Source organism: Mauremys mutica, chromosome 13, assembly GCF_020497125.1.
Source record: "Mauremys mutica isolate MM-2020 ecotype Southern chromosome 13, ASM2049712v1, whole genome shotgun sequence".
In the NCBI taxonomy this organism is placed as follows: domain Eukaryota; kingdom Metazoa; phylum Chordata; order Testudines; family Geoemydidae; genus Mauremys; species Mauremys mutica.
The window spans coordinates 59900642-59961010 of record NC_059084.1 but is presented as its reverse complement, the minus strand read 5'-3'; the positions used below and the strand labels follow the sequence as shown (position 1 = coordinate 59961010).

General features: G+C 53.6%; 1 protein-coding gene and 2 long non-coding RNA genes across 3 annotated transcripts; all 3 read left to right on the top strand.

Annotated features, from left to right (window-relative positions):
• Positions 1 to 16768: 16768 nt before the first annotated feature.
• Positions 16769 to 19284, top strand: LOC123348658. Its single transcript, XR_006573229.1, has 3 exons — positions 16769 to 16826; positions 18874 to 18914; positions 19196 to 19284. It is a non-coding gene; the product is annotated as an uncharacterized LOC123348658 (long non-coding RNA).
• A 2924-nt stretch (positions 19285 to 22208) lies between these two features.
• LOC123347902 (maestro heat-like repeat-containing protein family member 2A) lies at positions 22209 to 24111 on the top strand. The gene is made up of 4 exons (XM_044985086.1): positions 22209 to 22241; positions 22683 to 22800; positions 23304 to 23455; positions 24037 to 24111. The coding sequence occupies exons 1-4, from the start codon at positions 22209 to 22211 to the stop codon at positions 24109 to 24111; spliced, it is 378 nt and encodes a 125-aa protein (XP_044841021.1).
• A 2042-nt stretch (positions 24112 to 26153) lies between these two features.
• Positions 26154 to 31813, top strand: LOC123347926. Its single transcript, XR_006573114.1, has 3 exons — positions 26154 to 26212; positions 30756 to 30841; positions 31678 to 31813. It is a non-coding gene; the product is annotated as an uncharacterized LOC123347926 (long non-coding RNA).
• The last annotated feature ends 28556 nt before the right edge of the window (positions 31814 to 60369 follow it).

The window sequence follows — 60369 nt, the reverse complement described above, 5'->3', positions numbered from 1 at the left end:
CACCAGGCCTGGCTCGGGCCTGAGAGACTGAAACCTCTGTGAGATGCAGAACATGGGCCTCAGAGAAAAGTCACTGGCTCCTCTCTAGGGAGACCCTGAGATACAGGAGGAGCGTCCGGGAATCAGCTCTCGTGTCCTAGGGACACTACTGTTCCCGGAGGGATTGTCCTCATGGCCGTTCCATCCATCCTGCATGTGCCTTGATCCTGACGTGCTGTTCATGGATCAGGGGTTCAGAGCAAATAGACCAGCCCCAAGACTGACCATTGTCCCAGCCTGGAGAGACAAGGAGCTTGTGCCCAGCAAGGCGTGGGCAGTGTCATGAAGCCCCTTTTCAAGCTCTGCGACCAGGGCTCGGCTACTCCACCCTGAGCACAAAGTCTGAGCCCCTTGGGGAGGGGGAGAGGCTGGTTTGTAGAGCGTGTACGCCTGCCCGCTGACCCTCCCCTGCCTCCTTCTCCCACAGCACGTCCATCTCTCTCTCCTGGCAAACAACACCCAGGAGAGAGCCAGGGCCGGACAGACCAGCGCAGCCCTGCTCCAGTTTGCCACCTCCCTGCCTGGATTTGATGTGAGTAACTGCGCGCTGGGGCCTGGTCTGGTGCATTGTGGGTAACAACGGGCACCTGGTCTGTCAAAGGCTCCATCTTGTCTTGTCTGTGTTACTGTCAGTGAGCGGGGGAAACACCGGTTAGTTAAGTCATTTCCCCGCAGGGCTAACCTGCCAGTCTAGGGTTCTGATCCGAGGACAGGCCAGGCCTAGCATCACTCTTGCTTTGCGTTTCAGGCAGCAAGGCGGGAACTTCTCTCTGTTTCCTCTGACTCTGTTGAAGGCTTTTGAATACTGGTCAGTGTGGTCACAAGTTGCTATCAGTGGCCATGGTCGGAGAGTGGTAGATTTGTCATTCAATATCCAGGGTACAATCTTAATATCCGTTAAGTCCTGCTTTCCAAAGTACTGGGTTTCCTGCCCCTGAGTTGAGGTGGGTGTCTCCACTCAGGTCTGAAGTTTCTCGGGTTGGCAGCCTGAGTCCATATTGCTGGGACTCTTGATTAGGGGCATAAAGGTGAGATCTAAAAGATCTTATTGAAAAGTTGGAGTCTTTGATCTGTCCAGTTTACTTTATGAATTGAATGAGATTCCCCATCTGAGCAGCTCTGAGGTGGGTGGACCTAACAAGGTCTTACTTGATGTTAATTTAGAGCAGTATTTCTCAATGGGTGGGTCCAGTCCCCAGGAAGAGTCACAAAAGGCAATCAGGAGGGTCATGAGGAGGCCATTGAAAACTGTGTTACAACCTAAAGCAAAGAAAATTTCCCTCTCCCTGCACATACTCACCCTTCAAGATCAAGTATTCCTGGTCCACCACTCCAGACGCACAAAAATCAATTCTATTGTCTTATAACTGCTATCACAGATATCATTTTACAGTAAATGTTGCCGGGGGAGAGAGAGTTGTAAAACACTTTGTAGAAGGGGTCGGCCACCTGAAGAGGGTGAGAAACACTGAGTTGGGTTGGGCTTTCCTGCTTTTCCTCTGTAAAATGAAGCCTTCAGCCTCTTTACTGAGGTTTGGTCTACATTCAAAACTTGAACTAGCATAGCAGTGTCAGTCGGGATGTGGGAAAACCCACACAACAGGACATAGCCCTGCCGACAAAACCCCCAGTGAGATGCAGCTATACCAAGAGAAGAGTGCTTTGGTTGACGTAGCTTTTGTCCTTTTAGGGGAGGGGGTGGTCCTGCACCTGCGTCCTGAGCTCCTGTCATTGAATCCCACATCTAGTGCTAGATGGAATGCCGACATAAACTGTGATGGCACAGGCGCGGTAGATGGGGGGAAGAAACCCCCAGGGGAGGGGAGGGCCCTTCATCCCTCTGCTCTTATCAAGACTGCACCCCTGGGTGGAAAAAATGGGGGCCAGGCTGGGCAGCAGCAATCCCTCCAGGTGTTGTGGTGACCCCACCAGCTGTTGCCATTGTGACCGCATCACAAAGCGTCTCTGGGTGAAAACACACTGGGGGCAGGATTGGTTGTGTGGCCATGGGCGGAGCCCCAGTATAAATAAGGGGCGTGTCCCCAGCTCTGTGCCTGTTGGCTCGGTGGTGAGGAGGGAGCAGCAGGATCTCTGGGTTTTCTTGAGACCCAAGGGCTACAGACGGGAGCAGGGTTATTGAGTACCGCTCAGAGAGACCTCCTTTGGTTAAGAGCCTGAGTCAGGGGGAATTCGGGAAGGGGCCTATGTGGGGTGGGGGAAAAAAAAAAAAAAAAAAAAAAAAACCTTAGTGGCAGTTTGCTGACAAAGGCAGGGGTTTTAGGACTGGGGGGTGCAGGTTTGGGAGACAATCCATGACCAGAGCACACAGGCAGGCCGTTTGGATGGACTATGGCCCATTGGGTTTGAGCAGTGTCTGTAGAGCAGAAAAGAGATCTGACCCTAATCCAGAACCAACTCCTCACAAATCTTTGGGTTTTTGAAATCTGAACCTGGATCCAAGATATTCACAATTACCCCTTCTTTATATAATTGGACTGAACTTGATCCTCAGAACCACACAGCCCCTAAACTTGGGCAGGTGGGTATGGAAATCTGGATCCATATTTTGAATTCTGTGGCGGGAGTCCATCTCTATTAGACAAGGGGCTTGGGTCCGGGAGAGGAGGTGGGGCTGCTGTATCCTTTTTTTCCTTATATTTTTCTCCATAAGGATATCTTGTTCTGAACAAAAACACTTTAGCCCATTGAGCCTATGGATTTTCTCTTTTTTAAAATGTTTTGACCCATAAATAATACGTATAATAATTAAATGATTTAAAAAAACCAGAAACAATATGTAAATAAGCCCCAGGACCAGGACCCCTAGAATTACAAACTCACTTGGGATGGCAGTGAGATGATGATTCACTAAGGGCCCAACTGTGAAAACTGTTACTCACCTTGGGCGTGCACTCCCAGAGCTGGGTATGTCCTGCTGAAGTCGCTGGGCTTAACTCGAGTGAGTAAATGGTCATCATTACGTGGATGGTCGTGCATTGCATGTTTTGAATCTAAGAATTTGATTTGCGATTGTCAAATAACAGGCAAATTTGAATGACTTAAATGAGAAGATTAGTGCGCAGCACTATACAGACTGCAGAAAAAGGAAGATTACTACTCTGCCACCCCGGGTAAGTGTGGCAAAGGAGAAGGTAGTTTGGGCCTTCCCACTGTACCTAGTGGAATACTGACAGTGGTTCATTCACAAATTAGCTATTCCAATCCTACTTTCCTTTTCTAGAGTGTGTAGATAAAAATACTTCTTGTTGGAGGGAAAAGTAACCTCCTCTATGATTAATTGTACCATGTGTTCTGTTTTTCTGATTACTCATGGAAATTTATTATTATGTTCCTCAGTTTACCTGATTGATGAGCAAAAAGGAATCTCATAACCCAAGTCAACTAATAACAGCTGTGAAACAACCGAGAGTTCTTAATGAGTTAAAAACCCCCCCCATCTTTCAGTGGGTCATTAGCTCATCCATTACAGAATCCACCTGCAATAAGAATGACCTCTTGTCCAATCACAGAACATTAACTGGATTCAATTAGCACCTTTTTAATTCCAGCTTCCCACTCTTGTTTATTTTAATCAACATCCCTTCTGTTAGACACCTTTCATTCATTTTGAGGGGTCCCATCCCTGGGTGTCTGCGGCTATATTTGTAAGGTCAGGGTAAAAGATTGCACACATCCATCTGTGACCAGGGGTACCAGTGGGGGCCAGCTGAGGTTTACCAGTTAGGGTCGAACTGCAAAGAATGGTGGCAGATCAATCCCCAATGCTAGATGGATATTTTTCAATACTTGGATTTACCAAGACAGCATAAACCAGCTTCTTTATTACCTCACTGATTGTCCAGAAACCAGCAACACAGTCCCCTTAAAGTAACCCAGCCTCAGGCCTCCATCCAGGTACCCAAGTCAGATATGATGAAAATCTTATTTCATTATATAAAAAAAGGATCAGACACATTTCCTCCTAGGTTAATGAATATTCAGATCTTATCCAAATACACGCTACAGCCAGTTCTTGTTAACTAAACTAAAATTTATTGAAAAGAGAGTGTGGTTCAAAGATCAATACATACAGACATGAGTTCAGTTCTTGAGGTTCAGGTACATAGCAGCGATGGTGAGTTTTGTAGTTGCGAAGAGTTCTTTTAGAAAATAGTTCATAGGTTATTGTCCAATATCATTGCAGGGCGTTCCACTTTAGGACTGGGATCTCAGTCCTCCTGGCTTAAGCTTCCCCTCAAGGCAGATCTGAGATAAACAGGATCAGTATTCAAGGATCTTTTATACAGTTTTCAGGTCGTCTTTGACAAGTTGGAGTCCCTCGGGGAATAACAGGCCCCCATTTCCTGGGCATCGCTGTTAATTATTCACACAGATTAACACAAGGCCATTTATCCATCAGGCAGTCATATGTAAATGCACAAAAACACAAACGTTCTCTCCCCACGTCTTTAAAGCTTGGCTTTGTGGTCGTTAGCCTGCAAGTTGTTTAAACCTTTCTGGCCATAAGTTATATTTTGTATAAGATTTGTTGCAATCATATAACAGTGGTAGCAATAATGTTTTGCATGATTATATTTTAATTAGACAAGGTCACACTATCATTTTTCCTTCACCCATTAGATTAAATTGAAGGACAAAGAAGATTTTAGTTTCAGTGCGTATAGGGCAATAAATATAGAGGTGCACAAAAAAAAGGCTTTTGATTAGTATATAAAAGAATTATGAGAGTTTAACATACAAAACTCACACAAATTACATACATAAATACATATATTAACATATATAAATGAGGATATTTGCTAAGGTATGGCTGGAAGGGTGAATTGGATGGGATGGATGGGTTGACTGGATGGATGGGGTGATTGGATAGGTTAGATCAGAAAGATGGCTGGGTAGGGATGGAAGTGATTCCTAGGCTTTGGTGTACAGCCAGTATCACTCCCATGTTCACAGCAGGGTCAGGGCAGGTCTCCAAGGAGAGACAGGAGCTGTTGCTTGCCTGTTTCTTCTCAGTGCTGAGAAGAACAAGGAGTAATGGTCTCAAGTTGCAGAGGGGGAGGTTTAGGTTGGACATTAGGAAAAACTTTTTCACTCGTAGGGTGGTGAAGCACTGGAATGGGTTCCCTAGGGAGGTGGTGGAATCTCCTTCCTTAGAGGTCTTTAAGGTCAGGCTTGACAAAGCCCTGGCTGGGATGATTTAGTTGGGGTTGGTCCTGCTTTGAGCAGGGGGTTGGACTAGATACCTCCTGAGGTCCCTTCCAACCCTGAGATTCTATGATTCTATGATCCATGTGGGTGACTCAGTGGGAAGCAGCAGGGGAAGTCTAGTCTTGCCCTGATGCCCTGTCAGTGTGCCTCAGCCCCACCCTGGATGGACCCTCTAGGGGCAAGAGGGGTGTTCTGCCTCTGTGCTGACTTGAGGGGAGTCAATCTGTGTCCGTTGTGATCATGGTTCTTGTGTGATGAGCTCTTGCCCACTCCAGACTGGACTGAGCCCATAATGCATTTGGGGGTGTCTGGATCTGGGGTTTTGGTTTGATCCATTACAGAGAAAAGGGAGAACCATGAAACTTGGAGCCAGATCCCAGTTTGGATCCCAAACGTCTCCAGCATTCAGGTGCTCGGGTCAGGGGCACTGGCTCAAGCCCATCTGTAATTATTCCCCCTTGTGATACGCAGAGAAACTCTCTGAACTCACCACTTGCCAGTGCTACTGACCAAGTATCTATTTGTACCGAGTGTGGAGTGGAGGAGGAGGAATGGCTGATGCAGTGGGACGGCCTGTGGAGGTAAGAGGAACCACTCCAAGAAGTGACATCAGGAGGGATTGGGGCAGGAGGCAGGGTCTCTCCTGCTTTGCTCACCAGCTGGTTTAGGGATACCCTCTGGATCCCATCTCAGAGGCAGGGCCCTGCGTGTGCCAGGAATTGGGGCCCCTACTTTGCAATCGTTGCCCCGAGTCCTGACTTTTGCTTGGCTAGAAACTTGGTTTCTAGCACTTATGGGTGCAAAGGAATCTTGGAACCTTCTGTCCTCTCTTGCCCTGGACGAGGGCATCGAGTGCACTGCTGGCCCTGGTCCCCAACCCCACGGAGTGGCCTCTGCCCAGCCCAGGGACACCCAGCGACCAGGGCAGGGGAATTTCCAACTGCCCAAAGCAGTGGTATCTGGCCCTGGGTGTCCGTGGGGATGAGGAGTGAGGGAGGAATCGGGTCAGACTCACCCCTGGGCTTTAGCCTGTTTGGGGGGAACCAAACCCATTCCGAGTGCAGGGTCAGTTGGATTGAGGTTCCATTTCACCCAGAGCTGGGGGTGTCTGAGGGCAGGTCACTGTCCAGGCCTATCTCTAGCTGAGAGCCTGAGTGATGCTGAGCTGAGATCTCGCTCAGGTCCTGCCCGTTAGTTACCAGGGGAATGCTGGCCCCTTCCCAGCCCCAGGCAGCTCCGGGGGGTAATAACCAGCTGCTTGCTCTGCAGGTGTGCCGCATCAGATCTCCAACCTCCTGCGGCTGGCAGATGTGGGAGGCCACAAGGACATCGTGGCAGGCATCATGCAGGCAGCCAGGGTCCAGCCAGCTGCTGTGGCCTTCCGCCTAGTCCAGATCCTCCAGCAGGATGAGGTAAGGCAGCTCCTTTAGTCACACACCGGCCTGTCTGTCCTCCAGGTGGCCGGCCAGCTGACCTACAGCAAAGGATAATGCCCCCAAGCACTGTGTGTCTCGCCAGGACACTTCCTGTTCTGCCTTGTGTTGTTGTGAGCAGTTAAACAGTGCTTGTCCTCCCCAGAGGTGGCCACACTTCTGTGGCGGGTGAAGTGACCCCTACAGAGGAGGACCAAACGCTGCTCCCTGCCCTGCTGCCAGCCGTGCCGTTGGAGCCAGTGGGCTGCTGGTGTCAGAAGAGTCGGGATTGTCCCTGTGTTTGTAAATCACTTCGAGTCTCCCCCATGGAAGGAGCTTTAGAAACAAAAGGCCACATGCCTGACTAACCTAATTGCCTTCTATGATGAGATAACCGGCTCTGTGGATGAGGGGAAAGCAGTGGATGTGCTATTTCTGGATTTTAGCAAAGCTTTTGATACAGTCTCCCACAGTATTCTTGCCAGCAAGTTAAAGAAGTCTGGGCTGGATGAATGGACGGTAAGGTGGATAGAAAACTGGCTAGATGGTCGGGCTCAACAGGTAGTGATCAATGGTTCCATGTCTAGATGGCAGCCGGTATCAAGTGGAGTGCCCCAAGGGTCGGTGCTGGGGCCGGTTTTGTTCAATATCTTCATTAACGATCTGGAGGATGGTGTGGACTGCACCCTTAGCAAGTTTGCAGATGACACTAAACTGGGAGGAGTGGTTGATACGCTGGAGGGTAGGGATAGGATACAGAGGGACCTAGACAAATTAGAGGATTGGGCCAAAAGAAATATGATGAGGTTCAACAAGGACAAGTGCAGAGTCCTGCACTTAGGACGGAAGAATCCCATGCACTGCTACAGACTAGGGGACCGAATGGCTGGGTAGCAGTTCTGCAGAAAAGGACCTAGGGGTTACGGTGGACGAAAAGCTGAATATGAGTCAACAGTGTGCCCTTGTTGCCAAGAAGGCTAATGGCATTTTGGGTTGTATAAGTAGGGGCATTTCCAGCAGATCAAGGGATGTGATCATCCCCCTCTACTCAGCACTGGTGAGGCCTCATTTGGAGTACTGTGTCCAGTTTTGGGCCCCACACTACAAGAAGGATGTGGATAAATTGGAGAGAGTCCAGCGGAGGGCAACAAAAATGATTAGGGGGCTGGAGCACATGACTTATGAGGAGAGGCTGAGGGAACTGGGATTGTTTAGTCTGCAGAAGAGAAGAATGAGGGGGGATTTGATAGCTGCTTTCAACTACCTGAAAGGGGGTTCCAAAGAGGATGGATCTAGACTGTTCTCAGTGGTAGAAGATGACAGAACAAAGAGTAATGGTCTCAAGTTGCAGAGGGGAGGTTTAGGTTGGATATTAGGAAAAACTTTTTCACTAGGAGGGTGGTGAAGCACTGGAATGGGTTCCCTAGGGAGATGGTGGAATCTCCTTCCTTAGAGGTTTTAAGGTCAGGCTTGACAAAGCCCTGGCTGGGATGATTTAGTTGGGTTTGGTCCTGCTTTGAGCAGGGGGTTGGACTAGATGACCTCCTGAGGTCCCTTCCAACCCTGAGATTCTATGATTCTATGATTCTATGATCCTGCTCCGGGTTCCAGCCACTCAATCTGGAGTGACTCCATGCACTCCAGTGGGGCTACTCCGGATTCACACCAGCGGCACAGGCAGCAGGCAGTGGCCAAAGGGGTTGATTTGAATGTGGGTGCATTATCCCCCGAGCTCCTCATGGCCCAGAGCCAGGTGTTGGGCAGTCAGGGCCCGACCCTGATCCCCGTAATTCAGGGGGAGTCCGCAGGGAGTCCCCAGAGGTCCCTGGAGTAAGTGGGAGCTGAATCCAGCCCAGCTTCACACATGCCACCATTTCCTGGCCTGACTGGAGCCCTGCGGGCGTCCCTGGGAGCTGGCTCCGTGTCCCAAGCCACAGGCCACTTTTCCTATTTACTATATGTCTGTATAGTTTATTATGCGATTGCTTGCAAGTGTTGGCTTTGCTGTGAGATCTAAGGTGCAACTGACCTGGGGTAAGTGGCTGGTTCTTTGGGACTCAGAGTAACTGAACATTGCTGTGATCCTTGGTGTGAGGGGCCCTCTATCACACAGCGGGAGGCAAAGCAGACTGGAGTACCTGGGGGACCGTTCTGGGACTCTGTTCCTGAGGAGTTGGCACTCGCAATCACTTAGGGGTTTGTGCCCTGGTTGGTTACAACCTGCCCTGGTGTTGGGACTTGTGCTCTTATGCCACCATTGGAAGTGTCCCAGGGACCCCTATTCACACCTAATGAATCATCAGCATAGTAACAATATACTGAGGCGCAGTGACCCCAGGCTCTTCTGGGGCACATTCCCTCGGGTCGGTGTGAATTCCCCTCTTGCCACGGCAAACCTCACACTGCAGATTCAGCCAGACAAAATGACTCTGAGAACCGTCCTGGAGTTTCCAAGGTCATCGGATGTGCTACCAAAATAGAGGTGGAAATATAACACTGCCCGTCAGCTCCCCAGCCACAGACTCAGCGTGCTTTCCAACGGGTGTGTCATAAACAGATAGTTAAGGGTTAATGTCTCTTTTCCCTGTAAAGGGTTAAGAAGCTCAGTAAACCTGGCTGACACCTGTTCCCCAGCTTGAGGGTTCTGTGCCCTGGGGTGGGATGTGTCGGGAGGAGAAATTGCCTCAGCAGAGGGGAGGTGGGCAGGGGAGCAGGCAGGCTCGTTAATGAGAGGCTGCTTCGAAGCCAGACTCATGGCTGCTCCCCACTCAGTTCCAGGATGGAGCGAATCAGGCAGATGCTGAGGAGTAAGGCCGGGCAAGTGGCTCCAGAGCCAGCAGCAAACATCAGCCAGCCTGCCCAGGAGGAGAGCGGCCCCTCTGTCCCCGCAGGCGGGGAAGAGGCTCGTGGCCAGGGGAAAGAGAGGAGCTGCGTCGCCTGCTGGAGGGGGAGGAAGACAGCAGCTCCCCTAGCTGACCCTGAGGCACCTTCTGGGCTGAAATGGAGGTGGCCCCGGGTTCAGCTGTGGAGGAGAGAGCCAGGGGAGGGCAGGAGTCGGGGACGGCAGCTCTGGGGCTTCCATCGCAGGAAGCCAAGATGCCAGGAGCTGCGCCCCAGGGCCCAGCAGGAGCCGTCTATCACCATGGCAACTGAGGGGCCCTGCGCCAGCCCTACCCTGGCCCCCGAGGAGCCTCCAGCCAGCCCCCACCCTGGCCCCGGAGGAGTCTCCCGCCATTACCAGCCTGGCCACGGAGGAGCCTCCCGCTAGCCCCACCCTGGCCACGGAGGAGCCTCCCTCCAGCCCCACCTGGCCCGGGAGGAGCCTCCCGCCATTACCACCCTGGCCACGGAGGAGCCTCCCGCCAGAACCACCCTGGCTACGGAGAAGCCTCCCGCCAGCCCCACCCTGGCCCCGGAGGAGCCTCCCGCCAGCCCAGAACAGGAGTTGAGCGACGGCGCGACAAACCCCAGCAGCTCCGCATACTCCTGCGGGGCCAGCAGCTCCTCCGTGGGGTCTGGCAGCCCAGAGTTTCTAGGCTCCCTCTTTGGAGGTGAGGGGAGACCCAGGGAAAAGGGAGGAGGACTGGGGCGGTGGGGGACTAGTAACACCCTGTGCCCATCGGCTCGCCAAGGAGCCGGGACTGACCCACGTGAGCCCCACTGACACCAGTGGGGGTGGCACAGCCACGCCCCATGGCAGGGGATGCTGGGCGGAGTCGGGGAGCTCCAGCCTCCCTGATCATGTTGGGGGGGGGGCTGACTGCCACGGGGCCCTGAGGCTGATGGTGCTGAGGGCGTCTCTAGGAGGAACAGGGTGGGGCCCTCGCTGCCATGGGGCTCCTTACAGAGAAAGGGGAAACATGGAGCCTTCTCTGTCCACTGCATCCCCCAGCAGCAGAAGGGATTGAATTTTCTCCTTCCCTCCCTGGTGCAGACACCCCCAGTGCCCAGGTGTCGTGGCCTGAGGAGGAGGAGGAGAAGGAGGAGGAAGAAGAGGAGGAGGAGGATTCGTCCCCCATCACGGTGATCCAGCAGCACCTCCAGGGCAGAGCTGAGGTACAAAAATCCCCCAGCTGCGCTGCCCCCCAGTCCTGTCCTCCTCCTTGTTCCATCCCCACCCAGGCAGGGGGGCTTGTCCCAGAGAATCCCTCACCCGCAATGGGGGGACACAGCTCCTCTGTTATCTGGCACCCCAAAGTGGGGACATTTGTCCCACACAGGCCAAGGTTTTCCGCTACTCGCAGACACTATCCCAGTTCCAACCCCATGTCTGTGCAGGGCGACACTGGTTTCGGGAAGGGGGCGGCTTTCCCTGTCCAGCCCCATGGAGGTCCTGAGCCCTGGAGCTGGTTTGGGTTGGGCGGGGAGGGCCCTATGTAACAGGCTCTCTCTCCCCCCACCCCACTCCTAGCTGGTGGCGGACAGGGCCAAACAGCTGCGCTTCCTCCAGGCTGTGCCGCGTCTCTGCTTCTCGGCACAGAAGCAGGGACGGGACACCCTGGATCCCCCGGTCTCCAAAGCGGCCCTCGTGGAGAGCACTGCGGTGAGTGGGTCCCCATGCCCGGCCCTGGGGCGAGGGAGCCAGACATGGGAGGAAGCGTCAGTGGGGCCGGAGCGGGATGCAGAAGACAGGGGGTCCTGGGGCGGAGGGCTGGGGAGCAGGGAAGAGGAGAATTGTGACACTGATGGGGAGCTGGCCGTGGGGGAGGGGAGGGCGGAGTTGGGGGGGAAGAGGGGGAAGGAAGTTTGATGGACGGGAGGAATGGGGGGGCCCAGCTGGTTGGGGGTGGGGGTGACACTGGCTGTTTCTGCAGAGCACTTTGGGCTCCTCCCGGGGAAGTGCCAGTGCGTCTGCAGGGCCTGAGTCTCACATGCAGTTTTGTTTCCTTGGGGTCTCCCAGGAGCTGATTGAAAATCTCCCTGGTGCGTCAGAGCCGAGCTCCATCATGCCCAGCTCCATGGCCGCAGTTTGCAGCCTCAGGTACCAGGACCCTCCGGTCCAGCTGCCCTAACCCTGGTGCTGACCCAGAGCTGGGCCCAGAGCCGGGAGTCACAGCTCCTCCCCCGCCTAGGTTCCCCCCGGCTGCGACTGTTCCCATCCCCCAGCAGAGGAGGCGGGAGCGTCCCCTCTTTCCTGGCCGGGGGGTTGATTTCACTCCAGGAAAGTAGGGAGGGGATCACTGCGGGGGGCGGTGGGGGCGGTGTCATGGCCATGGCAGTGCCAGCGCCACGCTGGTGCTGCAAAGTGTAAACACGGGCTCCTCTCCAGCAAACTGAAGCCACCGCTTGCCCTGGAGCTAGAATCTCGCCTTCTGCGGGCTCTTCTGAACAGGATGTGCACGCTGGGCACTGGGCAGGACACCACAGGGAGAGGCTGGTTTGTTAGAGCGTGTATGCCTGCCGCTGACCCTCCCCTGCCTTCTTCTCCCACAGCACGTCCATCTCTCTCTCCTGGCAAACAACACCCAGGAGAGAGCCATGGCCGGTCAGACCAGCGCAGCCCTGCTCCAGTTTGCCACCTCCCTGCCTGGATTTGATGTGAGTAACCACGTGCTGGGGCCTGGTCTGGTGCATTGTGGGTAACAACGGGCACCTGGTCCGTCAAAGGCTCCATCTTGTCTTGTCTGTGTTACTGTCAGTGAGCGGGGGAAACACCGGTTAGTTAAGTCATTTCCCCGCAGGGCTAACCTGCCAGTCTAGGGTTCTGATCCGAGGACAGGCCAGACCTAGCATCACTCTTGCATTGCGTTTCAGGCAGCAAGGCGGGAACTTCTCTCTTTTTCCTCTGACTCTGTTGAAGGCTTTTGAATACTGGTCAGTGTGGTCACAAGTTGCTGTCAGTGGCCATGGTCGGAGAGTGGCAGTTTTGTCATTCAATATCCAGGGTACAATCTTAATATCCGTTAAGTCCTGCTCTCCAAACTACTGGGTTTCCTGCCCCTGAGTTGAGGTGGGTGTCTCCACTCAGGTCTGAAGTTTCTCGGGTTGGCAGCCTGAGTCCATATTGCTGGGACTCTTGATTAGGAGCATAAAGGTGAGATCTAAAAGATCTTATTGAAAAGTTGGAGTCTTTGATCTGTCCAGTTTACTTTATGAACTGAATGAGATTCCCCATCTGAGCAGCTCTGAGGTGGGTGGACCTAACAAGGTCTTACTTGATGTTAATTTAGAGCAGTATTTCTCAATGGGTGGGTCCAGTCCCCAGGAAGAGTCACAAAAGGCAATCAGGAGGGTCATGAGGAGGCCATTGAAAACTGTGTTTACAACCTAAAGCAAAGAAAATTTCCCTCTCCCTGCACATACTCACCCTTCAAGATCAAGTATTCCTGGTCCACCACTCCAGACGCACAAAAATCAATTCTATTGCCTTATAACTGCTATCACAGATATCATTTTACAGTAAATGTTGCCGGGGGAGAGAGAGTTGTAAAACACTTTGTAGAAGGGGTCGGCCACCTGAAGAGGGTGAGAAACACTGAGTTGGGTTGGGCTTTCCTGCTTTTCCTCTGTAAAATGAAGCCTTCAGCCTCTTTACTGAGGTTTGGTCTACATTCAAAACTTGAACCAGCATAGCAATGTCAGTCGGGATGTGGGAAAACCCACACACTGGGACATAGCCCTGCCGACAAAACCCCCAGTGAGATGCAGCTATACCAAGAGAAGAGTGCTTTGGTTGACGTAGCTAATGTCCTTTGGGGAGGGGGTTTTCCTGCACCAGCTCCTGAGCTCCTGTCAGTTTATGCCACATCTAGGCTAGAGGGCTATGCCGACATAACTGTGATGGCACAGGCGTGGTAGCTGGTGGTAAGAAACCCCCAGGGGAGGGGAGGGCCCTTCATCCCTCTACTCTTATCAAGACTGCACTGGGGTGGGGCCAGGCTGGGCAGCAGCATCCGTCCAGGTGTTGTGGTGACCCCACCAGCTGTTGCCATGGGGACTGCATCACAAAGCGTCTCTGGGTGAAATCACACTGGTGGGAGCTGGGAGCCCTCTCCAGAGGCCTGTATCCCACACGGGGCCTGGGGCTCAGCTCCCCCAGACCCACGGAGGAAGGTTTCACCGCGGGCGTCCCCTGTAGCTGCCCTGGGAGAGTCACTCACCTCTGGACCCGCCCTCATCTGCTGGGAGGCCACAGCAATGAGGCTGCCGATAAGTCCTGCCTCCATCCCCTGCTCCAGCGGCACGGTCCTGAGGCCCTCGTATGCCGCCACCTTCTGCCTGACAGACACCTGGGGCGGAGAGCCGAGGGGCGGGAGGAGATCAGTGGAAAGTGGCCTGTGGCTTGGAACACAGAGCCAGCTCCCAGGGATGCCCGCAGGGCTTCAGTCAGGCCAGGAAATGGTGGCATGTGTGAAGCTGGGCTGGATTCAGCTCCCACTTACTCCAGGGACCTCTGGGGACTCCCTGCGGACTCCCCCTGAATTACGGGGTGACCCTCACTTAGGGTTGCCAGTTTGGTTGAATGTATTCCTGGAGGTTTCATCACATGATATAATCTTTAATGAAAGATTAAGCTTTGATTCCTGGAGATTTGGGCAATCCTGGAGGGTTGGCAATCCTACGTCACTGTCTGCCCGCTGGAGGCTGCGGCATGAACCCTGGGAAGGAGGGGCCGGAGAGTGCAGCATGAACCCCAGGGGGCAGAGTCTGCAGCATGAACCCCAGAGGGCAGGGGGCAGAGTCTGCAGCATAAACCCTGGCGCACAGGGGGCTAGGTGGGAGTAGACCCCTGCAGAGACTGAAGTTCCTGAGAGTGGTAGAGTTTGAGCTGCTCTGTAATGAACCATGTCTCAGCCCTGGACTGAGCTGCCCTTTGCCCCCCCCCCCCCGCCAACAGGCCTGGAGTGCACGTGTGGGGCAATCAGCACTTACCTGAGGAGCTGGGAGAGGAGCACCTATCCACAAATCACGCACCAGCGCTTCTCTGCACACCTGCTCCCCACGTACCGGTACCTCCTCAGCGCCTGGCTGCCCAGCGAGGACACAGAGGTGAGGGGCTCGCACAGGCACTGTGGCCACGGGGCGCTCGCTCTGCATCTCCCCACAAGCCCTTTCGCCCCTGGCCCCTTTGTAAGGAGCAGACCCGGGTGGAAATCTCTCCTGTCTTGGGGTGGATAATGTCACCGGATGCTGGGGGCTGTGGAGGTGGAGGGCTAAGAGCCAGGATTCCTTGGCCAATGTCCTCCTGCAGCATAGAGGCCAAACTGGTCTCGCTGCATCTCAAGCTGGTCCCTACTGCTCTCGGTGCCTGAGCCAGTGCTGGAAGGAGAAGTACTGGATCCAGTGACTGAGCCGCAGGGGACCAAGCCAGCAGTCACCCCGTACCCATCTCTCGACAGGTCAAACTGGCTGTCCTCAAGGCCCTGGGGCCAGTGCTGAACATCCTGCTGCCCAGGAAGGATCTGCAAAACCAGATCTATGGGGACATCCCCCTGCTCCTGGCTCAGTATGGGAAGAACATTGAGGCCTTTTACATCACCAAGGTGAGGAGGTGGGGGGCGTTCCCTGCAGGCTCTAGCCCCCTGGGGCAGGGACTCTCTCTGGACTCCCAGTGGCTCAGTGAGGCAGGGTCTGGCCCCGGAGGCTCAGGGGTCTCCCCAATTGACTGCTGTTCTATAAGCTGTCACAAGGAATGGGCTGGTCCCGGTTCCTTTGGTGCTGTTCTGCAGTGGGAGCCAGCTGATCCCCAGAGTCCCACTGAACCTTTCCACCGTTCTGTCAGCCTGGGGCTGGGCTGGGGGGAGTCTGTGCAACCCTAGAATCTCACCAAGCTGGATTCCAAGTTTCTCCCTCGATCTCCGTGTAGCTCACCCAGGCTCAAACCCAGTAAAGAATCCAGTCACTAGGACCCCTACTACTGTCCCAGCTTCTTGGGTTCTTATTGGGTAAGCCTCAGGCCATGTGGTGAAAACAATCCTTCGCTCCCAGCAGAGACTGCCTGCCTGCCACTGTCTCCGGCCAGGGCCCAGCACAAGCAGTGGCAATTCGTGCCACCACGAGATACTGCAGCAAAGGGGCTTTCCCAGTTTTAGAGGGACCCTTCTTTGCTATGCACATTGGTCCTGTCACAGCTCAGGGGCTGGATTTGATGCCTTCTTGAGGTCCCTTCCAACCTGAGATTTCCATGGTGATTTCTATGATTTCCTGTACCAATTATCTCCCATCTGCCTGCATTTTACCCAATAGAAAGTCTCTCTTCCCTTGACTAAGGTTTTTGCAACCCCAGAATGTCCAACCATTCTGAGACCGTAACATAACCTCAGCACCTCCTTTTTCAATTTATCTGGTACAAGCAGCTGATACCTGTACCCATCACCCACTGGTTTTCCCCATGTCCCATACAATATTTCATCTTTAAACGCCCATGCTTTCCCACGTAGACCAGAACGTTTTTACTGTGGTGTTGTGAGGGACGCAACGTTCCAGGCTGGCTGGGTTTGCCTGTTGATTTGCCAGTCACCCGCTATCATGAGATCAGGATCCCACACGGGTCCAGCGGGGCCTAGTGCTGGTGTGTGGAGGGACACGCTGGTGCCTGTGCTGCTGCTGCCGGCCGGCTCACCCTGTATCTCACCACCACCTGTGACAGTGTCCCTCCTGGCCCTGCAGGGGAGGGTGGCTGTCCTACAGCCATTGGCACGCTGGTCCTCAGCAGGGTACCTGGATAAGGTGGAGGGATGGCCTCTCAATTACACTGCCCTGCAGCTTGGTGTGTCGGCCAACTCGCTGGTAAGGGGCAAGGTCAGCTCCCTACCCAGCAGACCTGTGATTCCCCCCCTTCTCCCCTCCCACTAGTTGCTCTTCCTGCCACTCACCTCAGTGCCCATGGCATGTGAGTCACCCCTCCACCCAGTGGCAAATTGGTTCAAATTGCACTTTGCCACTTACAGCTCCCTGGATAATGGGTTCACCCCAGAGATGCCTGCAGGACCCTCCCCGCACTCCATGCTGAGTGTCACTCTCCCCCGCCCCACCTCCCAGGCATGGGGAGCTGCTCCTCCACACAGAGTGACCCTGTGCTCATCTTTTCCAGGAGCGTCCAATGCGGGAGCCTTCCCCTGGGGGGGCGGCTGGAAAAAACGGTCCCAGAAAACCAGCCTGGCCACCTCAGAAATAATCATTGCCTCGGGCAGGGGGCTCAGCCAGGTGAGGGCTCCATTGGCTTAAGTGCAGTGACCCCTGATTTACAGCAGGCTGAGTGAGACCAGGACCAGGCCTGGAAAACCAGGGCGATTGATTTCAGTGGTCACTGCTGATTTACACCAGTGCAAGGGCAGAATCAGAGCCCGGGGGACATTCTGTTGATCTTACTGGAAGCAGAATTGGGCCTTGGCCCATAATTGAACAGTGATAGCATATGGGTGTTGCGGGGGAGGGAGCAGAGCTCTGAGGGGGTGATGGGGGAGGGGCAGAGCAGGGCTCTGACGGGAGGAGGGCAGAGCAGGGGTCAGAGGGGAGGGGAGAGCGGGGCTCTGACGAGTGGAGGGCAGAGAGGGGCTCAGAGGGGGAGGGGCAGAGCAGGGCTCTGAGGGGGTGTGGGGGGGGGGGCCAGAGCCGGGCTTGGTGGGGGAGGGGCAGAGAAGGGCTCTGACGGGGGGAGGGCAGAGCAGGGCTCTGAGGGGGTGTGCGGGGGAGGGGCAGAGCGGGGTTCTGAGCGGGGGGAGGCAGCAGAGTGGGGCTCGGAGGGGGCGGGGCAGAGCAGGGCTCTGACGGGGGGAGGGCAGAGGGGGGCTCGGAGGGGGTGAAGGGGGAGGGCAGAGCGGGGCTCGGAGGGGGAGAGGGGGGGGGAGGGCAGAGCTGAGCTCGGAGGGGGGAGGGGGAGGGGCAGAGCAGGGGTCAGAGGGGGGAGGGCAGAGCGGGGCTCTGAGGGGGTGTGAGGGGAAGGGGCATGAGCAGGTCTTGGAGGGGGAGGGGCAGAGCAGGGCTCTGACGGGGGGAGGGCAGAGCAGGGGTCAGAGGGGAGGGCAGAGCGGGGCTCTGAGCGGGGAGGGCAGAGCTGGGGCTCTGATGGGGGGAGGGCAGAGCAGGGGTCAGTGGGGAGGGCAGAGCGGGGCTCTGAGCGGGAGGGCAGAGCTGGGCTCTGATGGGGGGAGGGCAGAGCGGGGCTCCTAGGGGGAGCGGCAGAGCAGGGCTCTGAGGGGATGTGAGGGGGCGGGGCTCGGAGGGGGACGGGCAGAGCGGGGCTCGTAGGGGGTGTGAGGGGGAGGGCAGAGCGGGGCTCTGAGCGGGGAGGGCAGAGCGGGGCTCTGACGGGGGGAGGGCAGAGAGGGGCTCGGAGTGGGAGGGGCAGAGCAGGGCTGATGGGGGGAGGGCAGAGAGGGGCTCGGAGTGGGAGGGGGCAGAGCAGGGCTGACGGGGTGAGGGCAGAGCGGGGCTCGGAGGGGGTGAAGGGGGAGGGCAGAGCGGGGCTCGGAGGGGGAGGGGCAGAGCGGGGCTCGGAGGGGGAGAGGGGAGAGGGTAGAGCTGGGCTCTGCAGAGGGGACGGTGCGGGGCTCTGAATGGGGTGACGAGTCAGTCCACCAGCAGGGACACAGGCTGAGACTGTTGGGGACAGGATTCACCAGCCCTGGGCGCTCTCACCCTGGTCTCTGCAGGAGCTCTGGGAACGGCTCCTGGGCTGTGTTACCCGCACCCCTTACACTGATTCCATGACCCCCCTGTGCCGCTGCCTGAGGACCTGGCCACGAAGCGGCAGCAGCACAGACAAGCAGCCCCCCAAGTGCAGGGAGCCTGGTCAGTGCAGCAATGCTCAGCCCCGGGGATCACAGCATGGGGGCCCTGGGGTACCAGCGGGGATCTGCTAGGGGAGGGCAGGCCCCAGGGAGCCCCTAGAGGAGCCTCTCCCACAGCACAGCGGGAGCTGTTCTCCATGGGATGTACCCGGGGAGCAGAGGCAGGGGCGGCATGGGGGTCATGAGGGGATCCCTGGGGCAGAAGGCCACATGTCTGCACCTCTGCATGTGCTCTGCAGCGCTGATGCTGGTCAGACGTGCCCACCGCTGCCTCCGGCACAGCTCTGCTAGTGGCTTGCCCCGCTGCTCTGCCCCTGCCCAGGTTCCGGGCAATCCCCCTGTGTGGCGTGGGGGTCATGGAGCAGCCTGGGCAGTGGGGGAGATGCAAAGCCCTGTCCCACTGATTGCAGCAGAGCCCCAAACCTGGACTGCTCACAGCCTTTTTTCTGCTCTTTTCCCAGCGGCATCTGCGACTCCCCAGCAGCTGCTGGCCCGGCTCCTGGTGAGTGACTCACACCGAGGGAGGGCCCCACCGCTGGGGAGTAGCCCCTGTGAAGCTCAGGTCCTCATCGCCCTGGAGCAAGGGGCGGCCATGATGGGGTCCCTTATCCAGAAACTGCCCATAGGGGGACTCCCTGACTCCACCTACGGGCCCTGTGTTCAGGAGGAAGATGCTTAGCTCATGTTTCTTGCACAGTCCCCATGCTGAACAGGGCCCGTTCTCTCCCCTCCCCAGTATGGAAGAGGCTCAGCTGGTGCAAATCACCTCCTTTTCCTTCTCAGGTGCTGTCAGCATCCCCCTTCGAGGGAGAAGGGTGCGGAGTGGCTGCGCTGCTCCTGCTGAACGCCCTGCGCCCTGAGATGTATGGGGACGAGGCCTGGAGCAGTGGTGGATGGAGATTCCAGCCATGGTCCAGTATCTTGATGGTAAGGGGTTTGGGTGGGAGCAGCTGGGATGGGGCAAAAGGCCTACCAGTGCCATCCTGTCCTATCTGCAGCAATGGAGCCAGGGAGAGCACAAGGCCTCTTGGATTGTCACACCTGCAGCCTGATGCTGCGTGGTTAGGTCCCCGGATGTCCCATGGGAGGGGTTGGGATGGATCTGTGGAGCGGAGTCAAGGATGCAGAGTGAGGAACGGAGCAGGGAGAATGAGGTGCGATTAGAGCTGAGCTGTGAGAGAGAGAGCTGCTGAGGGGCACAGCCAGCACCCTGCAGCCAGACTGGCTAGAGTTGGCTCCTGGGAAACCCAGATGAGACACGTATTCCCTACGAGGCCGTGCCACATTGGAATAGGGTACCCCTGGCATGGGAGGAAGGGCAGGAACTCCAGTGCGGATGGGATCCCTATGTAGGGACCTGCACAGTGGGAAGGGCAGGAGCTTCAGTGTGGATGGGACCCTGGTTGTAGGGTCCCCTGGGAAGGGCAGGATGCCAATGCAGATGGGACCCCAGTGTAGTCAAGGGGATCCAGAAGGGCCTCCCTGGGGCACTTGGTTAATGGCCAGCTCTGTACCACTCTCTCTAGGACATAGCACGTTCTCTCTGGACCAGACCACGTGGGAGCACAAGCTGTTGGATTGGATGTAACATGAGGGCTTCTGTTCATTCTCCCAGTCCCAGAGTGGAGCAGCCCTGGGCTAGTTCCTCATGGAGGGACCTGGGTTAGAGAGTCAGAGTTTGGCTTGGTGTCCTGGGCCAGAATTTCCTGTTGCCCCCATGTTGGGCTGTTAAGCAGCTGCCACGCTCCACCCCAGAGAGGGTTGCATTTCACTGAAAAGGGGGTTCCTGTGTGTGGCTGGAAAGAGCGTTGGGACGAGCAGTGCTATGGAAATGAAAGCGTTAGATCCTGGGCCAGGGCCGTCCCTGCTGGCAGTCAGGAGAGTTGCCCCAGCAGGTGATTTAGCACACTTCCTCTGCCAGTTCTAAAATGCTCAGCTCCTCGGTACTCAGCAGTGAGAGCCCCCTCCTCACTCAGCCCCCTTGCATTTCTCTGTGGGGGGAGCCCCTGCACTGGGAGTGGCAGCTGGAAGCCCCTGGGCTGGGCTCACTCAATGCTGGCCCCAGTGTCCTCCGTCTAGGACCGCAGGCCAGGAGGGCTCTGGGGAGCCTGGAAGTCAGGATCCCTCATGGGATGAGAGCAGGGGAGGGGATTCTGCCCCTAAATGACCCCCTGTGATGGGTTTGGTCACAGAGATCCCCTTGGGACTGTCACCTGACGTGCTGAAATTACCTCTGAGCCCATTTTCCCTGCCAGCCTGGGACTCCAGAACCCTGCCTTGCTGAGCCAGACACGCTAACCTGCTGCAACACAGACCAGAGTCTGGTCCACGCCCCCAAAGCTGCAGACTTAACTGAAGACAGCTCAGCAGGTTGCCTATCTGCAGCACCCAGACACCCAGTTCCCAATGGGATCCAAACCCCAAATAAATCCGTTTTACTCTGTATAAAGCTTATGCAGGGTAAAACTCATAAATTGTTTGCCCTCTATAACACTGATAGAGAGAAATGCACAGCTGTTTGCTCCCCCAGGTGTTAATCACTTCCTCTGGGTTTATTAATAAATAAAAGTGATTTTATTAAGTATGAAGAGTAGGATTTAAGTGGTTTCAAGTAATAACAGCCAGAACAAAATAAGTCACTAAGCAAAATAAAGCAAAAGTGCACAAGTCTAAGCTCAATACATTAAGAAACTGATTACAGGTAATATCGCACCTCAGAAATGGTCCAATAAGCTTATTTTACAGACTAGACTCCTTCCTAGTCTGGGCCCAATCCTTTCCCCGGTACAGCCCTTGTTAGTTCCCTCAGACATCTCAGGCGGTACGCAGGGGTTTTTTTCATGACTGGCAGCCCCCTTTGTCCTGCTCCACCCCCTTTTATAGCTTTGGCACAAGGCGGGAATCTTTGTCTCTCTGGGTCCCCACCCCTCCTTCTAAATGGAAAAGTACCAAATTTAAGATGGATTTCGTTATCCGGTGACATGGTTACGTGTCACTGTAAGGCCCCTAATCTCCATTCTTCCCGGGTTGGCCCACAGGTACACAGGAAGGTTTGCAGGTAAATAAACCATTTACAACCAGTTGTCCTAGTCAATAGGAGCCATCAAGATTCTAAACCACCATTAATGGCCCACACTTTGGCATAATTACAAGAAGACCTCAGAGTTATACTTCATATTTCTAGCTTCAGATACAAGAATCATACATACATAGAAATTGGAGGAACATATTCCTTAGGTTATAACCTTTGTTATGATACCTTACAAGAGACCTTTTGCATAAAGCATATTTCAATTAATCATCATATTCACGTTCATAAGCATATTTCCATAAAACATATGTTGTGCAACGTCACACCCGCCTCCGGCTCCTTTCCACACAGTTCCTCCGAAAGACCTTGGGGAGGAGCAAAGAGGGCAGCTGGAGCCAGGATCTGAGCCAGGAGCTGGGCCGGTAGATGGGCAGCTATGCCAACGCCTCTGTGGAGAAGGTCAGTTCCCAGAGAAGGCCTCTCTGGTACTGGGGGCTCTGGGGAGGGGCAGGGGGCGCTGGGGCAGTCCCACAACCAGTGAAACCAAGCCTGCGGTTCCCCCTGTGCAGGTGGGGCCAGGCCCTGCCTGAAGCTAGGGACCCTGATCCTGGCCCAGGCTGGCCCAGGACCGCCCTCCCCGAGGCTGGAGCTAACCCCTCCCTTGCACTCGCTTTCAGGCTTTCCTCTACAAGGCTCTGGGCACAGCCCTGGCCATGAGCAAAGATGTGGCTTCAGTGACAGAACAGCTCCGGAAGCTGCTGCGCTATGGCCGACTATCTGAATGGTGCAGAGACGGAGGTGAGGGGCTCAGCCCGCCTGCACCCCAGGGCACCCAGGAGCTCTGGAGGGCCCTTCCCCCAGGCAGAGGCCTGTGGCCTTTGTGTGTGACTGGAGCTCTCGGGGGTGACTAAGGAGGGACTGGAGCACTGGGCCCAGGGACTGGGGAGACTGGTTGTGACTGGGAGTGTTGGGCCTGGAGACTGGTTGTGACTGGGAGCGTTGGGCCTGCAGCCTGGGGAGACTGGCTGTGGCTGGAAGTGCTGGGACCGGGGACTGGGGAGACTGGCTGTGGCTGGAAGTGCTGGGACCGGGGACTGGGGAGACTGGCTGTGACTGGAAGTGCTGGGACCGGGGGACTGGGGAGACTGGCTGTGGCTGGAAGTGCTGGGACCGGGGAGGCTCCAGGCTGTTCTGGAGTTGCTGATGGCCCTCGACTGACCCCGAGCTCTCTGCTCCCAGTGCCTTAGCTCCTGCCTGCAGCTCTGTGCCAGGGACCAGCTGGATGCCACCCTGAGAGCTCTGGGCGACTTTGAGGAGGAAATTGGCGGAGGGGGAGGATTCCTGGCATCTCAGGAAGGTACAGCACCCTGCTTGTCCCAGCCCCGGCCCTGTCTGCATGGGGCTGTTGGCTTCATGGGTCCGGGCCAGCAAGGTACAGGTTGGCAGTGCAGAGGGGCTGGGCTGGGTTATCAGAGCCCAAAGCTGGCCCAGGCAGAACCATGGTTCTGATCCAAGTGGGCCCTGTCTGGATTAGGAGATGGAGCCGCTCTGTAGCCACATGGGGTGATCACCTGAGGGAACTGGTTAACTAGGCAGGGGTGAGGCTGAGGGATCACCCCCAGGGCATGTGGGAATCACAGGTCTGGGGGCTGGTTCTACCCGGGGGAGGGCATGGAGAACCAGAAGTTTGTTCTTGGAGGTGGGGGTTGGAGCTGGACAGGGTCAATGTTTATAGCATTCTAGGGAAACAATCTTCTCAGCCCGTGAGCCCCAAGGAAGTGCTTGCCGTGGGCGGTCAGGAGTTGGGGAGGGAAAGGCCTTTCCCCAGTGACATCCCTGCTCTTCTCCTTCATTGCCCAGGCCCTGACCCCACGGGACAGGGACAGAGTGAAGAGCGCCCTCCTGCTGTTCTACAGCAGTGCAGCAGCCCAGGCGCTCCCCAGCAGCTGCTCCCTCAGCTGGCGGACAAGATCGTACCCAAAATCCTGCACCATTACAGCACCGGCTCCCAGGTATCTGCCTGCAGAAGTTAGTCCCAATCTTCCCTGCCATCCCTTCTGCCCTGTGAGATTGGGCTCCCAGGGACTCACAGGATTGGGCCTCAGGCCATGGGGAGAGGGCACCATGGATTGAAGGGGTCACTGATGAGTCCAGGACAGCCGGGGCGGGGAGGAGAGAGATTTGACTCTAGTCAGCTAGGATGTAGGATGCTGGTTTTTAAGGCCCAGCTTGACAAAGCCCTGGCTGGGATGATTTAGTTGGGATTGGTCCTCTTTTGAGCACGGGGTTGGACTGGATGACCTCCTGATGTCTCTTCCAACCCTAATTTTCTATGATTCTAGGTTTTCTGTGCTCTCCAGACAGACATTGCGTCTAGGACACTATGGGGCTGCACGGCCCTGCACAGTGTCTCAGGCCCTGTTCTGCACAAGATGTCTATGGCGCTGGCCTGGTGGCCTCACTGCTCCCACGAGCCAAGTCAGTTATCACAGGGGGAACTGGAGCAGCGTGCGGATTATGACTCTGTTGCGTTATGCTCTGATCCTGCCTGGCTTTAACCGGGCTTCCCCACTCCCTGTGTGTCATTGCCCAGGAGAGGGGCAGTGTGCGCTCCGCTGCCATTTTACTGCTTGGCAACGTGGTGAGCAGCGTGAAGGACCCGGATTAACCCATCGTGCAGCAGGAAATGATCCACTGCTTGCTCCCGCTGCTGCTGGATCTTGAAGACCAGGATGAGTGTGTGACATTGGTAAGTGCCATGGTCATTATTTCCTTAAGAGCAAAGAACCAGAATCCCCTGGGGCCCCCACTCCATTAATGGCCAGAGCCCCTTGCCTAAGTAGAGTCTTCTCCTCCCTGCTTCACTCCATGCTGGAACCTAGTGCCTCATCCATTCTCACAGCACAATTTGGAAGAAAAGCCTTCTGGGAAAGAGTCCTGACTCTTTATTGTAAAGACAGGCCTCAGGCCTTTGGGCTGCTGCATCCAAAGAGTCACAACAAGAGGCAGCAAAAGATCTGTACTTGCCCTTCGGTTCAGGGAGCTGATATCTTCCCACAGCCTTCTGGAAAGTGGGTGCAGCTGCCCTGACTTCTTTCCTGGAGCTCCTGAGAGAATTTCTCCAGGTCCCAGCTTCCCAGCTTTCACCGGCCATGGCCCTCGTTCGTGGGGCCAACTGGGATGTGGAGGGAAGTCTGATCTGGGGGCCCCTTTGGTCTGACTCTTTGGGATCCCAAAGCTGACTCACGCTCTCGTGCAGTCTCTTTGTGCAGAAGGACTAAACTGTGGAGATACTTTATGGCTCTTTCCAGGGCCATCCATAGAGGGGCGCAGGGCCTGGGACAACCCCTCCCTTCCGCATGAGGCCCCACCCCTTCACCCAAGCCCCCGCCCCATGTCTTTCCCACCCATGCTTCACCCATTTCCTACCCCCGTTCCACCCCAAACCCCATCCCCCTCCTCTGCTGAGCGATGCTGGGAGTCAGCGAGCATAGCAGGGCCTGGTCAGTATAACTGCTGCTGGGCCCCATGCCACCCAGGTCCAGTGTCCCCCTCAAGCATGGCGCACCTCAAGGTTCAGGGAAACAGGCAACCGCCCCGAACCGTCCAAAGGACAGGACGGCTCTGGCTCTCTCCAGACAATTCTCAGTTCCTTCTCCTGAGCACAGTCCTGTGTACAACAAATGACAGGAATCTCCACTAGCAGGAAAAGCAGGAGAACAAGGGACGGGGAAGGTTCCATGTCCCCCAGACTGTCCCTCTCTCAGTGAGAACCTTCTTGGTCTCACCTTCTCTTGCAGAGATGCAAACTGACGCTCTTCCGTTGCGCAGTGTTTCTCAGGTGGGCTCAATTGAAGACGCTGTTCTGCAGCATGGCCTGGGATGGCGCCACATAGCTCTTGAAGTGTGCTTGGAAGTGCTTGGTAGGTGAATTCCCTTTGCCCTGAGAGTGATGAATGGGGACTTTACGGAGGACCTTTCTAACCCCACACCCTGAGTACCAAGGGGAATTTCTGCTCCCCTCTCATTAGCCTGTGAAGTCAGAGGCAGTCCCTTCCACAGGGTCTCAGGTTTTTTGGTTTTTTTTAGTTGTTTTCCAATCTGCCCCTTCTCCCCTCCCCAAACCTGCCTCAGTCCTGCCTCTGTGTCCTGCCTGTGCGGACTCTGCTCCGTTTGCCTGTGCGGTCGGCACATTGGCTGTGTACCCCGCTGCTGCTGTCTGCAGCCCCCGCTGCACTGCAGGCGCTGTGGAGTTAGAAACGCTGTGACTCCTTCGCTCCCTCTGCAGCTGGCCCTGACCCAAGCCTGAGAGGGTCCGGTTGTTTTCCCACCTGGAGCTGACCCCTGTAGCCAGGTCCCATCTGCTTCGGTCGGGTGGCAGGACTCTATTCCAGGCTCTCTGCTGGTTCATTTCTGCAGGAGTTACAATCTCTTCACATTTTTTAAATTTTTCTCCACAACTGTCAGACCTGCAAACTTTTGTTTTTGAAAATGAAAGCTGAGGTTCTGGAGAACACAATAGTAACTCCAGAGAGGTGCTGCTATGGTGCATGGGCTCATACTGGCTGTTGCCATGCCCTGGCTCTATGCTTTGGCTTCCCTGACTAGTCACTGTGGGGAGAAACATGTCATTTGTATATTGTGCGTTTTTTTCCTTCTTTCGTCCTAGATGCAGAACAAGAGCCACATCCCCAAATTCCTATTTTAGGCCTTAGAGTACCTGGAAAGCTCACAGACAACAATCAGACATTCTGCAGCCCTGTTCATTGGTAAGCGGAGCAACTTCACTTGATCTTTTTTGAACTGCTTCCTTCAAAGCCCTTTTCTAGACTGCTGCTCTGTTCCCTCCAACAGCCCCAGAATCTTAACACTGTGTGTGTGTGTGAAGGGAACAACTTAGTTGTATGACTGCACCAACGACCCCTGCCCACAACTATGTTTTGGCTGCACCTAGGGAAGCCAGGATGATGTGAATTCAATCTTCTTTGGAAATCAGCCTCTCAGTATCTTCTGGGCCCCTGATTTTTTATCTAATGTGCTTTGTGAACAGATGTAAGGAATGTATTTAATTTCCCAAGGGCTTTCTTGGGGCAATGGCTGCATCTTTAGCAGTTTTCAGCAAAGGATTTGAAAAGTAATGAGATCCATGGTATGTCTAGGGGCGTGTCTGCACTACGAAATTCAGTGGATTTTATAGAAGTTGAGCTTTAGCAACCAATTTTATACAGTCGATCATGCTTGTCCCCCACTAAGTGCATTAGGTTGGTGGAGTGCGTCCTCAGTACCCTGGCTAGTATTGACTCATGGAGTGGTGCACAAGAGGGTTGCTATCCCACAGTCCCCGCTGCCCATTGGAATTCTGCGTTAAGCTCCCAATGCCTGATGAGGCAAAAACATTGTTGTGTGTGGTTTTGGGTACATGTTGTCAGTCTCCCCTCCCTCCCTCTTTGAAAGCAACGGCAAACAATCATTTCGCACCTTTTTTCCTGGGTTATCTGTGCAGATGCCATGGCAGATACCATGGAGCCCGCTCCACTGCACACTGCTTTTGTGAGCATTGTAACCACCATCGCGCATTATCCTGCAGTATGTGCAGAGCCTAGCTAGGAACCACCAGCATAAGGAAGATTGTGAGGAGGACATGGACACAGATGTTCCTGAAAGCACGGGATGTGGCGATTGGGATATCATGGCGGCATTGGGGCATGTTGATACAGTGGAACACCAATTCTGGGTCTGGCAAACAAGCACAGACTGGTTGGACTGCATAGTGTTGCAGGTATGGGACGATTTCCATTGGCTGCGAAACTTTCGCACGTGTAAGGCCACTTTCATGGAACTTTGTGAGTTGCTTTCTCCACCCTGAAGTGCAGGAATACCAAGATGAGACCTGCCCTGACAGTTGAGAAGCGAGTGGCGATATCCCTGTGGAAGCTTGCAACACCTGTCTGCTACCGGTCAGTCGGGAATCAATTTGCTCTGTTCCCTCCGACAGCACCAGAATCCTAAAAGAGTGTGTGTGTGTGTGTGTGTGTGTGTGTGTGTAAAACTACCGTGGGGGCTGCTGTGATCCAAGTAGCCAAGGCAATCAATAACCTTCTCCTAACAAGGGTAGTGACTCTTGGAAATGTGCAGGTCATAGTAGATGGCTTTGCTTCAATGGGGTTCCCTAACTATGATGGGGCAACAGAGGGAACATGGATACCTATCTTGGCACCGGACTACCTTGCCAAAGAGTACATAAACCGCAAGGGGTACTTCTCTATAGTGTTGCAAGCACTAGTGGATCACAAGGGCCATTTCACCAATATCAACGTGGGACGGTCGGGAAGGTGCATGATGCTCACATCTTTTGGAACTCCGTGCTGTTAGAAAACTGCAAGAAGGGAATTTCTTCCCAGATCAGAAAATTACCATTGGGGATGTTGAAATGCCAATAGTTATCCTTGGGGACCCAGCCTACCGCTTGCTCCCATGGCTCATGAAGCCGTACATAGGCAGCCTGGACAGTAGTAAGGAGCAGTTCAACTGTAGCCTGAGCAAGTGCAGAATGGTGGTAGAATGTGCCTTTGGACGTTTAAAGGGGCGCTGACGTTGTTTGCTGGGTAGGTTAGACCTCAGCGAAAGCAATATTCCTGTTATTGCTGCTTGCTGTGTGCTCCATAATATCTGTGAGAGTAAGGGGGAGATGTTTATGGCGGGGTGGGAGGTTAAGGCAAATCTCCTGGTGGCCAATTTTGAACAGCCAGACACCAGGGCAATTAGAAAAGCACACCAAGGCATGCTATGCATCAGAGAGGCTTTGAAAACCAGTTTCATGACTGACCAGGCTACGGTGTGACAGTTGTGTGTGTTTGTCCTTGATGTGAAGCTGCCTCCTTTGGTGAATGTGCTTCCCTGTAAGCCAATCCCCCTCCCCCTCTTCGACCACAGCTGGCACAGGAAATAAAGTCTCTATTGTTCTGAATCCATTCATTCTTTATTCATTTAAAAAAAAAAGTTCTCTGACAACGCTGACTAGTAAAAGGGGGTGGGATAGGAGGGTAGGACAAGATCACAGTGCTTATTGTAGCCACAGTATAAATCAAGGCTGTTTGAATGACAGCCTTCTGTTGCTTGGGCCATCCCCTGGAGTTGAGCAGCTTGGTGCCCGGAGCCTCCCCACCCCTGCGTTCTTGGGCATCTGAGTGAGGAGGATCTGGAACTTGGTGAGGAGGGCAATGGATGCAGCAGGGTTCTGAAGTCTTGTTGCCTTTCCTGCAGCTCCACCAGACACCTCATCATGTCCGTTTGCTCCCGCATTAGCCTCAGCATCTCCTCCTGCGTGTTCCGATCACGCTCACTGTATGCTTTCCTGGCCTCTGCCACTGAATGCCTCCATGCATTCAGCTGTGCCCTATCAGTGCGGGAGAACTGTGTGAGCTCTGAAAATGTCATCACTAGTGTGTTTTTTTTCGCCTTCTAATCTGCGATAACCTCAGGGATGAAGTTGATATAGGGAGCATAGAAACATTTGGAGCTGCAGGGTGGGGAAAGGGAGAGTAGAATTTAAGAAGATACATTTCTGAGAACAAAAGGGAGACTCTTTCACAGTGAATCAAGCAATTCACAGCAGACAGCATATGTGTTTTAGGTACAAGGTCGCACTTTGTCTTTTATATTGAGTGCCTGCCGGTATGGTGACACATCACACACAGCTGGGCAACAGAATTCGGTTTCCAGGCAGCCATGGTAAGCCAAAGGGTACGCAGGGTTGGCTTCTTCCACGTTCATGACACATGGAAATGGTTTCAAACTGCAGTACCCTCCTTTCCCATAGCAACCAATGCTGGTTGGGTTTGCTGTTTAAAAGGAGGGGCTGTGGTTTTGGGGTAGATGTGTAGCACACCCCTCCCCCCATCCCCTACATGAATATTCTCCAGGATGATCCCTTTAAGCCAAGTGCAAACAGCCCAGCATGACTGGGGTCTAATGTGCTGGGGATCACCAAACAGAGGGGATTACTCTTCCCTTACAAAAATTCCCCTATTTCAACCAGATGACCATGAATGATATCACTCTCCTGAGGCTGACACAGAAAGATAAAGACTGAATGTTGCATGAATGTGACCAAAACCCAGGACCATTCGCTGCCATGCTTTGTGCTGCAATTATTCCAGACTACTTGCTACTGGCTTGATGTGGTAAAGTGACCTACCGTGGAGGACGAAATAAGGCAGTCCTCCCCAGAAACCTTCTGCAAAGGCTTTCAGAGTACCTCCAGGAGAGCTTCATGGAGATATTCCTGGAGGATTTTCGCTCCATCCCCAGCTATGTTAAAAGACTTTTCCAATAGCTTTACTGGCTGTGAATGCATCCCAATTGTTCAGGGCAAATCAAACATTAAACACAATTGCTTTTAATCACTGTAGTGTAGTTAGATGGCGTCTTCTCCGCCTTCAGGGTCCGGGAACAATTCACCCTGGGAGGGTATTGGCTCCAGGGTGAGGAAAAGGTTCTGGCTGCTGCGGAGAATGGATTCTCCGCTTGCCTGCTGCGCATTCTCCTCCTCCTCCTCTTCCTCATCCACAAAATCCTCTTCCGTGTTGCACGAGGCTGCCACCTTGCAGGTGTCCACAAACAGTGGTGGGGTAGAGGTAAGGTCCCCCCAGAATGGCAGGCAGCTGATCATAGAAGCGGCATGTCTGTGGCTCTGACCCGGAGTGACCATTTGCCTCTTTTGTCTTGTTGGAGGCTTGCCTGAGCTCCTAAATTTTCACATGGAACTGCTGTGTGTCCCTGGTGTGGACTCTTTCCACCATGCCCTGTGTGATTTTGGCATATATATCAACATTTCTTCTGCTTGATCGGAGTTCTGCCTGCACAGATTCTTCTCCCCATACAACAATCAGATCCAGTGTCTCCCGTTTGCTCCACACTGGAGCTCGTTTGTGATTCTGGGACTGCATGGTCACCTGTTCTGCTGAGCTCGCCATGCTGACCAAACAGGAAATGAAATTCAAAAGTTTTTGGTGTTTTTCCTGTGTACCTGTCTAGTGCATCGGAGTTGAAAGTGCTCTCCAGAACAGTCACACTGGAGCACTCTGGGATAGCTCCTGGAGGCCAATACCATCAAATTGCACAGTACTGAATCTACAGTACTGCAGATTCAACCCAGGAAGCTTGATTTTTGCACTACTTCCCTCATCAGGAAGGAGTACAATGGTTGATTTTAAGAGTCCTTTAGGTCGTCGGAATGGGGTTGGTTGTGTAGACACATTACTTATAAAATCGACCTAACGTGGCTAAATTTGACCTAACCTTGTATTTTAGAGCAGGCCTAGGAAAGACTATCCACCATTACTGCGATTTGTTGTCTGAAACAGTGAATGAAGATGGCATCTCCCGCCTGTATGAAGGTAAGGAAATACCTCTGTGTGTTAGTGCCTCTGTGGGAAGTACAGAGGTGCAGCACAGGGCCTGAACACAGTTTGAATGTGTCCCTCTCTGTCTAAGGACAGAGCTTAAGAAAGAAGGATGGTCACGCGAGCTTTCATCGAGGTGCCACTATATGTGTACGGGAGCAGGGGAATTCCATCTCTAGCTCCTAGAATAGAGCTGTGTGGGGAGACTGTTGTCATAAAGGTCAGAATGTCTCTAAAGGAAGGCCTGACAGAATTGAAAAGGGCTGTTGTTATTAGTAAGGGTGGTGGTGGTGATGATGATGATGATGACGATTACCCTCTGTAGGGAAAGATTCATCACCTGCCCTCCCTGTAAGGGCGTCTTTGCAGGCCAAGGAACTTCACTCCGAGATTGGTTATCAGCTCATAGGAAAACCCATGAGTGCACATGGGAAACACTTTTCCCTGTGAACTCTTAAGGAATGAAGGCACAGGGCCACAAAGGATTTCAATAGACATTAGGAGCCTAAATCCCTTTGTGGATCTCAGCCTAAATGTCTGATGGTTTAACACCTCTGCAGCTGTCAATTTCCTATTCCACCAAAAGAACAAGTGCCCCCAACTGTCTGTGTGTATGGGTGTGCATGTGTATGCCGGAGGGGGAACTTATGCAAAAATGGGGGCTCCTCTCTCTCCAGGGCTATTTTGGGAGTAGCTGAGTTGTTGTTTCTGTGCCCCCAGACTCTTGGGTAGCTAATAGCATGTGGCAATGGCCATCTGAAGGGGAGGTTTCCTAGGCACCAGTTACTTCAGCACCATGGGGCTTCCAACCCGTTTCCTCTTTGTTTCAGCTTTTCAAGAAGTGCCTTTGAAATCTGACAGGACCAGAAGGTACATCCTCAATAGACATTACAAATGGTTGCAGAAACTTGGAAATCTCATGTCAGGTTCTGCATTCGACTAGGGAACCAGGACCAATACAGAAGACCTCTTCATCCTGCTATGGTATGTACAGCAGATGCTTCTCAACTCTTTGGAACCTGGACTGAACAGTGAGATGTATATTGGCAGAGGACACACAATTATGTAGGTTACTCGGCCCTAGAGAAGACTTTGAAGAAGTTCAAAGGGATCTGTGATGGGTTGGGTCACAGAGATCCCCTTGGGACTGTCATCTGATGTGCTGAAATTACCTCCAAGCCCGTTTTCCCTGCCAGCCTGGGCCCCCCAGAACCCCGTCTTGTGACCAGACATGCTAGCCTGCCCAACACAGACCCAGGGTCTGGTCCACGCCCCCAAAGCTGTAGGCTTCACTGAAAACAGCTCAGCAAGTTAGAGGGGAATGATCACATCCCTTGATCTGCTGGCAATGCTCCTATTTATACAGCCCAAAATGCCATTAGCCTTCTTGGCAACACTGTAGACTCATATCCAGCTTCTTGTCCACTGTAACCCTAGGTCCTTTTCTGCAGAACTGTTGCCTAGCCACTCGACAGGTGCACTTCTGAACTGTGGGTCTGCACTGACCAGGGACAACAACTATGAGTGGGGTGTTAAGGGTGGGGCACACTACAGGAACTTTGGAGTTGGACTCAAGAACCTGAAGCAAAAGACACTGCCCAGCGTACACTGGGAAGGGCGTCTTGCTCATGCTTTTATGTCTATGGATACCGCTTGACTGTTTTCTCAGATTACTGCTAGGTTACTTTTATTAAAGAAACGCTACCTCGGACTCTGTGCTTGCGAGAGGGGAAGAATTGCCTTTTAGAGGCACCCAGGCAGTACAGTGACATTTCCCCAGGTTCCCGGGTGGGGGCTCGAGCCGGTTCTGGTTGCATTGTTGAAAAGGAACCCCCTAGTTATTGAACCTGCCCTTCTCGCTGCCCACTTCAACTGGCAGAAGGGTTACAGACTGAACAGAACAGAACATGGGGGAGCAGCAATACCCGGCTGCTAACGGGGCAGTTGGCCAGACCTTGACTGACCAGGTTAAACTCCCAACTGCTCATTAAATACTGATATAAAATCCTCTGCAGACTGTGCCCCCTTTCCCCAAATTATCAAATAATGAACCCAACACAGGTCTCTCAAGCACCAACTGTGAATCACCTGCCCCTCCCCTACTGCTCCCCCCCAGCTGAACAAGGGACCTTCTAACTCTATCCCCGTTCCTGCCTCCTCTTAACATGCCGTTGCCCAGCGCTCCCCACTGCCCATGTCAATGGCAAAATCTGAGGAGGTTTTATGTTAATATTTAATAATTAGATGGAGAAATGTAAAATCTAAGGCCCGGGCAGTTGTGTCCCTCCAAAACAGGGAGGAGTGGCTGTTGTTCTAATGACTGGGGGGGACCCAAAGGGATTTCACTGCAATCTGTCATCATTAGGAAGAAAACGGAGCAAAGTCTGAATATTTGATAACAAGAGAGAAGTGTGGCAAGATCTCTTCGGGAAGGAGCATCGATATTCAACAATCAGACAGTAAAAGGGAAAATCTGAGGGGAAATCGAATCAAAATTAATTAAATAACTGGAAAGTGCTGGTTCCCCTGGCCCTGCCTTTGACACGGGCAGCAGGGAGCCATGGGGGACAGGGACACTGCGTGAACAGGGGCAGGGAGGGGGATGGAGCCAGAAGGTCCCATGGCAGTTGGGGGGCAGCAGTGGGGGAGGGTCAGCAGCTGGGACTGGGCAAACGGGCCGGACAGTCTCAGTGGGGACATGGCTCGTCCCTTCCCCTCCAGTGACCCAGCCGTGCCCCGTCGCTGGCACAGAACAGCCCCCACGTTCCCACCCATGCCGGGGTTTTGTCTGAGCACTGAGGGAAACAACCCCCCACCCCCTGGGGCCATTTGTCCTGAGCTTGTGGTGACAGAGGGGAGGGAATGTGAGGGGCCGGGGCAGGAGTCTGTGGCCACTCTGGGTCCTGCCCAGGCGAACAGGGGCAGTGAAGCAGAGAGCAGCCCCCTGGGGTGGGGGTGGGCCCCTTAAACCCCCCCCCCCTTCTCCACCCCATCTGAGGCAGTAAAACAGCTTGTCAGGGACTGGCCAGCTCTGCCTTAGCAGCCAGGGGGAGGCTCCTGGCTCTGATGTTCATTAACTACGGGGCGAGTCACATTCTTCAGCAACATGTTGGTTTTATTGGGTGTAAAGGGAGAAACAATTGGAATCAGAGATGTGAGGGGAAAGTTGGTCACTGGGGGGTTTGACCCCCTCCCCCTGCAACACCCTGACATGGAGAATGACGCAGGGCAACAGCTTCCCTCCAAAAAAGGAGAAGTTGCTGCACTTAAAACATGTGAGGGAAATATCCCAACCGGAGAGGAGTTTCTGTCAGTAACTGGTAATGACGTGGGAAAGAGCAAACCCGGAGATTTGACCTGTGTTCAGTCATGAGTGAGATGTACAGGGGGAAACAATCTGGTGCTCAGACTTGAGGCAAAAGTTGGTCCTTTGGGAGTTTAGTTTCCCCTCCTCCGCACTGGGGTAATGACTTGGGGCAACAGTTTCCCTCCGAACAAGACGTGGCAGCAGACAGGGACTGGGGAGCCCAGAGCCGCAGAGGATTTTCCATCAGTATTTGAGAATTAGACAGAATGTGACACAATCTGAGGAGATTTTATATCAGTCGCCAGTAACGAGAGAGACGAGGCCGAGCTGAAGGGTGTTTTACATCTAATTTGGGTATTCAATGGGAAATGGGGGAAATCAAGGGGGGTTGGTCAATGATGGGTTATCAGAGAGAAAAGGGCGAAATCCAAGGGAACTTTCCATCCACACTCAGTCACTACCTGGGACGTGCTGAGTCCCCAGGCCCTGCCATTGACGTGGGCAGCAGGGAGCCCGGGGCGATGCTGCGTTACCAGGGTGGGGGGGCTGTAACCCCTGACCATACTGGGGGCTGTGACTGCCCCCCTGCCAGGCGACCCCCCCTGAAGCAGGGAGGCTGGAGGGAGGGTGCTGAAGCAGAAGCTGTCCCACGAGCAGGGAGCTCTGGGGGGTTCCTGAGCCCAGAGCCCAGGAGCCAGAGAGGAGCCATCCCCTTCCGCAGGTGACAGCTACCAGGGAGGAGAAGGGGGTGGCCCAAGCCAGAGACCAGGGACCCTCCAGCGTTCCACACCAAGTGGCTGTTTTCTCCCTGTTCCCAGGCCTCAGCTGGGAAGATCCCTGGAGCTGGTTCCCTCAGGGCCTGGCCCAGCATGGGGAAGGGAGGGACGGCCCCACGGGCGCTCAGCTGGCCCTAGCCGTTCAGCCTCCAGCCTGTCACTGACAGTCCCTCAGCCGCCTGCAGTCCGTACTGGCCAGGGGCCCGGGATACATGGAGCTGGGCTTTGCATGGCAGTTGTGGGGGCAGCAGCAGGGGAGGGGCAGGTGACTGGCAGTTGGTCGGGGGAGGGGGGGAGCTGGGCTTTGCATGGCAGTTGGGGGGGCAGCAGCAGGGGAGGGGCAGGTGACTGGCAGTTGGTCGGGGGAGGGGGGAGCTGGGCTGGGCGGAGAGGGGGCGGCAACTGGGACAGGGAGGCCTGGGGCTGGACAGTTTTCATTTGGGGATATCTTATGTTGGGGGGAATTGGGGCAGAACCTGCGGGGGGTGGGGGGTGACAGAGAAATGTTCAATAATGTGAGAGAAAAGGGAAATGTGAAAGGATTTTATCTCCATATTTGATAATCACAGACAAAAAAGGGCAAAACTGGAGATAATTTTCTTTTCAATGTTTGAGACAAGTGACAAAACCTGAGGTGATTTTATTTCCAACTGCGAGAATGAGAGAAAATGGCAAACAGATGCTGACTCATGTCCAGTAATTTTTAAACTGGCCATTCCTGAAGCTGATCCAAAGAGGGGAGAATAACTGGGGGGCTGAGCACCTTTGTGGGGTCTCTCGGGGCGCAGGGGAGACCTGACAAGATGCTGAAGATTTTCCATCCTGAAAAAAAGAACCGTTCTGACGTTTGTGTGTTTCCCTCCAGCAGCATCCGGGCAGGGGAGCCTGGTCTTCCCTGCTGATTCTGCGGCTACATGAGAAGGTTTCTCGTTGGAGATGGAGGGGCTAAATCTGGGAGGAAAAGATCTGTTTTTTCCAGTGTGTTCCAGTTGAATAAGTATCACAAAAACAAATACAATATGTTTTTGAACTGGCAGAATGAATCGAACGATCAAGTCATTTAAGGCAACCTATTTAAAAATACGTAGGCACCTAAAGATGCAGATAGACAACTAGTGAGACTTTCAAATGTGCCTCCATGCCTAATTCTCATTAATTTCATCTGTATCAACAGACACCTATAACTGCAATTGTCTCTGCCTCAGTTTCCCTTAGCTGGTTCAGGGATGGAACTTATATCTATCAGTCTTTAGTTATGTCTACACTTAAAAGTTCAAAGCACAGTCATGGTTTTGCAGCACTGTAACTTGCTGAACTTGGGGGTGACAGTGGTGTGTTTTTTAAACCCCCTGAGTGAGAAAGTTGCAGCGCAGTAACTTGCCAGTGTAGACAAGCCCTTTGTCTGTAGCTCCAGTCCTCCAGCTGACTGACTTGTGTCTCTTCGCTTTCGGGTCTGAAAGGAGTCTGGCCCCAAGCAAAGTGCTGCTGGCTCAAGTGTCCCAGGGGTTTGGGCCTTTGACTCAGGGCTCTTCTAACCTGTAGCAGGGTGGTCACCCACTCCTGCCCCGAGGAGCTTAGAAGAGCCCAGCAGAGGGCTGGGGATGGGGCAAGCAGCTCCCAGGCTGATTGGGGAAGTAGGCACAGCTGGCAGCCACGCCTCGAACAGCCCACAGCCGGCCCCTATAAAAAGGCTTTGAGGGATGGGCACAAATATACTCTCTCTGTCTGTAGAGGGAGAAGGGCCTGGCTGCTAGGGAGCTGAGCAGGTACCTGCGGGGAGTAGGGCTGGGGAAGGCCAAGGGAGCTGGGGAGCTCTGGCCTGGAAAGCCCAGGGCCGGTGCAAGGATGTTTCGTGCCCTAGGCAAAACTTCCACCTTGCGCCCCCCCCCCCCGCACCTCCTCCCTGAGGCGCCCCCCCCCATGGCAGCTCTGCACCCTCCGCCCTGAGGCACCTCCCCGCCCCTGCTCCACGCACGAGCACCCTGAGCACGCCGTCCCAGGCTTGTGTCTCCCGCCTCCCAGGCTTGTGGCACCTAAGCTGATTGGCACCGCAAGCCTGGGAGGTGGGAGAAGTGAAGGAGGCACGGCATGCTTGGGGAAGAGGTGGGGCAGGAGTGAGCTGGGGCAGGGGTGAGCTGGGACAGGGAGTTCCCCTGCGTGCTGCTCCCCCCCTTAATTGCTGCAGGCGGCCCACCCCGCGCTCCCCTGTCCAAGCTACCTCTGCCTACATGCCGGCAGCGACTAGGGTGGCCGAAGATCCAGCCGCCACAGTCGCTGATGAAAAAAATGGTGCCCCCCCCAAATCCTAGTGCCCTAAGTGACTGCCTAGGTCGCCTAAATGGTTGCACCAGCCCTGGGAAAACCTCAGGCTGCGGCCTAGTCTAAAGCCACCTGGGTACTGGGGTTGCAGAGGGCAGCCCATGGGTAGGCTGAGGCAGCAGGTCCAGACCCAACCTTGCCTATGATGAGTGGCTTACAATGCAGTCTGCCCCAGTGCGCGAGGGTGAGTTGGTGACTGGCAGTAGCCTACAACTGAGGTGAGGTGGGGGTAGTGGGTGGGAGTTCCCCTGAGTGGGGAGACCTGGAGAAACTGGGGGTACTGCCAGGGGGCAGCACCCACTGAAAGGGTCACCCGGGGTCTAGGAGGGACATGGAGGCCAGCGGTAGCATGACACTGGCTGACGGGGGCGGGGGGCTCGGGAGGCTGGACACTAATTCCCTGAGATGACCAGCAGGAGGTGCTGCTGGGTGAGTCTGTGCCAGGTTACATAACCCCTTTTCCACTGCTCCCCCTTCACAGGTTTCTTACTTTATTTTTGCCCCATTGAAAAAAACAAGGGAAGTTACAGCAGGAACACAAAGGCAAAGTCCAGTGTTCCTACTCTTGTTGCCACCCCTGGTCAGGGAGCTCAGCAGTCTCTATCTACCCCCAGTGCCGTCCATCCCTGGGTGGTAGGGGGACCCAGGTCCACCCTCTCCTGTGGGTCCCAGCCCAAAGAGCCTGAGTGATGCAGTCAGGGACTGTGTTTAAATCACCTCCTGCTTCCTGCCACAGGGTCTTGGGTCCCTCCTGCCTGGTAACCTTCTCTGATCCCCTCTGGCAGAGAACTGCCGTCCGTGGGCAGCTCCTCCAGACCTCCTCTTCCCTGAGTCTCCCTGAAGCTCCCCTGGGCTGATCCTGGCCAGAGCTGAGACAGTCTGCAGGGCTATTGCCCCGAGGGTGTCTGCCAGGGCAGGGGCTGCGTCACCTCCCCCCAGGGCTCTGTCAGTGGGGGTCATACAGGCTGTGAGTCCGTGCCCTGGGGCCCTGGTCTGACTCCCTTCCTGGCCACCACTGGCCACTCTGTGAGCAACACGGGCCCTGGCGGCTGGCCCAGGCTAGGGGAAGTTCCAGGCACAGCCTGGTTCCTGGGAGGACTTGACACCACGGCACAGCCTGGCAGGGGCTGCCCGGCTGGGTGCAGCGTGAGCCTGAGTGACTCTAACATGTATCTAAACTCTTTGTAAGGGAATGTCTATGCTGCGGCTGGGCCTGAGCTCCCAGTGGGGTAGAGAGACCCACCTGTGCTAGCTGAGCTCGAGGTCTTGCACTAAAACTAGCAGTGGAGCTGGGCTAGCACAGGTGGCAGCTCAAGCCAGCTCCCGGGTACGTAGCCCAGGAGTCCAGGCAGGCTTGTTCTCAGGCAGGAAACCCGAGCTGCCACCTGGACTCCCCGTTATACTGCTATTCTTAGCATCCGAGCTCAAGGCAAGCTACCACTTCTGTCTGCCAGCACTGGGAAGCTCACTCCCAGCTGGGTGTAGACATAAACTGAGTGTGGTTTAAATGGTTCAGATCCCAGGGGCACAGAGATGTGGTCACAATTCAGTCCTGACACTTGCACCAAGGCTGGAGGCAATGAGGGTGGGCCACTGAATCGTGAAATCACTGGGGTCAGGGACTGCTCTGCTTGTAGGAATATCCCCAGAGACCCCTTACCTGGGATATGTGTGGCTGGGAAATGGGGATACTTCCCCCTCAGTGATCAGTGGCCATTCATACTTCATTCAAAGGCTTTGCCTGCACTGGCTTCTTTTCCCTAATATGTCCTGTTATATGGGAGCATCCAAATGCCCAGCCAAGATGGGGCCCCATTGTGCTGGGAGCTGGACACAACAGTAGTAAGAGACCATCCCTGCCCAGGTGTAAGGGACCAGGGCATAGGCAGTCTTGCGTAGTGGTCACAGCTGGGCTGAGGTCTGCCTGCCAGGGATGGGGATCATTGGGCCAGAGTTAGAGAAATCACAAGGCCAGGCTCCATGAACAAGAGTCGGGGTCAGACTCAGAGACCAGAGGCAGTACCGGGTTAGAGCCAAGAGGCAGGAATCGGCGTCAGGGATCAGGAAATAAGGCAAAGTCCAGCAGAGTAGCAGATGGTTGCCCAGACAACTTCTTGGGGCAACCCCTGGGGCTAAGTAGAGGCACTTGGCCAATCAGAGGCCTGCAGGGTACTGTCACTCTGGGTCTCCTGGGCGGTACTTCCTGTAGTGCCTACTCTCCCCAGTGCTCCCTGGTACTCAGCTGGCACTGCAGGAGTATTGGCCAACCCAGGTTCTAGTCCCCGGGTCTTTACACCTGGATAGTTTATTACAATTTCGATAGAGCCGAGAGTGCCACAGCTCTCAGCTGTGGTCTGGACGGCTTCTGGCAGTTCTGGGTTTTAGGCTGCTAATCCTGCTCAGAGCCAGGGCAGGTGAGGACTGTAGGGGAAATCCCTTCCCTTCTGGTCTATGTTGGGCAGCAGAGAAGCTTGTTACCTCCTCCTCACTGCCCCGTGGCACTGTCACTTCATCCCACTCACTCACTCCGCCGTCTGGTTTGCTATTTCTCCTGTTCCCAGGCCAAGCTACGATGACAGGGAAGCACTCACAGGTGGGAAGCACTGGTGAGACCCCAAACACATACCCTGGCTTCTCTGATTCACATCCTCTCGCAGGCTTTGTCCCCGACCATTTCTTGTTTCTCTAGATGAGACATTTTCACAAATGTCAGAATGCCTTGGTGCTCAACACCACGATACAACCCTTTCTCCTCCCCAAAGTGCTTTAATGCCCGTTCTCTCTCCCAGCCTCACTCCTGCCAGGCATTACAGACGTGTCTCTCGTCCCATTGCACAGATTGGGATGCTGAGGTACAGAGAGAGAAAATGACCTACCCCAGGTCACACGGCAAAGCGATGGCAGAGCTACAGAGAAAAGCCAACAGCTCTCACTCTCGCTGTCATCAGCAGACAACAAGCCCCCTGGGGGAGGGACAGAGCCCAGCAATTGGGGAGGGGGAATTTTCATCGACACAGTTTTCAAGTTTGGTTTGTGGAATCATGAATCAATTTGGATGAAAATTCTTTGCAAAACTATTTTGTTTTCCAAACCAAAAGCATCTCCCGTTTGTGGTGTCCCCTTAAACTGTCTCTTCGCACACAAAGATGAGACACTTTGATTTAGAAACGAGATAAGATGCTTCAGTCAGGGTACGTAGTTGCTCCCCTTACTGATTTAAAGATAATAAAATACCAGTACAATTAACTCTTTCAGCCCTTACACAGCAGACCCCACTGACGGCATCTAACCGGGGCCGGCTGGGGCCAGGTCACCCTATCAAACATTTGGATACCCCGGGGAACGGGAAAGTGCGAGGCTGCAGCGCCACCTAGCGGCCACAGGACAAATCGCCGGCTGCGGCACCTGTGTGCACTGGTGTTTCGGTTAACGTGGAAAGCTGCATAATGCAAGGTTGGGAAAACGGGGATCTGCTGCACTACATCATAATCTGCAATGACTCAACCTGATAGGACACCTCCTGTGCTACACTGCTACTAGTGACCTCTCAGACAGGTCCCCACAGCTCCCCAGGAGGCAGCTGTGAGAGGCTTGTTAACCCTAACCGACAGAGGGAGAAATGAAGGCTGAGAAAGGCGAAGGGCCTTGTCTTACATCCCAGAGCCTGTTTGCACATAGTTGGGAACAGGACCCGGGTGTCCTGACTGTCAAACTAACCATCAGTCTGCAGTTTCACACACTGAATGATCAGAACAAAGTGACCTTGAATGAGCTACAGACCAACCACCATTCACACTGATTATTCAGCATGTGTTGTAGAAGCACTAGTCCATCCAAGAGAACCAGGAACGGCTCAAAGACAGCCAATGGCGAGAAGGAAGGAGAACAATTCACCAAGCAGATGATTGGTTCTGGCTTATTTGCTGGGCCTCAAAAGAGAACAACAAAGTCCTGAGTCTCCTCCCTGTCACTAGATCCCCTGCTCAGCCAATCAGCATTGAGACTCTGGCGGAGGCTGAGGGTTCCCCAGATGGCCCAGAGATGGCTCAGGTCACCAGTGAGGATCGCTCTCAGAGCAGTCTTCCTGTCCCATCTCTTTGGGACGGCCTCACTCCACGAGGGCTAAAGAGCAGCCCCCTCCTCGCCAGTCGAGGGAGAGAAGTAGGAAAAAGGGAAACCAAAAATGATGAACCCCAATGTCCCCCTGACTCTAATGGACAAAGGCCTAGGTGGTAAAAAAAAATCTCCCATCTTAACTTAGTGTTTTCCACGCCTTGAATTTGGCCAGCACCAGGTGGGTCAGGCTGCCTAGGTACCAAACCTCTCTGGGGCTCTTACCTGCTCCACAGGGACGTCTGTCTTCTCGCTCAATTACCAGTGGGAAAGGGGAAAACTCCAAGGAGGCTCCTCCTCGCGCTCACAGGCATGACCCAGTATCCTCTCTCAGTCCTCAAAGAGAGACCTAAAGAAGGAGACTCTCCGCAGCAAAGCCACGGGGGTCTCTGAGATCGCCCCAGCCCTGCAGCCTGTCCTACCTGGCCGTTGTCATGGACGGTCTGTGAGATCACCGCCTCCCAACCTACTTTGACCAATCAGTTGAGGTGCTGCAAAAGGCCCTTGTGAGGTCACCGCCACACCCACCCCTGCCCTGCAGGGCTAATGTCCTGCCCCTGGCCAGCCCCTTTGCATGTTTGAGCTGCTTTCCCTGTGACACCCCCACGCACTCAGGGTTAGTGCTGGGGATCAAGCAGGCAGCACATGGAAACCTCAAAGGCTCTCAATGTGCCACACTCAGTTTTGCAGAGATTTGGAGACTAAGGCCAGAAGAGATGGTTAGATCATCTCATCTGACCCCTCTGCACATCACAGGCCTCCTGTATGGTGCAGTAGCGAGTTTTGGACCACAGCAGACTCCAGAAAGGCACCTCCTCAAGGGATGGAGAAAGCACCACTTCCCTTGGTAGTCTGGAGGAAATTGATGCTGTGGGGGGCAGGGAATTCACCCCAAGGCCACACTTGTGAGTCTGTATCATAACACGCATGCACAACAGCACTGCACAAAGTTTGTACACGTCATCTTAGCTCTGATGGTTCCTAACGTGTAAAGGCCTGGTCTCCATGGTGTTCTTTGTGCTTCTAGAACTAGTTTGGGGAGAGATGCACTAATTTATTTGTTATAGTGAGGGGACCCCCTGGGGTGCAACCTGGAGCTGGGGTACCGCTGAGCCCTCTGTCTCCCCAGCCTGGGCTCCCTCTCACACTGCTGCTGGGAGAAGATGCGGATCGCTCCCAGCCCTGCACTCACACAGACCTTTGCACAGGCAGGGACACACCCAGCTGCAGGGACTATGAAGCTTCTCCCCAGCTCCCCAGCCTAGGTCCCCGGCGCTGCAGCATCTTGCCCTGGCCAAAAGCCTGACGGTATCAGTTTATTCCCCAGTCTGCCCCTCCCTCCAATTGGAGAGGATCATGCACCAGTCTCTGGTCCTGAGCAGGTGCCCCAAGCACATCTAGCAAAACACACAGTTTTAGGGGGAAACAGAACACACATTTATTAACTACGCAAAGATAGGCCTGAAGTGATTATGAGCAATGAGCGTACAGCTCAATGCAGGTTACCCAAGAACTGACCCAAAAGAACCCTCTGCTTTGGCCCCAGCGGCAGATCTGCCCCAGAGCTGAGGGCAGGTGCTTCCCTGGGGCTGTGAGAGCTGAAGCTCCAGACTCACTTTCCTGCTCAGCCCCAGCCCTTTCCCCCAGGTCTCTCCCCTCACCAGCAGGCTCCAGATCAGGGGCTGGCTCCAGCCACCGTAAAGAGTCCGAACCCTCCCCGCCCCGCAGAGCTGGGCACAAAGGGGGCTAATGCAGATCTCTCCCCATACAGACCCGGCTGGGGGCAGCAGCAGCCCAGGCACCCACCGGCCCCCCAGCAGCTGATTTGTGCAGCAGCCCCCAGACTCCAAATGCCCTGCACCGGACACACCCGCTGGGCTCACAGCTCCTCCCCACCCTCCCATGGTGTGATGGGCTCATGCAGGAGTCTGACTCCTACCAGCTCAGTTCAACTCTCCGTGGGACCACCTGGTACCCTGTTGGCTTGTGGCCAAGCCCTGGAATCTCTGCTTCTTTCCCTGGAGTTGTGCAAGAGCAAGTCTTTCCCCTCCTGCCGGTGAGTTGATCCCACTGGAGCCAGGCCTCGGTCTGGCCGGCTTGATGGAATGGCCGCAATGGGCCGGGCCCTAGAACTTGACACCCTGGCTAGAGATGCTGCAGTCCTGTCGGGTGACCTGAGGGCTGCAATTCTCGCAGCTTCACCAGATGCCTACGGGTTTGGCCCTTGCACTTCCTGCCGCGCTTTGGCTCTTGCCCACACGGCGCGTAACGAAAGGAGGGCCAGGCGCAGGCTTGATAGCCAGGGACAGGCAGGAGGGAAGAAGAGCCCCAGGCTGGAGCCCAGCACAACTTCCTCCTCTGGGCCCCTCGAGCAGAGGCTGACAGCCCCAAGGGAAGGCTTAAAAGCCACAGAGCGACCGAGGGTAGGGCAAGAGGAGGGGAGGACCATGCCCGCGTGTGGGCTGCAGACAGCCACAAAGACACCAGCCAGCCTGCTCCCTGGCACACCAGACACCCACTGAAAGGCACCCGCAGACCAGCATGGGGGGCAGCTGCTGATGCTCTGTGGCCAACAGCAGAAGACGGTAGGAAAGCAGGGCCTGCCCCGCGGCTGGGACCTCTTACCGTTCCCGCTCCAAGGTTGCTCATTTTGGCAGTGGGACAGGAGATTTTACCTCAAGGGGCTTTTCCCCAGCTGGCGGGAAGCAGAGAAACACACAGGCTCCAAAGGTGCTATTTAGCAAGCCCCCTCAAGCGGCGGGACAGGCGCACATTTGGAAGAGGGAAACTGCTCTGCACGTTAGCCGGGCATCCGCCCATTTCTTTGGCACGTCAGGAATGGCAAAGGTGCAGGACTTTGTCAGGGAGGCTTAAGCATGGGGGATTGGGGTGCGGCAGGCTGTATAGGTGCGATTTAGTGGCCCCGTGGCACAGGAGGGAGGTCGAGGAAAAGGAATCCTGCTGGTAGGCAGTGGCCTTGGAGAAAAAGAGGAAGGGAACTGGGGACTTATTTTTTTGGTCTCTCTTTTGCCTTCCTGCCTCCTTGCCCTTGTGGGGGAGGTGTAAAGGCTTTCAACAAGCCTGGCTAGCTCAGCCTGTAGCACACCAGGCTCCTACTCTGCGGGTCTATGGTTTGAGCCCTTGTCTGGCCACTCACCCCTTCAATTGCCTCGTGCGCCACGAGCTCAATGGTTTCCAGAACCACAGGGATTCCCAGAAGCACTGGCAATTTCCTGGAAAAACCCCTTTCTCCTGCCAAGTCCTTTGGAATCAGGAGAGAGGAGCAGGCCCAGGAAGCCCCGTCTCCAGGTGACCACAAGCACTGTGGGGCCAGGTGCTGAGAAAGCCAAGGGGCGCAGAGACAGCAGAGGAGAGAGAGGGAGAAGCAAAGGGTCCAAGTGTAAAGGGGGGCATGGTCCCTATATTGTGGCACATTTTTCTGGCTTATACACACCCCCAGTGGAATGGGCCAGCTAGGATGTGAGTCCTCACTCCCACTCCCTTTACCCAGAGGCCTCCCTGACCTCGAGGACTCCCCTTCTACTCTTGTGTGTGGCAAAGTCCTTGTAACCCTGGTAAGGCTGGGCCCAGGGTGTCTGGGGGTTCAACCTCCAATCTTGTTGTGGTCACTTACAACAGGGGCTAGGGTGTCCCTACTCTGGGGTTCTTTCTCTGCTCTGGCCGCTCCCCTCACCAGTGGAGCTGCTGCATCTGCACCTGGATCCAACCCTCTAACCAGGATCCTAGATGATTTCAGCTACTACTGGCTGTGATGGGAATCGAGACAGCACAGCTAAAGGTGGGGGCCTGAGAGCATCTCCAGGCAGCTTACTGCGTTTCGCAGGCAGGGCCAGATTAAGGTCAAGAGGGGTCTAAGGCTAACGGGACGGAAGGGCCTAAGCATGAATTACATCTAGCAGGGAAATTGGGAAGTCACCACACGGAGTGCGGTTCAGTTTACGGTGAGTCCCTCAGCCAGGCAATGCAAAGCACCGTCTGCTGCCCTTGAGTCATACAGCCAGGATAACAGCCCTTTAGTGCCCTGCCCCCGATAACAAAGTGACTTGTGAGCCAGCACCAGCCAAAAGTGGCCATTTGGGCAAAGCAGCCCCCTCGTGCTGAGCACCGAGGCAGGGTGGGTGTGTCCATGCAGAGGAGGTCAGCTCCTGAAGTCCTGTTCCCAGCTCAGCACTAGGACTCAGGGAGAGCTCACTCAGACCCTGCTTGCATTGAGAATCTCCTAGTTCAACGGAGGGTCTCAACAGCACCTGGGAGGTGAGTCCCAGCTGGGGTCAGGCCTGCCGACGGGGGAGCAAAGGGGCAATTTCCCAGGGGCCTGGGCGATGTCACAGGGCCTGGCGGGGCCCTGCCGCACAGGAGAGATTCACATGCCTCCTAGCTGCAGAGGCGGCAGGTGCCCCCCACCAATGTTTCCCCGTCCTGCTGCTCCTGGCTGGGACTCTCCCGCTAGATGTGCAGAGCAGGGAGTGGGGGCACCAGACAGCAAGTGTGAAAAATCAGTATGGGGGGGGTAATAGGCATCTATATAAGAAAAAGCCCCAAATATCAGAGGGTGCTGATGTCAGGGTGTCCCCTGTCCCTGTCCCCATCTCTGCAGAGCAGGGGAGGAGACACAACCTGGCTCCGGAGAACTCTACTCTGAATGGGGAGTGTGTGACTGGGGGCCTTTCTTAAAGAGACAGTGCGCTGTGTCTGAGAGCGCCCCAGCTCCCAGCCTCTCTCTCTCTCTCTCTCTCTCTCTCTCTCTCACACACACACACACACACACATTGTCCTCTCTGTGTCAGTCACACACACTCTCCTGTCTGTGTCACAACCTCTCTCTCACACACTGTCCCATCTATGTCTCTCTCACACACACATATTGTTGTGTATTTGGTTGTCATGGGTTTTATTACAATAGCAACTGAGTTAGACTATTAAGGGATAGCTCAGCCGGTTTCAACCGGCTGAGTGAGCTCTCTGTGTCTGTAAATAAAATGGAGGTTTTGGTTAGCTGTCTGCTCTCTGGCCTCAAGTGATTGCTTCCTACACTGGCTGCCCCAAGGATATAACACTGGCGACGAGGATGGGATCCTGGTGCTGCTCCAGTAACAGAAGGAAGTAGAAATCAAGGTAAAGACCAAACAAAGAAAAAAAGCTGCTTGTTTGCACTGACTGTGAAAGTGAAACTAAAAATCATGGCTACTCTGACCAGGCCCCTGGAGCCTTTTGATGAGAATACAGAGCAGTGGCATGTGTATACTGAGCGTTTTGAGCGTTTTGGTATTGCAAATGACATTACAGAAGCGAAGAAGGTGCCAATATTCTTAACTGTTGTAGGGGCTAAAACCTACTCTCTGCTACGCAGCTTACTACACCCTGTTAAGCCTGAGACTAAATCTTACAGTGACATTGTGGAAATCCTGGGGTCTCATTTCTCCCCAAAACCACTGGTAATTGCTGAAAGATATAGGTTCCACAAAAGAGACCAAAAGGAAGATGAAACAGTTGTACAATTTTTAGCCATTTTAAAAAAGCTAGCAGAACACTGTGAATTTAAAGAGATGTTAAATGATGCCCTGCGTGACAGGTTAGTGTGTGGCCTCTGCAGTGAAGCTTTACGGAAGCGCCTACTGACAGAGGCTCAGCTTACATTACAGAAGGCTGTTGATATTGCTGTCTCCATGGAAATGGCTACAAAGGAGGCACAATACATCGGTGCACCCCCTAGGGTGCAAAAAGTGTCACAAGAACCGACACACAAAACTGTGCAGAGTCAAGAATGTTACCGCTGTGGTAAGCCAGGACACCAGGCATCAGAATGCTGGTGTAAGGACCTGGTGTGTCGACACTGTGGCAAAAAGGGACACATTGAGTGTGCCTGTAAACAAAAGAAAAAGAGGCCTGTGGTCTGGCCGACAAAAAGAGGAACCTTGCATACCCTAGAGCAGACCCAGGATGATCAAGGTGACACCGCCTCACAAGAGGAAGTGCCACTGCATGTTTTGTCTTTGGCAGCGGGCTCACATGAATACTGGGTAACCCCCTTATTGGAGGGCAAACCTATACGCATGGAACTAGACACCGGTGCAGCTGTCTCGCTGGTTCCTGAGACTGTGTATAAGGAAAAGCTACAGCATCTTCCGCTTAAGGCAACAAAAACTGTTCTGAAGACGTATACAGGTGAAGCTGTGCCCATGTTGGGCACTATTGATGTTAAGGTGGAGCTCAATGGACGGGCGGCTAAATTGCCACTGTTTGTGGTGAGAGGTAACTACCCAGCCTTAATGGGTAGGTCTTGGCTTGGGAAGATTCAGCTGAACTGGGCAGAAGTGCACCGGATGACTAAAGAAGAAACCAGTCTAACCCCTATACTAAGGAAACATGCTGCTGTTTTTGGAGATGATTTGGGAAGTATGAAGGGAATCACTGTGACATTGAACATTAAACCTGGCAGTCCACCAAAATATCTGAAAGCCCGAACTGTGCCATTTGCCATCAGGCCAAAAGTTGAAGCAGACCTGGAGTGCCTGGTCACCAATGGAGTCCTAATACCAGTTACCCATAGCTCATGGGCCACTCCTATCGTTCCAATCGTGAAGAAAGATGGCTCTCTCCGGATTTGCGGTGATTTTAAAGTCACTGTCAACCCAGTGTTGTGTGCAGAGCAATACCCGCTTCCCCGCATCGATGACCTCTTCGCAGGCCTGGCTGGGGGACAAAAGTTCAGTAAGATTGATCTGAGTCAAGCATATTTACAGATGCACATCGATGAAAAGTCCCAAGAGCTGTTGACTATTGTGACTCATAAGGGGCTTTATCGATACTGTCGCCTACCCTTCGGAATCACATCGGCTCCCGCCCTGTTCCAGAGGGCTATGGACCAGATCTTGTGTGGCTTGTCAGGAGTTCAGTGCTATCTGGATGATATCCTGGTCACTGGAAGAAATGAAGAGGATCACTTAAAGAATTTAGAGGCTACCCTACAAAGACTGGAAGAGTATGGCCTACGAGTTCGCAAAGACAAGTGTGAATTCTTCAAGCCCTCTGTTGAATATTTGGGACACATCATCGATTCTGCAGGTCTTCATAAGGCCCCTGCAAAAGTTAAAGCTATTGTGGAGGCTCCCCCACCTCGAAATGTAAGCCAGCTGCGCTCGTTTCTAGGACTACTGAACTATTATGGAAAGTTCATCTCACAGTTAGCCACACTGCTAAAACCACTTCATGAGCTCCTTGGGCAGAACAAGGCCTGGAAGTGGACTGAAGCCTGTGATGTTGCATTTAACAAAGCTAAGGATGCATTGTTAAATTCTGAAGTTCTAACGCACTTTGATCCATCCTTACCCCTGCAATTGGCCTGCGATGCTTCCCCTTATGGAGTGGGAGCGGTCGTGTAACACATTATGCCTTCGGGAGAAGAAAGACCTATTGCTTTTGCTTCACGCACTCTAAGCAAAGCAGAAACTAACTACGCCCAAATCGAACGTGAGGCATTAGGAATTGTTTTTGGAATTAGGAAGTTTCATCAGTACCTGTTTGGGCGAAAGTTTACTCTTCTTACAGACCATCGACCTCTGACATCAGTTTTTGGACCCTACACAGGCATTCCCCCATTAGCTGCTAGTCGTATGCAACGTTGGGCATTGATACTTTCTGCACACACATATGAAATCAAATATCGGAAATCCACTCTGCACGGCAATGCAGATGGCCTCTCAAGGTTGCCTTTACCGGTCAAACATCAAGATAGTGCCCAAAAGGAAATCTTCTACTTTGAACAGGTAGAGAATACACCCATCACTGCTACTCAGATAAAGAAGGCAACCCGCGTTGACCCAGTATTATCCCAAGTTATGGACCTGGTGATGCATGGAAAAACTCGACAAACCTCTCCGGTCACACCCGACCTTGTTCCCTACATGTCCAGGCGGACGGAGTTATCGGTCCAATCTGGTTGTTTGTTGTGGAGGAGGGGTGTTATTATTCCACCACCCCTGAGATCACAGATGTTAGAACAGCTACATTCCGGTCACTGTGGAATAGTGCGCATGAAGGAAATTGCACAAAGCTATTTTTGGTGGCCTAGATTGGACAGTGCTATTGAAGAGAAGGCAAAAGCTTGTATGTCATGTCAGGGTGTAAGAAATGCACCCCAGTTGGCACCCCTACACCCATGGGACTGGCCTGAAAACCCGTGGCAACGTATTCACGTTGACTTTGCTGGCCCCCTTGAAGGAAGCATGTTCTTGGTGGCAGTAGATGCCCATTCTAAATGGCCAGAAGTCTCTATAATGCAGTCCACTACTGCAGAGAGTACTATTCAAAAACTACGAGGACTCTTTAGTCATTTTGGTCTGCCAGAACAACTTGTGAGCGACAACGGACCGCAGTTCGTCTCTCAGGAGTTTCAAAATTTTATGAAGGCAAATGGGATACACCACATCACGTCAGCACCATATCATCCGTCCACCAACGGATTAGCTGAAAGACTTGTGCAGACAATGAAAAACGCTTTGAAATCAGCAAAGGGACAACACTCCATTCAAAAGCGTCTGGATACCTTCTTACTTTCCTATAGAAACACACCTCATGCTACGACCCAGGCTTCCCCAGCCTTTCTAATGATGGGACGACAGCTGCGCACTTGCTTTGATCTGCTGAAACCTTCTGAACCCAGACAAACTGTGCAACATCAGCAGCAATATAAAGTCATCAGACGGGCACCCAGAGCAAAAGACCGAACCTTTAGTCCAGGACAGCCAGTTTTGGCTCGGAATTATACTTCCAGAGCTAAATGGGTCCCGGCCACAGTCATCACTCAAACAGGACCTGTTTCCTATACAGTCCGGACTGCAGAGAATCTTACCTGGCGGCGACATGTAGATCAGCTGTTGCCAGGTCATGCCAGTCTTCAGGACGCATCTGCAGTTGAGGGGTCTGACTTCACCCCTCCTGGTGAGACACCGAATCATGAGTCACCTGTTCCTGACTGTTCTCCTCCATTACCGCCGGCAGCTGAGATACCCCTTTGCCCAGCACGAGCTGATACCACCTCCTCACCTATTCGTGCTGCGGACCCTGAGCCCCTAGTACTTTCGGGTGCAACAACACCAGAAGTTCGCCGTAATCCACCTAGAGACAGAAGGCCTCCTCATCGGCTGGATCTTTAGTTAGGGCGAACCCACGGTTATGGGGCAAAATAATCCCCAGGGTTTAGCCGGGAATGGAGGCAGTCTACCCTCCTTCTCTAGTTTAGTGTGTGTTTTATTTTGGGGATGTTCTTATTAGGGGGGCAGGAATATGTTGTGTATTTGGTTGTCATGGGTTTTGTTACTATGGCAACTGAGTTAGACTATTAAGGGATAGCTCAGCCAGTTTCAACCGGCTGAGTGAGCTCTCTGTGTCTGTAAATAAAATGGAGGTTTTGGTTAGCTGTCTGCTCTCTGGCCTCAAGTGATTGCTTCCTACACAGGCTGCCCCAAGGATATAACACATATTGTCCTGTCTGTGTGTCCCACCCCCTTCACTGCCCCTTTCTTGCTGCCCCTGGGCCACCCCTTCCCCCCAAGCTCCCCCTGCAGACACAAACAGCCTCAGGAGCAAGGAGATTATTTGTACTCACGGCTTCTGGCTCGTTCACTGCACCCCGGCCCATGGGTTTTTTCCTTGGCATTGGAGAGCGTCCCCACTCCCCCAGCCCGCTGCTCCGCTCAGCAGTCTGGGAATTGTCTCTTGGCACAGTCAGCTGCAAGGGACACGGGCTGAGGGATTCATCTCTCCAGCGTCCACCTCACAGCTCCCAGGCGCCACTTCTGTTGGCCAAAAGTAACTGCCTGTCCCGTGTGTCTGACTGATGACTCCAATTCTCAGGCAATATGTTCACCAGCAAAGCCCAGCAGCAGTGAGATCCTCTGCCTGAGCCCATCCCCCAGCGCTGCCAGCCTCGGGCAGACACACAGCAGGGAGACTGACTGCTTAGAAGGAAGTTTACGGCTGTGGAACCAGTTTGCCTTACACACTCGTGACAATGGATCTCATCACTGTCTGAGTCAAGCTCTGTGACAATACTGCATCCGATTGCTCCGGAAGTGACCGGCTGCTTCCCCAGCAGCATCTCTGCCCAGCACACCTTTCCCATCACAGCTGCAGCTCCTGGGCTGGTCCCAGATGGCCACTCCCCAGATTCACTGTTGAATCTCAGCTCAGAGCCACTCTGATGCAATAGACTCCTGGCTGCACTGCCCAGCCACATGGACCAGCCGCAGAACGAAGGAGTGTGACTGACGGCTACAAAGCTGGGCCAGCCATGGATTCTCCAGCCAACGGGAGCAGCGCCAGCCTTCCCCTTAAAGAAAATCATTTCAGCTCACACCATCCAGCTGCAAGAACCTATGAATCCCCCAGAGCAAAATGCATTAAATCTCTGCCACATTGCACCCAGCTGTAGGGCAGCCCGTGTAACCAGCCATATCCCTGGCATGCGCTCCACTCTCACCACAGCTGGAGCTCCAGGCCCGGTGTCGCAGCACTTAGGATGCTCTGGGAGGGAGGTGGAGGAGGGGGGATGCGGCACACTTGGGAGAGGAGGCAGGGAAGAAGCGGGGCGGGGAGTTGGGGAAGGGAGTGGAATGGGGTGGGGGCAGAGCAGGGGCAAATAAAGGCAGGGTGGGAGAAAGGACTTGGGGAAGGGGGTGGAATGGGCCAGGAGCTTGGGGGAAGGGGTGCAGTGGAGGCAGGGCTGTGGGCAGGGCCTTAGGGGGAGGGGTGGGGACCGAGCACCCACGGACAGAATGGACGTCGGCCCCATAACAGATGCTGGCTCCCACAGCTGCAACCAGTAAGGGAGCCAAGACCTGCAATAAAAGGAGAGAGCACAGAGGCAGTGGGTGGGCAGAGGCAGAAAGGGCTGTGGTAATGGGGATGGACACACACACACACACACTGCAATTGTTGTACGTATTTGATTCCTTTAACCAATTTTAGCTCTCACATTTTTATTGTGAACAAACCTTTAGCTTTTCGACACTAAAGGACTGGCCTCAGCATGATTCTGGGATAAGATCTAAGTTCTACATTGACCTGGGTGTGCGGTTTGAGCTTTGGGATATGACAAACTTTTTTTCGGATGAGATTGGTTGTAAAGAATCACTCGTCTCTGAACCCAGTGGTTTTGGTGGTGATATAGAAACTGGAATGCCTGGGGAAACTGCTTTGATGACTTCTTGTTAGCCAGTGGGGTGAAGCAGAAGTTGCTTTTGTTGCTGGTTTGGTAAATCCTAGGGAGGATTAGCCACCAGCCTCGGGGCGTCTGCCCTACTTCTCAGCAGTTCGGCCTGAATTTGGCACCCTCAGTTGTGTCCCACAAAGCCACCACGGTTACACCGTGAAGGACATATCAAGGACTGGTGACATCACTATTATCACCTGACTCTGCACAGACTGACCTGGTGACTGGGGGAAGGGTCAGAAACATTCTGTGCACATTTGTCCGTCTGTCACCTTCTCCTCCCGTCCCAGGTTCCGGCTGCAGATTTCCCCAGACACTTGACTCCAAAGCACACAGGTTCAGATTAAAACATGAACCAAGATTACTAACTACAGAAACCAGAAGTGAAGTGATATCAAACAGATCAAAGCAGATTACCTAGTAAATACACAAAACTGCAAACAAAGCCTAAAAGCCTAGGAAGATTGGGTCTGATTTAGCAAGTGCTCACCCTGACTCATGGCACAAGTAGGCTTCCAGATGCTGAAGGCACAAGCTGCACTCACTTTCCAGCTTGGGCTCCCCACCCCCGCGCCAAGTCATTTTCTTTCGGAGCTTCTCTCAGGTGCTCAGCAACGGGAGAGCAACGAACAACCAATGATGTCACTCCCTGCCTTAGAGAGCTGTTCCATGTGGCCGAAACTTGTTCTTCCAAACTTGGTTCCCAGCCCAGTTTGTGGAGAAACACGGGTACCCAAAATGGAGCTCAGTGTCATGTGGTCCGGTCACATGCCCTTGCCCACCTTGCTGAGCCCATGGCTCAGAGGCTGCCTGGAGCATTCTCCAGCAGGCTCACCAGGTCGGGGATAAGCTTCTCCTAAGGCCTATTGTTTCCCCTGCTGGCCCTTCCCAACCAGCTGTCTACACTGGAAGCATCTTTCCTAGTGGCTGTCACCAGGTGTAACCACATTTGAAATAAAGATACAGAATCAATATTCAAAACTTCAGCTACCAAACTGGTACATGCATACGAACAGGATACTCATATTCAGCAAATCAGAACTTTTCCAATAACGTCTGACACTACCAATCTTGTACAAAGTGCATCATCATGATGACGAATCTGGGGTGTAGTATCAAAAGCAGGTTCTCTCTCCCTTCCCCCAGCAGGTTGGCAGGAAGGCCCAGCAGTTCAGCAGCCAGGGCTGTGGCAGGGAGGAGGGGCTGACCAGGACTTCTCCTCCGCCTGGCCTTTGCTGAGACCAGGCAAAACCAGAGGGTCACTGATCAGCTCCGGGTGAGCTGCTGCTGGAACTTGCTGCCAGACATGGACAACTGGATACTTTGGAACCAAATGCCCCTGCTGGGTGTGGGGATTAGGAAATGGACATTTTACTATGGCCAGCCCTAGTCAGGGCACTGAGAGAATTTCCCTCCTATGTGGAGGAGTCTCTGATATCTAGTGTGGTGTTAGCTCCAACGGAAGCATTTTCCATGCTAAGGACATCTGAGAGCCTCTTCCCTGTGTGGATCTGCTGATGCTTGATGCCATGTGAGTACCAAATGAAGCTTCCTCCACATTCAAGCTCCTTCTCCTCTGAATTACCTGATGGGGAATAATGTGTGAGCTCAGATTGAATCTTTTCCTGCATTTATTGAAGCTTTTCCCACAATCCAAGCATTTATGGGTTCTCTCTTGTATGATCTGTCTGGTGTCAAGCAAGGTTTGATCTTCAAATGAAATTTTGATGTTTGCAAAGTTATGAGCTGGGACTGAAGATTTCCCCTTCATCCAAGCATTTATGGGGTTTCTGTCTTGTGTGGATTCTCCCATGATTAATAAGGTTTGAGCGCTGACTGAAACTGTTCCCACAGTCCAAGTATTTATAGGGTTTCCTTCCCATGTGGATTCTCCTGTGGCAAATAAGGCCTGAGTGCTGACTGAAGCTTTCCCCACACTCAAGGCATTGATAGGGTCGCTCTCCTGTGTGGATCCCCCCATGCTTAATAAGGCTTGCTCTCACTGAAACTTTTCCTACAGTCCAAACATTTCAAGAGTTTCTCTCCCGTGTGGATTCTCTTATGCTTAATAAGGCTTGAGTGCTGACTGCAGCTTTTCCTACAGTCCAAGCATTTATATGGTCGCTCTCCAGTGTGGATTTTCCCATGGCTAAGAAGGCCAGAGCTCTGACTAAAACTTTTCCCACAGTCTGAGCATTTAGAGGGTTTCTCTCCTGTGTAGATTCTCTGATGTACAATAAGGGCTGATGCTGCACTGAAACTTTTCCCCACAATAAAAGCACTTATATGGCCTCTCGCCTGTGTGGATTCTCCTGTGGCAAATAAGGCCTGAGAGCTGACTGAAGGTTTTCCTACAATTTACACATTCATAAGGTCTCTCTCCTGTGTGGATTCTCCCATGCTTTAAAAAGGCCAGACTGCCGACTGAAGCTTTTCCCACACTCCAAGCATTTCTAGGGTTTCTTTTCTTTGTGATTTGTCTGCTGGGCTGTGGTTTCCTGGGGACCATTGCCTCCTCTCCCACATTCAATGGATTCATCCACTTTCTTCCATGGGCTGTTTCCCAGCTTCCTCTCTGACCTGTGCCAATGACTCCAGGATTTTCTCTGTTCCCAGCACTGGGAAAAATTCCCTTCAGTTCTTCTCAGAAACCTCCCTCGCACTTCCACTTCCTCAGGACCTTCCTGCTGTGGATTCCCCTCCTCATTCTCACTCATTGTCTCCTCACCTGCTTGGGGAGAAAGAGGGAATCCAGGCAGGAGTCAGTGCCTGGGAGGGTAGAAAGGACACAAAGGGGAGTAGCAAAGAGGGAAAACACAACGCAATAACTGAAGGGGGCTTATAGCATATTTGGGGGATTTTCAGATTTCCCCTTCATTTGCCAGATGGTTTCTGTGTCAGTGTCACTGACTCCTCACCTGCGCAGGTGCCTCTTTGGGATGTTGCTTTCCTCAGAGGCCTGGAGATCCAGGACGCAGGGCCAGCTCCAGGCACCACCGCAGCAAGCAGGTGCTTGGGGCGGCCAACGGAAAGGGCTGGCACGTCTGGGGCTTCGGTGGCAATTCAGCAGCGGGTCCCTCAGTCCCTCTCGGAAGGAAGGACCTGCCGCCAAATTGCCACAGAAGAATGAAGCAGTGGTGGTAGAGCTTTCGCCGAAGTGCCGCCGATCACGGCTTCCCCCCACCCACTGCTTGGGGTGGCAAAAACGCTGGAGCCAGGACCCACGGCTCTTCCCCTGCTTCCAGCTGGGCGATCAGGGCAGGTTTGGGAATGGGGAGTCCTGTTCAGGGGGTGAAATCAGGTATGAGCACAGTGCCCTGAGGACTGGGGCAGTATTTGTCACAAAGGGCGCATCTTGAGTTTAACCTGAGCCCAGGGTTTGCTGGGGAGTTGTGGGATGTGAGCAGATGGGAACGTGGTCACTGAGCCCCCATGGGACAGGCCGATGTCTGGAGGGAACGGGAAGTTCTCACCGCGTTACTGGGAGCGTTCAGGGTGTGTGGGCTCTGGGGGACTTGCTGAGGCACACACAGCTCTGGTGCTAAACCCCTGCCTGTGTCTGAACCCCCAGAGCTCTCCCCACACCTGGAGCCAGTCCCAGGAAGGGAGGTGCACAGAGATACTGTGTGTGAGTGAGAATTAACACAGAGAGGCTAAGACACTGCTCCTGCCCCTGTGACAGCTGGAGGGACGGGGATGAATTAGCATGTCCACTCAGTGCCTGCTGCCCCAGCCACAGCCCCACTATTCATGGGAAAAGAAGCACAATAGGGCGGGTCTGGGAGGGCCCGAGACACGTGCTTCCTGCTTTCAGAAAGGGTGGCTGGCAGAATATGGTCAAATCCTATCAGACTTCAATACATTTAATACATTATTATCCTGTGACATTATGAGTGTGATATAATATCTCACTGAAAGGTGACAGGGCCAGAAAGAGGTAATTAACTCACAGACTGACCCGACCCATGGCCGAACTTTAGAGACTGCTTAGGAAGATCTGGAAATGAACAGAGCTTTGAAATGCAGCCTGCATTGTTAGAGGTAGAAGGGTAGATGTTTGCTCAGGTCTTGTGATGTAAGCAAACAAGTCTTGTCTATTGCTATAGCTTTGATTCAAAGACCAAAAGGGAATATTAACATTTAGGAAGATACTTGAGTGAAATAGTATTATTGTCTCTATGTCTCTTTGAAGGTTGTGATAACCTGTATCTGAAGGGTTTAATGGATAAATTACCCTGTGCTAATTGCCAGGATGGTTGGGAGAAGGAGAGTTAAGCCTATTGTTTTCTTAGGCCAAAAGGCTGCAGGAAATGTATAAGAACCCTGGAACATGATCCTTCTTCATCTCAGAGCTGCTTTGGGTTTCAAGAGGGGGAAACCTTAAGCCACTGACTGGAGTCACCCTGAATATGGACATTGGACTATAACCTATGGACTTTATCTAAAAGGACTTTTGGCAACTTCAAGCTCATCTCTGCTATGTCACTGAACCTCAAGAATTGAATTTGTCTGTATGTATATTGATCTTTTAACCAACACTCTCTTTTCTTTTTTAATAAATTTTACTTTAGTTAATAAGAATTGGCTATAAGCATGTATTCTGGGTAAGATCTAAGTTATCATTTGACCTCGGTCTGGGGCTTGGTCCTTTGGGATCAGGAGAACCTTTTCTTTTATATGATGAGATAAGATTTTCAGTAATCATCATCATATCTGACATGTGTGTCTGGATAGAGGCATGAGGCTGGGTACCTTAAAGGAATTGCGTTGTTTAAACTTCTGAGTAACCAGTGAGGTACTACAGAAGCTGTTCTGTGCTGGCTTGGTAAACTTAAGTATTGGAACATCCACCAGCATTTGGGGTTTGTCTGCCCCGTTTTGTTTGCAGTTCACCCTAATTGAGTGACCTCAGTTGGTTCCCATGGGCAGCACCGTCACATATCCCTTATCCTTCAATATGCAAAATGCAAACATAAAATCCTACTACTGTAAGTGCCCTGTAACCCCCATATTCCTCATCTTGTATAGAACTGTGATGCTCCGTGTAAACCATGCCATGTAAGGTATCAGGGGAAAGGTTAGGAGCTGCCAAAAGTCATTGTTCTCTCTGTCTAGCTGTGTGTATCATCAGTGCATGTGAAATTACAAGGATTGGCTGGTTTTCATGGAAACATGCAGTAAGTTGTGGAATCAGCCAAATATGAGCTTCCCCAGAGGTAACAGCAAGGAAGGTAACCAACACCCGGGCGGGGTGTGAAACAACCTATCACCAGCCATTGTCCAGCAAGGAAGCCACCATTCAATGAGTCACCTGCATGAGGCCACAGCAAGGGAATTGCTCAGCCTCGCTGGGAGATTCAGCAATGCCCCCCTCCCACCCGACATGCCTGGAATGGTGCTTCCCAAGCACATGGATGGAGGGTATCAAAACCAAAATCAAACCCAGGGGTCCTTCACCCACCTCCAATGCGAGCAACAAGGACACTGAAGACTTGAGACTCCAGCTGAGGGGACTGGGCCAGATTTCAAGGGAGAAATCTGGATGCTATGGACTGAAAAATCCAGGAGGGGGAGAAAAACTGCTTAGTCTAGTTGTTGCCCAGTCTATCAGGGATGAGAGTTCAGACCGCGGGCTCATGTTTTAGTTCTTTTGGTAAATAACTCGGACTTTTTGCCTATCACTTAATACCAATTAAAATCTATGTTTTGTAACCAATAAACTTGTTGTCCTGTTTAACTTTACCAAGTGACTGGTAAATTGCCCAGTTATCAAAGACTGGTGTAGCTCCACTTTCCAGTGAGGAAGTGGTGAACCAATTACTAATCCACCCGGCATATTCCTGAGGCACACTGCTGGGAGCTGGGGGGAGCTGGCTGGTGCCTCACTGTGGGATTCACAAGTGGCTCCAGGAGCATCCATGCAATCAAGCCGCTCCACATGCCGTTGTGCTGCGGGATAACAGTGCCTGTAGGGGTTGCTGCTGGTCACTAGCAGGGCATTGTGGGAGACAGCCCAGGCTGGAGAGGGTTCAGGGGGCACAGCGGATCCCATCACAGCGTGTCCCCCCAGCACCCACAGGGAATATCGTGCCCCTAGGAGGAGCGTTTGGGCTTTGCTGAGAAGTGTCACTTTCCAGCCTGTGCTCTGTCTCTTGTCATGTCAATCAGGCATTGCTCAGCTGGGCTCAGCAGAGACCTGACTGGCTACACCCCGTGACGGGACTGAGGGGGGGGGGCAGTGCTGAGCGTCACAGGACCTGGTTTTGGGCAGCTAGAAAATCCCAGGAACACCATCCCTGCCCACCCTGGCCAACAGCCATTGATGGACCTGTCCTCCATAGAAACACAGAATCATAGACAATTAGGGTTGGAAGAGACCTCAGGAGATCATCTAGCCTACCCCCCCCCCCCCCCGCTGAAAGCAGGACCACAAATCTCTCTAGTTCCCTTTTGATCACAGGACCCTGCTCAGGAACAGTGAAGTTGCAAGTTCTAACAGAAAACAGCTTGTGAAAGAAGGGCAGCTCCTCTTCCTCCTCCCCTCCTGTGGGGATGAGCAGCCCCCCAACTGCCTCTCTGCCGCTGGCCCCCTTTCCCCATTGCTCCCTTCAGCCTCCCTCAACTTCCCCATCACCCCCTTCTGCCTCCCACAACTGCCCCGGTCCTCTTCCCCTCATTGTCCCCCTCAACTTTCCCCTGCCCCCCAGGTTCCTCCCCAGCTGCCCTTTCAGTCCCCCCCTACGTCCAACTGCCCCCTTCAGCCTTCCCCCCAAACCCCTCACCCAGCTGCCTCACCTGACCCCCCCTCACACACTCCTCTCCCTCTGCCTCTCCCCAAGTTCCCGACTCCACCACTCGCAGGGTCCCTTCCCCACAACCATCCGCTTCCTCACCATGGGGAACAGGGGCAGAAAATGCTTTTTAAAAAAGCTTTTGCAAAGTAAAAAGTAAAATAAGCCAAGCAACCCCCTCCCTTGCTTTGTGCTGGGTGCCCAGCTCTGTGTGTGTGTGTGTGTGTGTGTGTGTGTGTGTGTGTGTGTGTGTGTGTGTGTGTGTGTGTGTGTGTGTTGGAGGGGGGGTGGGTGTTCTGAGCACACTCCGGTCAGGGAAGCAGTGGAGTTGGCCAAAGGGGCAGGTTGAATCTTTAGCAGAGAATTCCTTTCTCCATTGTGTTAGCTAAGCGTTGCTGTTAAATGTCAGCTGACGAATGCAGCATTTGAAACAATCTGACTCTAAATCCCCTGCCATCTCCGTTGCTGTAGTTCTCAAACCCTCTGCTCTTGTGATGTCACCACATGACATGGTGTCTTATTCCCAGAGCATCTTGTAGGTTAGACAGGACTTAAGTTTATGAGGTAAACACTGAAGCATAACTCCTTCCCTTCCCGCTTTTGACTTGGGAAAAATAAATCCTGTTCCCTCCCCCTGCCCCCAGCCCAGCCCCACCAGAGCTGCTGTGGCCAGGAGACAGGTGCCCTCTCACCTGGCCCTGATCTGCTGTGGGGAGAGAGAGCTGGGGGGGAGTCCTCTCTCCCTGGGGAAACCTGCACCCCAAACCCCTCATTCCCAGCCCCACCCCAGAGCCCGCATCCCTAGCTGGAGCCCTCACACCCCTGCACCCCAAACCTTTGCTCCAGCCCTGAGCCCCTCTGAGGGGCGGGAGGTTGAGGGGTCTCACCAGATGTCCCAAAGGACGGCCCAGGCCACCATCAGAGGAGATCACTCTCAGATCCAGCACCACCTCTTGGTGAGGACCTCTGCAATGAGAGCAATA

Bases quoted from the DNA above. Each gene is read 5' to 3' on its own strand.
- LOC123347902 (XM_044985086.1), top strand. From the start codon at position 22,209: ATGGCCGACTATCTGAATGGTGCAGAGACGGAG. The intron at 22,801-23,303 runs GTACAGCACCCT...TTCATTGCCCAG, and splicing joins ATTCCTGGCATCTCAGGAAG to GCCCTGACCCCACGGGACAG. The intron at 23,456-24,036 runs GTATCTGCCTGC...GTCATTGCCCAG, and splicing joins ATTACAGCACCGGCTCCCAG to GAGAGGGGCAGTGTGCGCTC.